Genomic DNA, 66,333 nt, shown 5'->3' with positions numbered 1-66,333 from the left:
GGGAAGAGCCTTTCTGCAAGTCCTGTTAGTTTTCAGTGAGAGCTGCTCCGCGTGTATTACAGATGTGCTCATGGGGGGAGGTGAGCTCAGTGTCCTCCTACTCCGCCATCCTGATCTCCCCGCTGGAAACTCTGGTTTAATCGCTGTTTCTGATATTCTTTGTCTTGGGCCTGCACCTCCTGTCTGGAGGTGATGTTGTTTCTTTCAGCCTTCAACGATCATGAGTTTTCAGCTCAAGGGACAGAATCCTGTTTTGAGAAGAAGAAACAGATCTTTCCAGCTTTGTTCCAAGATCTTTGTGTGTTTTTTTAAAAATATTAATTAATTAATTAATTAATTATTTGTTTGGCTGCGCCGGGTCTTAGCCGCGGCAGGCGGGATCTTTAGTTGTGGCAGGTGGGATTTAGTTCCCTGACCAGGGATTGAACCCTGGCCCCCTGCACTGGGATGTTCCAAGATCTTTGAATCACTCTCTGTAGCTGCAGATCCATTTTGGACACCTCCAGGACATCTGACATCTCTGGGCTTTGGTCTTCTTCTATTCCAGGGTAAAACTTGATGAGGGCTTTACATCTTCCTAGAATTAGTGCTGAACTGCTACTGGCATGCTTCTCAGCTCCCTGTAAAGAACGTCTGCCACTGGTTGAAGGAGTCCATCAGAAACAAGAGAACTGTTACCAGGACACCTACCACAGCACCCTCCAGCATCTCCCACTGAGATCCAGGGAGAGTCAGACTTGGCCTCATATCAGACAGAAGGTTCTCCTGCCATGAAACTGTGCAGCATCTCCTAGGTTTGCCGCTATAACAGCTTCACGGGAGGCTAAGTCCTCCCTAGTTCCCCAGGCTGATGAAGGGCCCCCACCCTCAATGGTCTGCTGGGCCACAACAGGGAGGAGACCAGGGGACAAACCTGTGCCTGGTAACCAGGGCAGACCATCACTACAGGAGGGCAGGGAAGGACAGCAACAATAAAGGCACACACCCTCAACCCTCCTGCCTTCTACTGAAGCCTTGCTTCTGTGGTCTCCGAGGACCCATCTCCCATCCTCTGCCCACACTGTCCCCTCTGTCTGGTGAGCCCTTCCTCTCACTGCTCATGCTGTGAGCACGTTCCCACACGTAACCCCTGGGTTCCCTGGCTCATGTCCCCAGGGCCCGCGGCACAGCGCTCCATGATCCATGCAAGTCTTGGACGGCAAGAGGGAAGGAGGGAGGAAGGGAAGGAGGGAGGGAGGAAATCAGGGAGGGAGGAAACCACCGTTTGCCATTCCTGAGCATTCACACGTTTTTGTTCTCCTCTCTTGTCTGTGGCTTTCCCTAAGGAAAGCTTAAAATTACTGTCCACAGGAGTATCTGAATTACAAATTACATAATTTAAAATATAAATACATGTTATATAAATTGAAATATTCAACAAATTAAAATAAATGCAAATCTACATGCTAATAACATCAGGTGACCACATAACATTAGAATTCACCATTTTGGACTGTTATACAACAAAAACCTCAAAAAGTTTTGAAAAGTGCAAATAACAGAGATTATTTTCTGTAATTGCCTGTCAGTGAAACTAGGAACAAGTGAAAAAATTCAAGCAAAAACAACCATGTGGAAATTTTAGAACTGCCTTGGGGGTAAACTTTGGATCTAGAAGCAGCTGAGCCTACATGCAGCTCAGAAAGTTAGAAATGGAAAATGAAACACAAGGAAAGCAGAGAAATAGAAATGAGGTCAAAACAAATGAAATATCTTAGAACTCATAACCTCAGGATGTTTGATGCCAAAATCAGAGCTAATTACAAGGTGATATTCCTTTTCTTTCCTTTCTTCCCTTCCATCCTTTTCTTTCCTTTCTTTCCTCCCTCCCTCCCTTCCCTTCTCCTTCTTTCTTCCTTTCTTCCCTTCCTTCCTTTCTGTCTTCCTTCCTTCTTTCGTTTTTTTTTTAAAGGGAGAATGTTCAGAGCTGCCTTTCGGAGTTCTGTGCGGGGAGATGGATGGACCACAGTGCCTCTTGGGGGGTTGGAGCAGCCCTGGAGGAGGGGAGCGGGAGGGGGCAGGGTCAGCCTGGCCAAGTGCTCCGCCTGGGACTGTCTTAGGGGATCCCTCAGCCCAGAGTTGAGACTAGAACAAGCCGTCCAACCTCCTGTTGGGAGGAGGGAGGTGGGCACAGCGGTTGGGGTCAGGGGCCCTGGAGGTGAGGGGCGGGTCCAGGGCCGAGGGGAAGGGGGTCTCCTACTCCTCCCCTAGGGGCTGCCCCTCCTGCTGGAGAACACGCACAGCTCCGAGGGTCCTCACACCCCTCCAGAGCAGCAGGACGAGGCCCGGTGCTGGGTGAGGACAGGATCCAGCTGCTTCTCCCGATGAAGGGAAGGGGAATCATGCTGCCACACCCGTGGTTCCCATCCTGCCCGGGGACAGGGTCTGCCCTTTACTGAGTGGGGATCCTCAGAAGTGGCCTCACCCGCCTGAGCCTCAGTTTCCTCCTCTGTAACCTGGGGATCTGAATGGTCCTCTTAGGCTGCCATGATTGCCTCAGCAGTTGCAGCCTTGGCTTGTGCAGGACGAGGGCTCCTCCCAGCCCCTGTGTCCCAGGACCATCTTTTGGGGGCTCCACAAAACACCCTAGAGGTAGCCCCCTCCGCCTTGGCAGCAAGGGGGGAGCCCTGCTCTTAGGAGGCCAAGAACAGACGTGGGCTTCCTGAGAGTCTCCCTCCCCCCGACCACCGTGATCCGGTCAGCCCACACCGACCTTGCCCTCCTGCCCTCCTCAGGACAGGGTGTGGCCACCTGACCCATAGGTCTGGGAGCAAAGCACTCCCTCCCTATCTTGATGGCACCTCTGACCCAAGGGTCAAACCTGACAAACATGGCATTTAAATTTCCAGAAAAAACAGTAACCACCATTCTACACTCTTCTGTGAGTTCGGCTTTTGTAGATCCCACACGTAAGTGACGTCATACAGTGTGTGTCTTTCTCCGACTTACCTCACTCAGCATAATGCCCTCCAGGTTCATCCATGTTGTTGCAAATGGCAGGATTTCCTTCTTGCTCATGAGTGATATTCCACTGTATATATACAACACATCTTCTTGATTTATTCTTCCATTGGTGGACACTTAGGTTGTTTCCATATCTTGACTATTGTGTCACTGCTTCTTACACTGTGCCCGGGTCACATCTGCTCTGGGGAATTTGTCCCAGGCCAAAATGTCTCCTGAAGTTTCCATTTCCAAGCCTTTCACCCCAGCCACCCACTGCTGGGCTGCTGTTTCTCCCAATCGCCTCTCATTCCCCCACCCCTCCATCCACCACCACCTCTCAGACCAAACTCCCAACTCCCCTTCCTCGATACCCGCCTCCGAGTGCCTCCCCATCTGATGTCACCTTCCCCTGGACCCTCTGTGGGAAATGGGATTTGTCATATCGTGTCATTCATTCCATGTTCACTTCCAGTGTTGAAACATTAAATTGCCAAGTGATTGCTGTATGACTCCTCAGTTACAGTGCTACTTCTTAACAAGTGCTAAAACACACACACACACATACAAAAAAAAACCCCAAAAACCAAAAAACAAACAAAAAAACCCCACACAACTCTGATGAAGGATGGTAATCTACATCTACATCTCTGGGCACCTGAGCCTGGCACAGAACCCACCGGAGGGCAAGCAGGATTCTCAGCACCTGCAGAAGCTCTTTGATAAGGGGAGCTCAGGGAGCAGGAGAGATGGGCACATCTAGGATTCATTCTGATATGACTACATCGAGCACCTACTCTGTGCCAGGCCCTGCACTGGGGCCAGGTATGAAATGGCAAACAAAGCAGCCAAGGCAAGACCTCAAGCATTCTGAGTCCGGGGCTTCCCTGGTGGCGCAGTGGCTAAGAATCCGCCTACCAATGCAGGGGACACGGGTTTGAGCTCTGGTCCCGGAAGATCCCACGTGCCGCGGAGCAACTAAACCTGTGTGCCACAACTACTGAGCCTGCGCTCCAGAGCCCGCGAGCCACAACTCCTGAAGCCCATGTGTGTAGAGCCCGTGCTCTGCAACAAGAGAAGCCACCGCCACACACTGCAACAAAGAGTAGCCCCCGCTCACCGCAACTAGAGAAAGCCTGCACACAGCAACAAAGACCCAACGCAGCCAAAAATAAATAAATAAATAAAAAATAAAAAATAAAAAGAATTCTGAGTCCTATGGATGCGACAGGCATGAACAAGCAAGCACTGCCACCCACAAGGAATTACAGCTTTTGATGGCCCAGGACCAGAGTAAGATGGCCATCACTTATGGAGGATGTTTGGGAGAGTCTTTCTGGAGGGTGATTAGTAAACTGAGACTGGAAGGGTTCAGAGGAACCACCTGTGAAGAGACGAGAGGGTGGGTGGGTATAGAAGGAGACACGAGGGGTTTGGGCCCCAAGGTTAAACAAAGATATAACATATTTACAAATTATACACACTGAACAAGAAACAAAAAATGGGAGTAGAAAGGGGAGGTTACCAAGGAAGGGGTTTTTCAGAAACACAGAAATTTCATCTGAAACCTACAGGATGAGACAGAGCATCCATCCAAAGACAGAAGAAGAAAGAATGGCATTTGCAAAGGTCCTGGGGTAGGAGTGAGTGGGGCCTGTTTGGTGAAGCCAAAGAAGCCAGGGAGTCTGGAGTGGGGTGGGTGGGAGAGCCCAGAATGAGGGCAGACAGATGGGTAGTGGGCAGGCACGTGGGGCACTGACAGCTAACACTTGGTGCATTAGAGGTACTCAAGGATTACAACTGGGGTGGGAAGCACGGCCACATTTACATTTTAAGGAGTCTCCTTTCCCCAGGTCACCGACAACCTCCATGTGGCTGAAGTCCCTGGGCACTCCGAAGCCTCATGTCACGTAAGCCGCCGGTGTCATTCCACGTGGGCGACCCGCGCTCATCTTCACTTAGCTCCCAAGGACGCTCCCCACTCCCACCCCAACTCTCCTGGCTTCCCCTCGCCCCTGCCCCCGGCCGCTCCCTTCCCGTCTCCTTTGCTGTTTCATTTCCCTGACACTTTGACACTTGGGAACTTCATGGCCCAGAAGGGGCTTCCCCTCCTTGCTTTCACTAATTATTCGGCCTTGGATGCCCACAGAGCCATTCTTCTACCACCTTCCCTCCCGGGCACATAACCTAACACGGCTCACATGCATCTTTTTATTTATATGTGTTATGTGTATTATTTTCTAGGAAATGTAGTCATTGCACAGCCCAGGCAGTAGCCTCTAGAGCACAGGTCTCCTCTCTCTGCCACACTCCCAGGTCTGTCCTTCCTGGCGCCCTGGTCAGCCTGTCTTGTGTCGGGGTGTTACCAGAAACCTCTTTCCGCAGTCTCCCCCTCCTCGGGCTGATCAGGACGTTTCCCCAGAGCTGATCCCCTCCCCAACGCGTGCTCTGACCACGCCCCAGGACGACCTCTCTGGGGGCTCCTGAGAGGACAATCTCTCATCCAAACGATGGTCTGTTAACTCTCCTCACGAGACGTGTGAAGGGAAACGTGCAGCCACTGAAGGCCTGGCTCGTCTCTCTGCCAACCAACCCCCTTCATTCACTCACCTCACTTCAGTCACTGAACCAGCTGCCCGGCTGCCGGAGCGCCGGCCTCGTGCCAGGCTTACTGTAGACAACACGCAGGGAGGGGCAACAGAAGGAACCAGGCGAGGACAAGGGGCACAAACGCAACATGATGGAGGGGGCACACTCTGAAGCCACCTGCCAGCCAGCTGCCCTCGGCCACACTCCCATCCCACTTTGGGCCTCAGGGTCTCCACGTGTGACGTGGGTTTGCTATGAATGCCTACCTCTGGGCAGCGTGCTGCAGAATGAATACGGTGATACAGTGATGACGCAGGAGGTGGCATGAGACGCCTTAACCAGTGCTGGCTGGGCCCCGCATGCACGGGATCGGAGGGACCCTGGCTGGGAAACCACGGGGGCAGGACACCTGCTTCGCTGCGGGGTGGGGATCAGGTAATGTTACTTGGAGGGGGAGTTTCTAGGGGGTTGCAGACAAAAACTAAGCATAGAGTAGTTGCTCCTTGAGTTTTTATTCACTGGTTTAGCAGGAACTATATTAACAAATAAAGACTCTAGTTTCATATAAACAGTGTTTACCAAAAAAACCTTGTTTCTCCAGCGGGTGGCGAAAGTATAAAATTCTGAATTTTCACTTTGAATATGGCCCAAGTTAGAGGAACTCAGCCACTTGCAAAGCTGAGCCTCCCTCTCCCGAAAGAAACTCAAGGCTTCCTGGGTGACCTGGAGCCCTGAGAGAGACTTGAGCTTCCGTATCACACACCAGCTCTAGGTTTTTATGGAGATCTGGACTTCTTTTTCTGCCCTGAACAGCTGCCTTTTCCCCGAGGGGAAGAGAAAGCCAAGGGTCTTTGTGCTTCAGGCCTAGAGCCCAGCTGCCGGCCATCTGCCACCCAGATGAGGCTTCCTGGGCTGCGTCTCCCAGCCAGATCCAGCACCGGGTGCCCCAGAAAGAAGCCCAGTCCCCAGCGTTCTCCGGAAGCCCATGGAGGCCCCTACCTGAGCCTGTGGTCTGGGGAGCTGGGGAGAAGGTAGAAGTGCAGCTGTCACAGGCCCAGGTTGAGGAAGGGGGTTGGGGGGAGTGGGTGCCAGCCACAGATGGAAAGGCTGGGGAATGTGCAGCTTCCAAGACCCTGGTGCGCAAAGGACCACCCAGGACCTCAGGGGTAGAGCTGCCCCCAGAGGCTGCCTGGTAAAGGCAGAAATCTCATGACATCCTGACTGACTTATCTCCCGTTAGGGGTCAAGCCCTGCCACTTGAGTCACCATTTAACATTTGATATTCGGGCCTTAGGGCTGTCCTCTCTGGAAGGGGGGTCTGAAGGGCTCACCCACTTATTCCAACAGCACTCAGACTGCAGGGGTTACAAAGAGGCCAGAGAGAGAGAAAGCCGTGGAGGACACAGGGTTCCATCCCTTGTTTACGGGACAAGCTCCTGCTCCTGCTCTAGGAAGCCCAATGGGACAGGACTGGCCTTGGACCCTTACCCCCGGGGGCCACAGGTCCAGCCCTGCATGTCCCTGAGTGGTCAGGGGCTGGGATTATACCATTGCCTCTTAATTCCCAACTCCAGCCCAGCCCCGTGGGCCAGGATAGCCAGCGCACCCCGAACTGTCTTCTGAAATGAAAGAGGCAAAGGAAACACCCCTCTGGTTCTGTCCTGACTCTGCAGATCATGGCCCAGGGCTCCCCAAGGGGTTAATCCCCTAATTCCCAGCAACCTCAGGTCTTCAGGACAGAGGTCACAGCCTCATCTCAATCCGCTTGGTCATTGCGCAGCCCTGTCTCTGGCATGAGATGGTGGGGGGGCTGGCGGTGGGAGACACGGTGTATGGGCTCCCGCTCTCACATCTAGGCCCTGACCCACGCAGCTGTGGGGCCCTGTGAAAGCTACTTCGGCTTCCCCATCTACACATGCAGGTAACACAGGGTGTCACCTCACTGTGTTGCAGTGAAGAAGAAATGAGATCAGTGAGTAGCTCGGTCCCTTACACACTAGACGCTCTCACCCCTGCCACAAGCCCAGCCTGGGAGGGCCTCTGGAAGGCCTGGGCTCAGGACGCTGACCGCACGGCCGCAGACGTGAGGGGCAGCCCCGGCACACCCAGGCCCACACGGAGCCCTGAGATCTGTGCCGTGTGCTGCCCTCGGCACACGCCAGGGAGGCAGGGGCTGGTCAGCGTCCAGGCCGTGGGGGAAGGTGAGCGAGGGGATTGACTGCCGACACGGGTGGGATTTCCACTAAATTCGCATTGCCTTGGTCTGAGGGAGAGGCAGGGGAACCTCGTGACTATCCTCACGAGGAGATCTGAGCCTGGCACCAGGAGGCCCCCTCCTCCTGCTAAATCAGAGGGGCCTGGCTTTGCCAGGGGGGCGGCAGTGGGTGGGCAAGGCCCAGCCCGGGGTCCGGGAGATCTGAGAGTTGGGGTCCTAGAGAAGAGGAACACGGCTCTGTTGCACCCAGATGCCTCCACGGTGCGGCCAGGCCCGGTCCCACTGGCACTAAAACACAAGCTTTTTCGGAACTTCCCAGGGGAACTCGCTTCTTCCGAAATGGCCATAGCATGCCGTCTTCTGGTAGATGGGCTTCTTCAAATCCAAGTCCCTGCATGTTCAGCAGAAAAAAAGGTCATTTCTAATGGAAAAGGAGCAGAGTTTCCTTCTCTGAATTTGGGCACAGGAGCGATTAAGAGACTACGACGGTCTGTGTGGGTGGTGTTACCCACCCGAGAACAACTGCCCGTTAAGTGTTCTGTCTCTGCCATGCCACGTCTTACGAGGTGACTGCCAATGGTGCTTAGGAAACAGGCTCAGGGTTCAGGGACAGCCCGACTGATCACACAAATGCACCAGGAACCAAGGATTTGAACTCTGGCCTACTCTCCACTCCACTCACCTGGCCCAGACCGACATCAACACTGCCAAGCTCCAGGCAGCAGGGGTGGCAGCAGAAACGAGAGCAGGTGGGGCTGGACTTGCCGACTAAATTCCCAGCCAACGGGCCTCGTAATTATTTTCCTAAGATCCCCCACCTGCTCAAAGATGGCCCCCCTGCGGTCAGTGTCTGCTGGGCCAGCAGGGACCCAACCCAGCCGCCTTCAACCTGAAAACCAGACATCCTGTATTTGGGGTTTGCACTGTGCTGGACCAAGAGCCTGAAGCCCCTCCTGCTTCTTGGAGACTGAACATCCTTCCTTCTGCTTCCCTTTCCAATGAGCTGAGCGCCGGGTGAGGGAAGAGGGTCCTGCCCAACAGAGGGGGCGGTCCTTTTACCTGACGATGACGCCAGGCCGAAGGTCAAAGTTCTTGTTGACCACATCCAGCAGCTCTTTCTCTGTCTTCTGGGAGGTTCCGTAGGTGAAGATGGAAATGGACAGTGGCTCGGCCACACCAATGGCATAGGACACCTTCCAGAAGAGTCCAGGGTCAAGGACGGGCCCCTTGCAGAGACCCTGACATCCTCAGGGAGGGGACGCTGAAACCACACACGCCCTGCCCAACACGTTCCCACAGCCCCCCATCTGCCTAGAAATCCCTGCCATCTTCACGGTGGGAGGTTTCTGTACGTGCCTCGCTGCCTGAAGACTTGTTTTCCCGCTCCCAGGTTTGCAGGGCACCGGCCACAGAGCCCAACACGACACACACAGAGTCGCATCCTCTGACAAAGTGTGGGCCTTCCCCTAGGCCAGGGTGCCCTTACTCAGGGTAGACCTGGGGGTCCGAGCGGCGTGGGGTCCAACCCACCTGCACAAGCACTCTCCGGCAGAGCCCCGCCTTCACCAGGGACTTGGCCACCCAGCGGGCAGCGTACGCGGCCGAGCGGTCCACCTTGGTGTAGTCCTTCCCGGAGAAGGCGCCCCCGCCGTGCGCCCCCCAGCCGCCGTAGGTGTCCACAATGATCTTACGGCCAGTGACGCCCGCATCCCCCTGCAGAGGGAAAGGAAGACACAGAGGGAGGATGTGGGAGGAGGGGGCGGCCAAAGCACTGCAGTGGCCGCTGGACCACAACTTGCAGGCGGTCCCTGAAGCTTCTGGGGACACACATTCCAAAGACCCCTTGGCTGCGAGTCAGCCAGAAACCCCGGGCTCTAATCCCAGTTTAATCACTGACTAGTCACAGAAGTCAGGTCACCTGTCAGAGCCTCGTCAGAAAGGGCAAAAGATGGGCCAGCTGGGGTCACAGCCCGCTCGTAAAGCCTTTGTTTGTAGGAGTCAATCATAGCGGAGAAATCCAAGTGCAGGAGGAAACCGCGCTGTGACAAATACACCCCGGGCTGTGCCCCGGCTGGTGCCACCCGGCAAACGTTAAGTTGCCCATTTCCTCAAGTGTCTGCTCTGTGCACCTCTGTCAACAAAGACGTTTGGGGGCGGGGGGGGGGGCCTCTATGTTTCTATGTTAAATGATGCGGGGAAAGTCTGCATACTATACCATCCCCCACTACCCCGGCTTAGAGATCCACAGTTCACAGCAGCATGCCGAGGCCCTGAGAAGTCCAGCAGGAAAACACAGTGAGCTGTGCCTTCCTTTCACCCTGGGTTGCTGCGCTACTTTGGCTATAGGACCCAACCTGGGGGCTCCACTTTGTGGCAACACGTCCACAGGGAGGTGCCACGGCACTGGTCAGCGGCCTCTCGGAGGGGCTAGGGAACTCTCCAACTGCTCACGCCGGCTGCACAGAAGAAAGGGGCAGCCCCGTGTCCCCATCTAAAACACAGCCCCACCTTGGTGCCCACGAGAGCTGCAGGTCACGTGTGGCCAAGACCCAGGAAGCGCCACCCAGGCAAGCTCAGTGCCCATGATGGTGAGTTAGCCCCAGGCAGGGTCAGGTGGCAGCTGGACACGTATGAGACGTCTCGAGGGGGAGGGCCAGGCAGCACTGAGGGGGAGCCTCCTGGGGACATGTCCCCAATTCCTCCTGTACTCAAGGGCGCACAGCAGGCTTCACAGAACGAGCTGACTTCACATTTCGTCCAGGGCCAGACCTACCTGGCCGAGCCACACAAAGCCACCACCCTCCTGTGGCCTTTGCACTCAGGGAGGTAAGCAAAGTCAGGGCCTCATTCAGAGCCGAGGACGCACCTGGGGGCCTCCGATGACAAACCGCCCGCTGGGCTGCAGGTGGTAGATGGTGTCCTCGTCCAGGTACTGGGCCGGCACCACGGCCCTGATCACCTGCTCCTTCAGGGCCCTGCGCATGTCCTCCAGCGTTATGTCTTCGTTGTGCTGCACGGAGATGACGATGGTGTGGATGCGCACGGGGATGACCGCGCCGCTGTCCTGCGTGTACTGCACTGTCACCTGGCGGGAGGCAGGGAGGGAGGAAACGTCGTGAGGCCCTGCCCTGAGCTGAGGACACATCGCTGCCAGGCGCAGGTGCCCAGAAGGCAGGCAGGGCTCCCAGGAGCCAGAGGGACCTCCTGTCCTCAAAGGGCCTTCAGGAAAGTTCATCTGACACGTTCTTAAACTGAATAACTGCCTGGCGCTGTGAGATGACTGGGCATGAGGCACAAGCTATTCCCACCTGTGACCACAATCAGTGCCACTTGGAGACTCAGGTGTCACAGAGTTTCCGCTCTGTGACCCACTAGACTCCACTCCTCCTACCTCAGAGGCTTCTGGGTGCCAGCAAATGTCCCTCTGCCAAAGCCCGGTCTTGACCCTCCGTGGCCCAGGACCAAGACACCCCGGCTCCCACCAAGGAACACAGGAGTCCACAGGCCACATGCCCACTGCCCCGGCCCCCTCAGTGGAGGAGCTCTGGCAGCATATGGGGCCAGGGGCCTTGCCTGCTGGAGGGACAGGGTGAGAGGGACTCGAGCCAGGGAGACTGAGCTAGAGGGAGCAGCAAGCTCTGGGTTACCAGCCTCTGTGTGTTTGGACAAAAGCAAGGAAAAGCAGAGAGCGCGTGGAGGGAAGGATCCTGCCTGCAGCTGCCTCGCAGGGCAGGCCACAGGGACAGAGCTGGGGTTCACTCCCTCCAGCGTGGGTCAGTTCTGTGCCCACTCTATGTATTATTGATGAATATTTAAACCATCCCAGCAAGATCAGCATTACTGTCTCCACTTTACAAATGAGAAAGACCAGGCTCTGAGAAGTGAAACAACTTCCCAGAAGTCACACGCCAGTCAGTGAAAAGCCCAAGAGCCAAACACTGCTCTGCCTGCCCCCAAAGCTTGTGTCACGCCCAGAGCAGCACAGAGAAAATGCTTTTGCACTCTGTCCTCTACCAACACATCAGGGAGTGCGAGAGCCCGACATCACAGCCTGATCTGTCCGGTGACGAAGGAGAGCAGCCTGGGCACCCTGGGCTTACAGAGCGAGAGGGAAAGGGATGGTGAGGATGGCAGATGAGGCTGGGAAAAGAAAGGAGAAGCCAGCAATTGACTGAGTGTGCACTGTACGCGACAAGCCATGCCAAAAGCTGTGAGCAGCTGTTAACAGCCCCACTTTAAAGACAAGAAAGCTGAGGTTCCAGAACATAAATACTCTGGTTAAGATCACACAGCCAGCAAAGGTGGGCTGTGACCTTGCGCTGTGCGGCCTGGTGCCCGCGGCTCTGCCCAGCACAAGGTCGTCACCCAAGACCCTCAAGGCTGGAGCCACAGGTCCCGTCGCTACCCGAGGCAGCATGGACCCACAAGGGCAGTGCCCAGAGGGGCTGTGCGCCTGCAGGAGTGCAGCTATGCTGGACGGTTTGGCAGGGACACTGGCCGGCAGGCACATGACTGCTCCCCACCCCAAGGGCCTTGACGGGACCACAGGGCAGCAAACAGTGGCTCCTGGGGCTATGCCTGAGGCGAGGTCCCGGCCTGCCCAAAGGCCTCTCAGATATCCATCAAACACGGGACGTGTATCAAACTCTATGTCCTGCCTGGTCCAAAGAGCCATAGGGTGGGATCCAGAAGAAGGAAGAGAAAGAGCCCTGACCCCACCATGCCTGATCCTGGTGAGATGGGCAGAGGCACACCCCTGTGCTCTGAGAGCAGCCCTTTAATGCCGGGCTGCATGCACACAGGGCCCTGTGACAGGGAGCTGGAGTTGGGGGCTTGGCGGGCTCCAGAGGGGAGGCCCTGTGGCGGCTCTGGGACCAGACCTGCTGCATCTGGCCTCAGGAGAAGGCTCCTATCCCGCGCAGCTGCTGAGGCCCATCTCCACTGCTACCGGACTCCCCTGCTCTGCCACAAACCCCAAGCAGAGCTGTGGCAGAGCAAAGGGCCCCAAGCATCGCTCTTATCTCATCACGTCAGCAAGATGTGGGGAAAAGTACACCGTGGAAAACACAACTCTGGCCAGGTACAAAAATAGCCATCCGTACTGCCACTCAGTTCTCAGTATCAGCAGCAAGAATTTGTTCAGGTGGAAAGGTTCATCCTGTTCACAGTCAACACTCTGGGTAGATGATGAAAATCCTTTACCAGTAAGGTATAGAGGAGAAGGCCCAGACATTGTTCCTGGCAGGGTGCCCGTCCCGGCACAGCAGCCTCGCGGAGGCCGGCCGAGGGCCTCAGGGAGCGGCTCCGTCAGCAGACCCCCGCACCCTCTCTGATGCCCGCTGGCTCAGGGCCTGCCTGCGGCAGGGGAGTGAGGCCGACTTTGGTATCCAAGGTAGCACTTGTAAGAGAATTCAGTGTCTCCTTGCAAGAAGGGAAAGCCTGGAAGAGCCCATCCTCCCCTCCCTCCCTCACTGCCTTCTGGACTCAGAAACCTTCTATTACTAAGCAAATACAGGAGGCCTTTCCTACTTCAGCGGGTCCAGTAGGTGGACCCTCCAGTCCTTACCCTCAGGCAGCCAGAAGGAAACCCAAGTCACTCCACTTACTTCCTCCCATCCCTGCTCTAGGACTTCCTTTTCTGTGAATCGCCAACCTGCTTCCCATCACAGCACAGCTCTGGCACAGGACGGGGAGGCCTCTTTTCTTTTGGTACCATCACAATCTACACATTTTAGCTCTCCTGCCCACAGCCTCAAAGAACACCTGAGGGACGCTCAGGATTCCACTTCTCACCGTGGGGGTCATGTGGGTAACACCAGAAGTCCCAAGGGGGGTTTCTTTTAGGCCACAGAGGTACTCCCTTGCCCCAGGTACAGCCGATCTGCAACTTCTGCCTTGTGTGGCCTTACACTTGGGGTGAGAAGGATGCACCTCTGTGAAGCTGGAGTAACGGGACAGAGTCGCGTGCACCGCGCTGAGCTATAAAACCACATGAGCCAAATTCCAAGTGCGGGGTCAAGAGGAGGTCCCACCTGAGGGCGGTCAGGGAAGATCATGAGGAGGTGGGAACCACGCTGGCCACTGACGGACAGGCAGGGACCAGAGAAAGCTTCCAAGGAAGGCGAAGTGTGGGAGCACAGGTGCAAAGCACCAAGAAAAAAAGGGGAACATGAGTGAAAGGATATGGTTTAAGCAAGGACTGGGGGTGGGGACAGAAGAAGGTAAAGCTGGAAGACCATACAAGGCGTTAAATACCAGAACAAGTAGGAAGGAAGCAGAAAGTTGCAGACAATTCTGAGCAGATACAAGGAAATTAAAAGTGAAGCCCAAAAGGAATTAACTGAAGTTTCCAGGGAGGGAGAACCTTTGGGAGGACACAGCACTGTTCCTGGGCCTGGCCTGGGAAATGGGGCTGGAGCGGAAGGGATGCGCTAGAGGGAAAACGGGAGCCCAGGTAGAGTGGAGACAGACAGGGCCGGGGAAAGGTGGGCTGCATCGCACTCCTTCAGCTGAGGAGAGCTCCCGGGGCCCGTGTGCTTGCAGGGTGAATGAGAAATGGGGCTGGTGATTCAGTTAGACCTGCAGGTGGAAGATTTGGAAGCGGAGTGTGCAGAGGTGAAAGCTGGATTCACAAGCGTGGGCAGGAGGAAAGAGCGTGGAAGAGGAAGTGCCAAGACCCCGCTGGAGTGTGGAAGAAGAGCTGGGGAAGGAAGCCTTGAGGAAAGGGGCCATCAGGGCCATCAGGATGCGGGGAGAGAAGGCAGACAGGCCGCCTCTGCGTGTGGCAACACTTGCATCACCACCGGCCTTCAAATGCAGACTTCGGTGCGGATTTCATCACCGCAGGGAGCACAAGGGCCAGGGCGGCTTGCCACAGAGTCAGAATCGGCAAAGCCTTTTCATGAGAAACAAAGCGAAAGGGCCATAGCGAGCTGCAGACGGTACTTGTTCACGGTGTGTTGAAGGTTTGCTCAAGATGTGGAGACCTGATAGGCAGCGACGGAAAGTCTGAAAACTGTTACAGAGGAGGTTTGTGGCAGGAATTGGGGAATCATATTACTAGAGTCAACTTATACTAAGAAAGCCCCCCCACTGAAAACCTAGAACTGCTCTTTTCATTTTTCTGTGTTTTTTGAAATTTTTCATAATAAAATGTTGGGGGCAGGGGAGAAAAGATCTGGAGCTGAAGATTTTTGAAATAAATAGTTCTTTTCAGAATCAACAATTCTTTGAATGCCCAGACGGAACATTTGGATCTTAACAACGATCAGAATCAAGAGGAAGGGGGGTGGTGTTTGAGGCATGTGTCTGGAGCCCCACGGCGGGGTGGAGGGCAGGGGCTCACCTGCGTCTTGGAGTCGGGCCGCAGCCAGGGGAGCTGCCCCGAGCGCCGCAGTTCCGCCATGCGGGCGTTGAGTCTGTGCGCCAGGATGATGGTGAGGGGCATGCACTCCTCCGTCTCGTCTGTGGCGTAGCCGAACATCAGGCCCTGCAGCAGACACCTGCTTCAGACCACAGGCTACAACGCTCCTCAAACCTAAAGCCCCACTGGCCCTCCATTCTCGCGGGTATGCAACTTTTGCACTGGGCACTCGTGGAGGGGAAGACGTGGTCCCCGAACTCAACACTCTAGAAGGGGAGACAAGCCCACACCGGGTGTCCCCCAGCTCTCCCTGCCCTCAAGTCGCTACCCTGAAGAAGGGGTGACTCACTCCAGGCATGGGGGCGGGGGGGTCTACCCCACAGTGCACTCAGTCCATTACACATGAACTTCCCCGGCTAGCCCCTCACACAGAGCACACTGCACTGCCGTCCTGACGCAGGGCCAACGCTCAGCGTTTAGTGACCTGATCTCCGGCACCGACATCCTCTTCGTTTCTGTCCAGATGGACACACTGGGCAATATCCGGGGACTGCTGCTCCAAAGCCACCAGCACGTTGCAGGTCTTGAAGTCAAAGCCTAGGCACAAGGAGAGCAGGCCTGAGCAGAGGGAGGCTGGAGCTCCTGGGGGACTGCTCGGCGCACGACAGGGCATTTAGCGGCGTGGGTGGTCTCTCTACCATCCGTCTGGGCCCAGAGCTGAGGCCCAGGACGGGGAACGTCAGTATCCTTCCCATCCTATCACGTGCAACTCTTTAGTCAAAAAAAATCCTCCACAGTGTATTAAATTACACCTTGATTAAAAATATATATCCTACACAGAGCAGCAGTATGAAGACCAAATAACAGCTACAGTTGCCCTGGCTGAAGGGCAGGTGGGTGACTCACGGCCCTGCCCCCTTTGCCTCTCCCAGAGGCACCTCCCAGGACCCAGGTGGAAAATCACTGCACTGAATGAACATCAAGGGCCCTTTCAACACTGCCGCTCAGAAGCCCAGGCATACGCCAAACCCAAGCATCAAATATACTGAACAATACGGTGCATGTGAACTATCCAGAGACACTCCCAGAGCCAGAGTCCCCTGAGCCCGAGATGTGCCTGAGGCCTGGAGCAAAATGGAAAAACCACACCTCTGGAGGCCGAGGCCCCTTCAGGCCATCCCCAAAGCTCAAGCACAGAGATGGAGGCCGGTCCCCCCCAGGGTGGGGACAGCGGGCTGGGGCCTGGGACATGGAGTCTTGGGTAGCAGCAGCCCAGGCCAAGGAGCCCTGAGAGGGAGCCGCCGGGCAGAGAGCACAATCTCCCCGACACTCGTCCTCACTGGGCTCAGCTTCAGGACGGACACAAATGAGGAGCTAAAGCGCACAGAGGCCGCATCACAGGGACACGTATCAGTGACAAGATGACTGTCACCCTTTCCAGTCTGTCCTCCTACCCATGTGGCCAGAATGGGCTTATTAAAACAAACAAAACCACAAAAAAGCCTAGGTTCAATCTATTGTTTATGTTCATGCTTCAAGTGGGGACCTACCGCCAAAGGAAGTAAACCGGAAACTGCTCAGCTCCAGCCAGGCCTTCCCAGCTGAGAGCTCTCAGCCAACAGGAACTCAGGCTTAGCCTTAAACATGACCTCCTTTTCCACCTCCACTAGGGGTCTCTGCCTAGGATTCTCCTCCTCTGCCTCCCATCCCCCTCCACAAGTCCATTTAGCTCTCCGAAAACGTCCTTGGACGGTCCCCCCCACCCCCGCAGCTCTTCACTGCACACTCTGCCTCCGACTGGCCGCCGGGCACCTCGTACTGTATCACTAATGCCAGGCAGTGCCCCCACTCAGGAGCCATCAGGCCACCTCTGTCCTCTGCAGCCCCTGTTTGCAGTGCAGGTTTCTGAAGGCACAAACCAAGGAACAACCTTTAGGGAACAATCTTTAGCTGCCAAGGACTCAACTCATCACTCCGGGTCTAAATAATAAATCTTCTTAGCGCTGAAAATTAAAGGCTCCAAGTGATTCAGGAGAACAGAGTTCAGGGGACTAAGGGGAGAGCAGGAGGGCTTGGAAAGGGCAGTGAGCCCAGCAACTGTGCAGCAAAGAGCAGGGGGAGCCACTAGCCTGGGGCCTTGTGACTGCAGCCCAGCCCGCAGCCTGCTGGCCCGCTTGGTGCAGGCGCACTGACAGGCAGAGGGGGGCTCGCTCCCGCTCCTCCCTTTCCAGGGGACGTTATACCTCCGGCGAAACGTTCCTGCTGCCTAACGCAGAGCAGGGTTCGCTCTTGAATAAGGTCTAAATGTACATAAACAAGTCGGCTCTTCCTGGTAGAACAGGGCGAAGGCTCTGCGTGGTAACGTGTCCGGAGGCTGCTGCTCTGGGACGACGCGTCTCCTCCGCGGACACCCCGCATGCTGGCTGGGAGAACCAACCTGTACTCACTGGTTTCCTCCCAGCGATTCTTGATACACCCCCAAAGCTTTCGTGTGCTCAAGTGAGCCCTTTGGGCGAGCCAGGAGGTGGCTGCACTGAGCTTCTGCGTGTCCGCGCCCGCATGCAGAGAGAGCCTCTCTCACTTACGGAGATGCGTGCACGTCACCCCAGCCTGCCCTGACCCACAAAGATGCCACACGTCAGCCCAAACAACCAATAAGTAGAACGTAGTGCACACTGGCCCTAGGATCTGGCCCTCGCACCCTGTCCTTTCACACCCTCCAGGCTGGGCCCCTTCCCAGCCTGCCCAGTCCCAGGTGTGGGAGTCTGCTTCAGGGCCCTCAGTTCTCTCCAGCTCTCACCCCCACCCCATCACAGGGCTCCTCCTCAACTCCCGCCAGGGCCTGGGTCCCTTCGCTGGGTTGTAGGCTCCCACACTGCCTGGCACTGGAGCTACCCTGGGCCAGCCTGTCTCCTCTGCCTGCTTTTGGCACCCGTTCTGGACTGAGTCACCTTCTTCTTTGTCTGTGTGGGGAAGCAGCATAACTTAGTAGAAAGTGCAGGAGTCCCAACCGGGGGGGTGGGGCAGCCACTTACTGACCGTGTCACCTTACACAAGTTACTGACATATGGAAGCTTCAACTTCCTCATCTGCATAAGGAGCAGAGCAGAGTTCCTCGAACAGTTAGGTAGGAAGATGCACACAGAGACCAGCCCCAGAGCCCGGCAGAGGACACGTCCCCAACAGAGGGCAGCTCCTTGTACTGGGAGCTTCTTCCTCTTCCGAGATGGCAGGACCATAAACAAGACCAGAGTCAGCCATGGCTGGACAGGGGCTGATCCGCCTGGGCTGCCACACTGTTGTGCCAGAGGCTGTGAGCCCTGGACCCTGGCAGGCGGGCCTAGGAGCGTTCTTCCCCCAGGAGGTATCTGCTCTTCCAGGAGACGGAGAGCCTCAGGAGGGACTCAGCCCTGGGGGCCCTGGCCTCACCCTTGGCCGAGTCGTCGTAGCCGATGTGCTTGATGGTGTCCCGCACCACCCGCTGGTAGTCCACCATGGCCATGGAGGTGATCTCCCCGCACAGCAGCACCATGCCCGTCTTACACACCGTCTCTGAAGGGAAGGAGACAGGTTAGTGGCCACGTGCTGGCGACGGGGGCTCCACACCTGGACCTCTCACAGTGCTGAGAAAGAGACACGCAAGGAACCGCACAAGGAATGGACTCCAGAAGGAAAAATCATAACGCTAATAAGGAGAGTAAATCCCAGCACAAGTGCTGACCATCTTCACAGGCCACCCGGAGAACTGCGGTTCGGAAAGAATTGGGCACACCTGAGTTTTCATACCTCGCACTTACTATTGCATACTTGCCTGACCTTGAACTACTTATTCAGCCTCAGCTGTTGGATGAAGATAATCATAAGACTGCTGTGTGGATTAGAATGAGACACTGGCCATATGCGGTCATAAAGAATGCAGAATGCAGCCAACATACGTGAGGCCTCTCCTGCCCCGTTACTGCTAAAACTCCACTGCAGGCTTTAGGCGTGGGGTCCTGAGCAGAGAATCAAGGCAGGTTATTTGTAAAGATGTCAGGGTGAAGTCCACCCTCAGAGGGGCACGGGTCCCCACAGTGCTCATTCTGGGGGCTCGGGTGGCCCTGGAGAGGGAAGGGTGGGTCTGTGCAGCAGAAAGGACAGGGTGCTGACCGTGAGGAGATCGGGGCTCTGATCTCCACGCCGGGACCCCTACCCCATGACCTTGGCCAAGACCCTGATTAAGCTGCACCCAAGATCTCCCTCAGTAAAGTGAGGGGGCTAGACCTATCACCCCTGGAGCCCTCCAGGCTCTGAAGTCCCCGGCTCTCTGCTATGCTGAAAGCGTCAACACAGGCAAAGGTTTCAAGCTCAGCCCACTCAGGTCTCCAGCAGGAGGGATCAGCGTTTCTTACCACAGGCCACCTTGGCACTGGGGTCCTGCTTGAGATGCGCATCCAGCACTGCATCGCTGATCTGGTCACAGATCTTATCTGGACAAGAATGAACGTGTGTAAGAATCACAGGAATATTAAGCCTAGCAAACTGAAATGTTAAAATAATTAGATATTTCGTCAGTTTACATATCAAATCTACCTAAGAGGACACTTTTTAAATATAAGAAATTATAATTTTTTTGAAATTTTTATTTCTTCCCACTTCTGCCTTAATATTGGACGATGTATATTATATAAAGTCATAGAATTCCCCCCAAAAAAGAAATATATTCTAAAACCAGTTACAAGAGCCTAAAGCAATTCACACACACACACACACGCATGCACGCATATTCTTCTAACTAAAAAGTATCTCATTCCTCAGCATATTCCCTTTAATTCTAACATCTAGAAAAGTCCTAGAAACAGAAGTTAAAACACTAACTGATGACATCAGTAAGATTAGGTGCCAAGAGGCAGACTAGGATGGGACAGACACATTGTACCGCTGGTTCCACAAGATGCAGTGCGCTGTGTAGAAAATACCACACCCGGTTCTGGGACTACACCTGTAAGAATCCTGTAAGAGAACCTCTGCACATTACTGCCACTGCTGTTTTGCAGAATACTTCCACAAGCAGCTCTCAGATCCTTCCCACCGTCACTCAGCCTCCTGAAAACCAGATATCCTAACAGCTGGGTTTGACCTCCTCAATCAAGGTGGGACTGACAAAGAGTTCAACATGAGCTGGCATTTCATCTTATTCTACGATTTGCCTTAAAGACTCTCTATGGTCTAGGGCTTCCCTGGTGGCGCAGTGGTTAAGAATCCGCCTGCCAATGCAGGGGACACAGGTTTGATCCCTGGCCCGGGAAGATCCCACATGCTGCGGAGCAACTAAGTCCGTGCGTCACAACTACTGAGCCTGCACTCTACAGCCCGCGAGCCACAACTACTGAAGCCCACGCGCCTAGAGCCCGTGCTCTGCAACAAGAGAAGCCACAACGAGAAGCCCGTGCAATGCAACGAAGAGTAGCCCCCACTCGCCGCAACTAGAGAAAGCCCGCGCGCAGCAATGAAGACCCAACGCAGCCCAAAATAAAAACAAATCAATAAATTAAAAAAAAAAGACTCCCCGTGGTCGAGTATGTAGACACTGTGGAAAAATCCACTCTTGCTTTGGCGTTATGTTCACAAGTTCAGGAAAAAAAGTGACATCTATTTACACATATTACATCTCATTTAGTGTTCAAAAATACCCATAGAGTCTGCTCTTAGTAAATTAATAAGGTTTTTTCCAGCTTTATTGGGGTATAATTGGTATATAAAAATCTGCATATAATTAACGTATGTAATTTGGTAAGTTTGGTCATATGTACATACTTGTGTTACCATCACCACAGTCAAGGTTTAATAAACATCCATCACCTCCAAAATTTCCTTGTGTCCCTCCTGTCATTTTTTAAGTTTTTAAATTAAGAATGCAGGTCCAGAATCAAGCATTTCTGCTTTTGAAAGTGCCCATTAAGTTCTGTAGTTAAAATGTTAGTTAATCTGAAGGTGAATTCTCTAATCTTTCCTTCAGAAACTGCTACTAAACATATATTTGAGTTTTTCGATCTTCCTGCAGATCCCGGTTATAAATCTAGGTTTGCCTGAGTCCGTGCCTCTGCAGCCCCCTACCAATCACGGCCTCCTGCTGCTCAAATATCCACTTTAGACCCAGCCATCAGGCCTCCTAGGAGCCACTCACACAATGACCATGGATGGCTCTGCTCGTTTAGACGACACAGGTCACATGTTTCCAATGCACACAGGGAAATAGGATAAGGGATATTAGGGATAAAGCTGGAGTTGAGCAAGGGTATTAAGACAGCTTCACAGACTAAGATAATGCCTTAGGAGGTCCTTTCTGAACTGTTTCTTGAGGCTTTCAAAATTTCTATCAATATCACTTAGTAGTCTTAAGATAGCCAATAGTTGGTTTTCTTGGAAGTTGAAAAAGAAGCATTAATTTTATCTTTCTGATGGAGAGGAACTCAGCACTGGAATGACAAGCAGAAAGCCACCAAGGAAACTGTCTTAACGTGAACGGCTAATTTACAGTGGCAAGCGCAAGGAGAATCAGACAAACTGAAGGGCTGCCATTAAGTAGACAGAACAGCCAACCGATTGGCTGGAATTTTCACTCTCTGTCCATTGAGCTCATTGTTGTGTGTACAATGGGACCACTGGCCACTGTGTGACAAAGCACCCACCTCCTCCACATGGAGCAAATCCTATCTATGGCCATCTCCTAACCTGTATATGGCTTTCATACGCCATGGAGCTGTCCAGAATATGTTAGACATAGCAATGGATCTGAGATTATGAGTATAGTAAACCTAGAAACTTCATAAAGTCGTGCAGAAGTAAAGATGCTATTTACATTGAACTAAGTTACATACAAAACTCAGTTTAAGCCAAGATTTCTCAACAGCAATACTGACCTTTGGGGCTGGAAAATGTCTTCTTTGTGGGGGATGGTCTTGTGCATTCAGGGTGTTTAGAAGCACACCTGGCCTCTATCCACTAAATGCCAGTTTCACCCCACGCCCGCCCCGCCCCCCGACAGCTGTGACAGCCAAAATGTTCCAGACACTACAAAATGCCCTTGCAGGAAAAGGGCACACCCTCCCCAGCTGAGAACCAGTGGCTGAAGCATATGGAAGGAGCAGTGCACTGAGATACCTAAAGCTGGGTTACGAGGTATGAAAGTTAAAGCTCTTTGAGAAAGAACAAGGATGAGGAAGATGAAAAAAGTTAGACTTGGTGATGATTAGTTACCAAGAACTTCAAATACTCCAGGGAATTTTGAAGAGGTGCTTAAGTACATAAATCCGTGTGTCCGGCCCCCAAGGTCCTCCTAGACCAGTGGTCCTGAAAGTGTGGCTCCCTCAGCAGCAGCATCAGCACCGCCTGGGAACTTCTGAAGACTGCGAATTCTTGAGCCTCACCCAAGATCTACTAAATCAGAAACTCTGGGGGTGGAGCCCAGCACGTTGTGTTCTAACAAGCCCGTGGGGTGACGCTGATGCACCCTGAAGCCTGGGAACCACTGTCCCAGAAAGTTGAGGCTCCCATTGTGGTCTTCACGGAAGCCTCTCTCGTTTCCCCACATCACAGTCCTCCTACCTTTCAGAGACCCAATAAAATGCTGGAATTTTCTTCCAGAGATCTGTCTCAGCCCCTATTTAGAACGCACTGCCGTTCATTTCTAAACTGCACATGCTTTACATGCAAAACTTAGTGACCCGTGGTCTTGCTTGAGGGAACATTCTCTGTTGACTTAAGCTGCTCATTGATAATAAAGCTTTACTCAAAAAAAAAAATCTCTCTATAGAGTTAATACCTGATGATACATTTTACACATATATGTTTATCCAACCAACCGTGTGTCCTCTGTCACAGTCCCACTGTGAGCAGATGCTGGTGGGGGGCTGCAGCACAGAGTCTCGGCTTCCTTAACTTACAATCTATTATTTGCATAACAAGTGACTGTTTTACAAAACTGCAAATTAACAGAATAAAAAAATACTGCAGATTGTTCTTGCCAAGATCCCTTATAGTTACTGACACACATTGTCTTCCAGGCCTTCAGTAACAGCGACCCCCCCGGTACAGGTCAACCATCCCACCAGGACCACCTACTTACCCGGGTGCCCCTCTCCTACAGATTCCGAAGTGAACATGAAGGCCCCTTCCTCGCTTAGAGAATGGTCACACAAGCCATCCACCGGTCCATTCATCTCTTCACACTGCTCCACTCAGCTTCTTCAAGGTAACAATTTTAATGCTGGGACTTGGCCTGAGGGTTCTGTCTGTTTGTTTGTTTCCTTCTTTAAACCCAACAGGCTCGTCTCCGCAGAGCCACAGGGCTCACTTCTGCCTAAGTGCCTGCGAGCGCACGTGAGAGTAAAGGTGCGGAGGGATGAGAAGGGAGGGACTGGAGAGGGATGTGTCACTCCCTCCAACTGGCCAGAGCTTGCTCCTGAGTGACTCCTATATATGGAAAAGTGAAAGTGCCTGCATAATCATGTGAGAAAATTGGAGGAGTCCACTTCCTGGGGGGGGGGAGGGTCTTCTTACCTTGAGGAATTTCAGCCCTTAGCTCTCATCTCCCAAGCCCTAAGCGTGTGGTCAATGTATGGCAAAGAAGGTTGTATAGGTTCTGCATAACTGAAGCTCCTCTGGGACTCTGCTTTAGCTCTGCAGCTCATCTCCTCAGTGCACCAAGGTTAACATCCCACGTTGGAGGTGGGGGTCTGTGGTTACTCAGGGATACAAATAGGAAGCAAAAAACTCCTTCCCAGAGATATGGTTTAGGCTGAGATTACAGCACAGGGTGCCTTTGCTCTTGGGCGCCCTGCCTCCTCGCCCACACCTCGTCTGAATTGGGCTCTTCCCCTTCTTCTACCTTCTCAGGGCAAGAGTATGCACCTATATTCTGAGTCAGCTTGGATGTTACACAACAGATTCATTTAGAGGAAAAGCTTTTGAGCCCACATTTTTCTGCTAATAGAAATCACAGAAACTGTCAACTTCTCTAAAACGCTGGCAATCACATTCACAAGCAAGATGTTAAAAAAGTATCCGGACGGGCTACAGAGAACAATGATTTTTGGAAAAGGATTCTTGACAGGCAGATTCATTATGGGAAAATCATCGGAGTCCAGTTTCCCAAAGTTTTTTATGATAAATTAAACATCTACATATTGGTCCTATACACTTGATAAACATCCTGCTTACGTGACTCCTGCATTATTTTTGCTTTGACCAGGAAAAGAAGTGGACAGGATTATATCCTGAACCAATTCCTACACTAAATGACAGCATCTTTCACTTCATTCCCTCCCATTCTCAGGTCTAGCTGCATCCTCAGGCCCAAGGAACAATAGGGAATTGAGATCACGGAGAGTGAGAATGGGTGGAGAAACTGGTTCCCACTAGAACGCAATAAAAAGTAATCAACCAAAACCTTGTGCATTAAGCACTGGACTGTGGGAAGCAAAAGGGAGGACACAATTGCCCCAACGAACAGTTCTGGCAACCAAATCCCCTCTGTACTTATGAGCATTTAAAACTTTTTTTTCCAAATCTTGAGTTTTCCAACTGGTCAACAGTGGCAGTACTATCCCTCCAGGGAATTAATACCATATTAAAGCGATGCCCTCTGGGATAAAGTAAGAGATTTTACATATACACATTTAATCAGAGGCATTTAACAAGGAGGGAGCTAGAATGCTCAGTCACAAGACTGCAGAAGGTCCAAAGAGGAAAAGGCCACTGGGAAGGGATGGAAAATGAGGAATCAAACAGGGACTTTAGACAACATAGCCTTGTCCCTGTCAACACACAGGAATCCTCCTGTTTGCACTTAAAATATTTCAACATCACTGTCCTTTTGTAAATTTCTTCTGGGTACACTGGTTTCAAACTTGGAGGCAACATGAGCTAATGTTTAATGTGAACTGTAGGCCTAGGTTACCGTAGCATTTACAACTACAGCCATTATGTTCTAAATGTGCTTTAAGAGCAAGATGAAGTTTCAAGTAGTCATGCAGATTCCTAGCGCTAGCAAGAAGCCAGAAAACAAAGCAGCCTAACTGCCCTCTGAATTCCAAAATGAATAACAGCATCATGGGGCGAAGAGGTGTGGGGCAGGGGTGGGGGTGGGGGAGTGGGTGGGGTGGAGGGGACAATGTCCTGTCCGGAGAAGCCACACTTTCAGAAACGTATGCAGGAGGCTTCTGCAGCCTGGACATAAATGCAGAGTGAGGGAAGGATCTGGAAGGCACCTAGTTGAGTATCCATCTTATATGAGTCTCATATGACATCCCTACTAACTACTAGGCCACCGTACGCTCTTTCAGCAAATAAATGTTAACAAGAAGTGCACAATACACAGTAGTTGGGAGTGCAGGCTTCAGGGCTGGAGTCCTGTTTTGCCTCTAACCCACTATGTACCCTGGGGTAGGCTTCCTACACTCTCTAGGCTGCTGTTTCCTCATCTTTAAAGCAGGTTAAATAATTACCTACCTCAGAGCATTGCTGTCAGAACTACAAGAGATCACATGGGTATGCTGAGTATTGAGCATAGTGCCAGCACACAACAAGGGTTTAATAAAATATTACCTAAGCACCTTCTACGTACATGTACATGATTTTCTTCTGAAAAAATAAAAATAGCTCACCGTATACATGTTATTTGCATCTTGCTTTTCACAATATACTATGGTCCACTTTTTACATCTCAACATATAGGCAGACCTCATTTTTAGCACTTGACTAGTATCTCACAATGAGGATATACCGTAAATTATTTAACCACTCATTCCCCAATGGCTGGATATTTTCAACTTCTCTAATTATTTAGTGTTACCATAATGCTGCAGAGAAGATACTAATCACTGGCATCCTTTTATAAAAAAACAAAATGCAAGGGCCTGGCAATGCTGAACTAGACCAAAGATTTCCCTTTTGTAATAAATTTTACCCAGTTAGAGAAAAGAAATAGCACTTCAACGAAGAGTTAAAACAGCAGCATCAATCTGCCCCCTTCAGATATAATTGGCAGACCTTGGCAATGACATAATTACTTAGAGAGCTGAACCTACAAGAACTACATAGCCCTAATCTGCTATCATAAACTCAAAGCCTCCCTTACGCAAAGACTGTCCCGTTCTCCCTTACGCATGAATTGTCCTAATGGCCCCCGACCCAGCCCCACTGATTACCTAAGTCCAATACGTGTCAAAGGCCCAGAGTTGATCTCACTTCCATGTAGCAACCTTCAACTCTAAAACTCTGCTGACTAATCTCTGAAGAAACTTGCCTTTGAAAATATCACTTTCCGTTAGATTTACCCCTGAGGAATCTCTAAATGTAAAATATCAAGTGGAAAACCATGTTTCCAATGAACAGTATATGTAAGCCACACTGACCAGTTTCAGGAATAAGCTTAAGGGCACCTTATCCCACGTAACACCATGAGGCAGCAGAACTAGTGGAAAGCAGCTGGCCAATGGTGCCCTTTGCCTGCCCCTGCACTGCCATGTCTGATGGCTATGCCACAGGCAGAAGAAAGGGCAGTTTGATGACCTAAAACTCTGATTCAGAAGTGGAGTGTGCATCCACCTCTTAAATGCTGTTTAAGTGCAAACATTTCTAAACTTTGGTGAGAAACTCCCCTAAACTTAAATGGCATAATTACCACATGGAATATTTGTTTCTTTTGCCCTCATTAAACACAAACTTTTATCACATATGTCATCCTGGAACACAAATAACTTACTCATGAAAAAAGGTAAAACTGACTCAACACCACTTATTGAAGAGGCTGTCTTTTCCACATTGTATATTTTTGCCTCCTTTGTCATAGATTAATTGATCATATGTGTGTGGGTTTATTTCTGAGCTCTCTATTCTGTTCCACTGATCTATGTGTCTATTTTTGTGCCATAACCATACTGTTTTGATTACTATAGCTTTGTAGTATAGTCTGAAGTCAGGGAGCATGACACCTCTAGCTTTGTTCTTTCTTCTCAAGATTGCCTTTGTTATTTGGGGTCTTTTGTGGTTCCATACAAATTTTAGGATTATTTGTTCTAGTTCTGTGAAAAACATCGTAGGTATTTTGATAGGGATTGCATAACACAGCTACATGTAAAAGAATGAAATTAGAACATTTTCTCACATCATATACAAAAATAAACTCAAAATGAACTAAAGACCTAAATGTAAGACTGAAAACCATAAAAATCCTAGAAGAAAACATAGGCATTACACTCTCTGACATAAGTCTTAACAATATTTTTTTGGATCTGTCTCCTCAGGCAAGGGAAACAAAAGCAAAAATAAACAAATGGAACCTAATTAAATTCAAAAGTTTTTGCACATCAAAGGAAGCTATCAACAAAACGAAAGGACAAACTACTGAATGGGAGAAGATATTTGCAAATGATATGTTTGATAAGGGGTTAATATCCAAAATATATAAAGAGCTCTTATAATTCAATAACCAAAAAACAAACAACCTTATTTAAAAATGGGCAGAAGACCTGAATAGACATTTTTCCAAAGAAGACATACAGATGTCCAACAGGCACTTGAAAAGATGCCTAACATTGCTGATTATTAGAAAAGTGCAAATCAAAACTACAATGAGGCACCACCTCACACCAGTCAGAAAGGTCATCATTAAAAAGTCTACAAATAACAAATGCTGGAGAGGGTGTGGAGAAAAGGGAGCCCTCCTACACTGTTGGTGGGAATGTAAATTGGTACAGCCACTAGGGAAAACAGTATGGAGGTTCCTCAAAAAAAAGAAAGAAAGGAAGAAAAAAAGAAAGAAAACAGAGCTACCATATGATCCAGCAATTCTACTCCTGGGTATGTATCCAAAGAAAACAAAAACACTAATGCAAAAAGATATATGCACCTTAACGTTTATAGCAGCATTATTTACAATAGCCAAGATGTGGAAGCAACCTACGTGTCCATCAACAGATGAATAGAAAAGATGTGGGGACTTCCCTGGTGGTGCAGTGGTTAAGAATCTGCCTGCCAATGCAGGGGACACGGGTTCGAGTGCTGGTCTGGGAAGATCCCGGAGCAACTAAGGCCGTGCGCCACAACTACTGAGCCTGTGCTCTAGAGCCCACAAGCCACAACTGCTGAGCCCAAGAGCCACAACTACCGAAGCCCACATGCCTAGAGCCCGTGCTCCACAACAAGAGAAGCCACCACAAGGAGAAGCCTGCACGCCACAATGAAGAGTAGCCCCCACTCGCCACAACTAGAGAAAGCCTGTGCACAGCAACAAAGACCCAAAGCAGCCAAAAATAAGTTAATTAATTAATTAATTAATTAATTAAAAAAAAGAAAAAATGATGTGGGGTGTGTGTGTGTATATATATTATACACACACACACACAAACACACACACACATATATATACATACACATGCACAATGGAATATTATTCAGCCATAAAGAAGAATGAAACTGCCATTTTCAACAACATGGATGGATCTGGAGGGTATCATCCTTAGTGAAGTAAGTCAGACAGAGAAAGACAAACACTGTATGTTTTCACACATATGTGGAATCTAAAACATAAAACAAATGAATATAACAAAACAGAAACAGACTCATAGATATAGAGAACAAACTAGTCACTACCAGTGGGGAGAAGGGGGGAGGGGCAAGATAGAAGAAGGAGATTAAGAGGTACAAACTACTAGGTATAAAATAAATAAGATACAAGGATGTAATGTATAACACAGGGAATATAGCCAATATTTTATAGTAATTTTAAATGGAGCATAATCTATAAAAATATTGAATCACTATGTTGTACAGCTAAAACTAATAACATTGTAAATAATCTATACTTCAATTAAAAAAAAACTGACTCAGACTGTACATTTAAAAATTTTTCGGTAATTTCAGCACGATGTGAGCTTCATCCAGTAAAAAGTCCAAATAAGCACCCCATATATAACAGCTATTCTGAAAAGGAAGAAAGAAATGTGGAAAGACTTCGTGGAAAAAGCAGAACCTGAGCTAGACCCCAAAGGAATTACAGGATTTTAAAAGGCAGCAGAGAGAAAGGGAGACTCTGGGGGGGCAGGTGGGGAGACTTCACAGCCAAGAAGCCACAGCATTAATTAGAGTTTGTATACTGCTCTGACTCCACCTGAGGGGTGGGGATAACTGGGCAGGGAGGTAGAGGGCTGGGAAGCCAGGGAGGTCAGGAGCTGGGATTCAGAGCAGTAAGTAGCCCTGCAGAAAAGCAAGAAAATGGGAGGTTCCATCTGACAGGAAAAGGCAGCTTCCCAGATGGCATTTGCAGAAGGCATTTCAAGGCAAAAGTGTTGGCCACAGCAGACTGAGGCAAAGGATGACACTTGGGACAAGCAAGAATAGACCAAAAGCCTGGAAAGGAAGAGGTTGGGGAAAGAGATATATGGGGAATAAGAGATTTTTAAAGCTACCATGTATACCAGGGAATCAAGAAGGCCAAGAACATGACCAGAGCCAGACAGATCCTCAGAATAGGCCTGAGAAGACCCTAAGTTCTCACCTGTGGCTGAACTTCAGGGTCCCAAAAACAGGAAGTCAAGGGTAAGGCAGAGTTGTAGATGGCCTAACTAAGCATTGAAGAATTCCCTAACATGGAGGCACTCTGCAAAGACTGGGAGAGTATTTTCTTCTTTTCTAGGATCCAGGTATATAAGGAAATGTTGTCAAAACACTAGCTAACCACTAAGTTAATGGAACACAGACTTCATTGGCCACACACAACAAAAGAATACAAAATAGTTCAGAAAAGTATTAAACAAACAACAGTGACCCACAACAAATGGCAACAGCAAATGCCAGGGAGAAGAGAATCTTATTCCAGAGTTGCCACATTATAATATTCAAAATGTCCATTTTTCAACAAAAAATTACCAGGCATGCAAAGAAACAAAAAAGTATAGCCCATATGCAAGGAGGAAAAAAAAGAAACTAATAGAAACTGTCCCTGAGGAAGCCCATGCATTGCACTTACTAGACTAAGATTTAAAATCAACTGTCATATATTCTCAAAGGTATAAAGGAACCACAGACAAAAAAATTAAAGGAAGCCAGCATGGTGTCTCACCAAACAGAGAATATCAATAAAGTGATAAAAATGAACCAACTAGGAATTTTGAAGCTGAAAAGTATAATAATAGAAATCAAGAATTCATTAAAGAGGTTCAACAGCAGATTCAGGCAGACAAAAGAGTCATTGAATATAAAGACAGGCCAACTGAGACTGTTCAGTTTGAGAAGCAGAAATAGGAAAGAATAAAGAAAAATGAACAGAGTCAGAGAAGCATGTAGGATACCATCAAGTTTAACAACATATGCATATGGGAATCTCACAGGGATAGGAGAGAGAGAAAAGGGCAGAAAGAATACTTGAAGAAATAATGCCTAAAAACTTCCCAAATTTGGTGAAAGACACAAATTTACAGATTCAAGATTCTCAACAAAATCTAAGCAGGATAAAATCAAAGAGATCCACACTGACACACATTATAGTCAAACTTCTGAAGGACAGAGAGAGAGAGATTCTTGAAAGCAGCAAGAGAGGCATCTCATGACATACAAGGAATCTTCTATAGTATTAACAGCCAATTTCTCTTCAGAAACTGTGGAAGCCAGAAGGCAATGAGATAACATATTTAAAGTATTGAAAGGAAAAAAAGAAAACCTGTCAACCAAGAATTCTACATCCAACAAAATTATCCTTCAAAAATGAAGGGGAAATTAAGACATTCAGATAAATAAAAACTGAGGGAGTTTGTCACAGTAGACATGCCCTATATGGAATGCTAAAGGGAGGCTTTTGGGCTGAAATTAAAGGACAGTAGACAGTAACTCAAAGCCACACGAAGAAAGAAAGAACAATGGTACATACACAGGTACACAGGTAAACATAAAAGGTAGTATTATTGGATTTTTCTTTCATAACTCTTTTTGTATTTAAAAGACAAATGTATAAAACAATTATAAATCTTTGTTAATGGACACAGTATGTATAAAGTTGCAATCAGGGACAATAAACATGACAGGGGAGACCGGCTGAGCAGTGTCTCTGTATACTATTGAAACTGTGTTGGTATTAATTCAAACTTGATTGCTATGAATTTAAGATGTTAACTGTAATCCACTAAGGAAAAAATCCAGTAAGGTAAGCACTAAGGAAAAAAAAAAACCCTAAAGTATATACAGAAAAAGAAACAGCAAAATGGCTGAAGTCCTTTCTCATCCACAATTATTTTAAATATAAATGAATTAAACTCTACAATTAAAAGGCAGAATGTATTAAAAACAAAACATGATCCAACTATATACTGTTATAAGAGACTCACTTTAGATCCAAATACACAAACAGATTGAAAGTGAAAGGATGGAAAAAGATATTCTACACAAATAGCCAGAAGAGAGCTAGGATGGCTAACCTAATATCAGACAAAATAGAATTTAAGTCAAAAATTGTTACAAAATAATGACTTTATATATTGATAAAAGGATAAATCCATTGAGAAGATATAACCAATATAAACATATACACACCTAACAACAGAGCACCAAAATACATAGAGCAAAAACTGACAGAATTGAAGGTAGAAATAGTTGGAGATTTCAATATTCCATTTTCAATAATGGACAGAATAATTATACAGAAGATCAATAAGGAAACAGAGGACTTGAACAACACTATAGACCAACTAGACCTAACTGATGCATATAGAAAAGTCCCCCTGAAAACAGAATATAGATTCTTCTCAACCGCACATGGAACATTCTCCAGAATAGACCATATATTAGGTGACAAAACTCTCAATAAATTTGAAAAGACTGAATTCATACAAAGTATCTTCTTTGACCACAATGGAATGAAGATAAACATCAGTAACAGGAGGAAAACTAGAAAATTCACAAAAACATGAAAATTAACCTGCACAATCTTGATTCAAAAATGAATCAAAAAGAAATTATAAATGAAATTAGAAAATACATTGATATGAAGGAAAATAAACATTATAAAATTTATGTTATGCAGCAAAAGCAGTGCTCAGAGTGAAATTTATAGCTGTAAATGCTTATATATTTTTTAAAAGATCCCAAACCAATAACTTAATTTTACACCTTAAAAGCCTAGGAAAAAAAGAACATGTTAAACCCAAAGCTAGCAGAGGGATAACATAATAGAAATTAGAACAGAGATAAATGAAATAGAGACTAGGAAAAAATAGAATCAACAAAATGAAAAGTTACTTCTTTGAAAAATCAACAAAATTGATAAACATTGAGCTCAATGGACCAAAAGACAACAAAGAGAAGACTGAAATTATTAAAAGCAGAAATAAAGTTGGTGACATTAGTACAGACCTTAAGAAAATAAAAGGGACTATAAGAGTATACATGAACAATTGTAAGTCAATTAGATAACCTAGAAGAAATGCACAAATTTCTAGAAACATATGAACTACAAAAACTGACTCAAAAAGAAATAGAAAATCTGAAAAGAACTATAACAAGTCAAGAGATTGGATCACCAATCAAAAACCTTCCAATAATGAAAAGCCCAGATCCAGATGATTTCACTGGTAAAGTCCCCAAATCCTTAATTAAAGAATAATTAATACCAATCCTCTCAAACTCTTCCAAAAAATAAAAGAGGAGGCAACATTTCCTTACTCATTCTATTTGGCCAGCATTACACTGAAACCAAAGCCAGACAAAGACATCAGAAAAGAACTATAGACCAATACTGTATTTCCTTATGAATATAGATGAAAGAGTCCTCAACAAAATAATAGCAAACAAGTTCCAGCAACATATTAAGAGAATTACACATCATGACCAAAGATGATTTATCCCAGGAATGCAAAGGTGACTAAAATATGAAAATCAGTGTAATACACTATAGTGATAGAATGAAGGGGGAAAAAACACATGATCATCTCATTTGATATAAGAAAAGCATCTGGAAAATCCAACTGTCTTACATGATAAAAACACTAAACAAACTTGGACTAGAAGGAACTTCCTCAACGTGATAAACGGCATTTATGGAAAACCTACAGCTCGTTATACTCAAAGGTGAATAACTGAAAGCTTCCCCCCCACCCCCCAAGATCAGGAACAAGAGAAGGATGCCCATTTCACCACTTCTATTCAACACTGTACTGGAAGTTCTAGCCAGAGCAAATGGGCAAGAAAAAGAAATAAAAGGCACTGAAATTGGAGAGAAAGAACTAAAACTATCTCTATTTGCAGATAACATAATCTTGCATATAGAAAATCCTAAGGAATCCACACAAAAGTAAACTATTAGAGCTTATAAACTAATTCAGCAAAGCTTTGGGGTACATGATCAACACACAAAAATCAGTTGTATTTCTATACATGATCAATGAACAATGTGAAAAGGAAATTAAGAAAACAATTCCAGGGCTTCCCTGGTGGTGCAGTGGTTGAGGATCTGCCTGCCAATGTAGGGGACATGGGTTCGAGCCATGGTCTGGGAAGATCCCACATGCCGTGGAGCAACTAAGCCTGTGCACCACAACTACTGAGCCTGTGCTCTAGAGCCCACAAGCCACAACTACTGAAGCCCGTGTGCCACAGCTACGAAGCCCACAAGCCTAGAGCCTGTGCTCCGCAACAAGAGAAGCCACCTCACAGAGGGGTAGGATAGGGAGGGTGGGAAGGAGACGCAAGAGGGACAGGATATGGGGATATATGTATACGTATAGCTGACTCACTTTTTTATACAGCAGAAACTAACTCACCATTGTAAAGCAATTATACTTCAATAAAGATGTTTAAAAAAAAAAGAGAAGCCACCCCAATGAGAAGCCCACACACCACAACAAAGACCCAACGCAGCCAAAAACAAATAAATTAATTTAAAAAAAAAACAATTCCATTTATAATAGCATCAGAAAGAATAAAATAATTAGAAAAATTTAAGGAGGTTCAAGATTTTTACACTGGAAAACTACTAAAAATTGCTGAAATAAATTTTAAAAATCCTAAGTAAATGGAAAGACATCTCATATTCATGGGTTGGAAAACAAACTGTTACGATGGCAATGCTACCCAAAGCAATCTACAGATTCAATGCAATCTCCATCAAAATCCCAGAGGCCTCTTTTGCAGAAATGTAAAAGCTTATCTTAAAATTAATATGGAATTGAAAAGGATCTCAAATAGCCAAAACAATCTTGAAAAAGAAAAATGAGGTTGGAGGACTCACATTTCCCAAATTTCAAAACTTACTACAAAGCTACAGCAATCAAAACAGTATCTGATACTGGCATAAGCAAAATGTTTCCAAAACTAGAAAGCAATACAACATCCCCAAACCTCTGGGCTTTCCTAGGCTGGTTTCTCATACTGAAATAAAAGCAAAATGTTTCATATTAAATGGTGCTGTGAGGTTCTAATTACAAGGTTCAATTGTATTAGGCTTCTTAAAAAAAAAAAGTTGAGTTTTATTATGGTGTAATTTATGGTAACTGTGGGAAATTTTTAGAAAATACAGAAAAGAAAAATAATATAGTACATCCTTCCACTCATAGGTTGATGAGCATAGTTCATACGCTGGTATATTTTCTCTTGAAGGAAATATATCCATATATCTATATAGGTATAGTCCCCTGTATGTGTTACTTAGATAAAAATCTGAGAGTTAATTAAACCTGTCGAGTTCTAGTTCCAGACAAGATGGAATAAGCACGATAAGCACACTCCCCCTGTCTCTCCCACTGAATGCAGCTATAACATCTGGACAGAATGCATGGAGTAGCTGTTTGAGGATTCTGAAAAGTAAACAGTAGTAGGCAAATAGGGGAAGAGACCAAAAAGGCAGTGAGGTTCCCTTTTTTTCCCCCTCCTGTATCCTAGACCCAAGGCAGTGCGAAACTCAGAAGTGGGTGCCAGGGCCCACACAGAGAAAGCTCTGGGAGAGGCCCTTTTATTGACTTGATCAAGAGCAGGAAAGGGGATTCCTAAGTTTGCAAGAGTGGAGGGAAATCCTTTGGGTTTCTTTTTCTTTTTTCCACTCTCTTGAGCCGCAGCCCCCAGACAATTCCATGGTGACAAAATTGGCAGTGGAGGCCCGCGGACAACTAAAATTCTGAGGGAGGGGAAACTTTCTCTCTGAATGGAGAAGCTGTGATCCCAAGAAAGTGGAACCAATCCCTGTTGTTTTTTCTCTGTGTATCTTCTGCCACTTGGCTTCAGATACAGGCTTAGCCATCAAAGTGTACAGCAGAGTGGGGTAACTGAAACCCAGCGTTCTGGACAAAAGACCAAAAAGGGGAGGCCCAGAGTGGGGAAAAAACTGGAAAGATCACCGAGGGAAGAGCTCAGAAAGAGATCCAATAACACTGTAAGATGCTAATAATAGGGGAAACAGGGTTCAGAATACACAGAAACTCTGTACTAACTTTGCAATAATTCCGTAAATCCAGAAGTGTTCTAGGGACTTCCCTGGTGGCGCAGTGGTTAAGAATCCGCCTGCCAATGCAGGGGACACAGGTTCAATCCCTGGCCCGGGGAAGATCCCACATGCCGCGGAGCAACTAAGCCCGTGTGCCACAACTACTGAGCCTGCACTCTAGAGCCCATGAGCCACAACTACTGAGCCCTTGTGCCACAACTACTGAACCCCATGCGCCTAGACCCCATGCTCCACAACAAGAGAAGCCACTGCAATGAGAAGCCTGTGCATGGCAACAGACAGAGAGTAGCCCCCGCTCGCCACAACTACAGAAAGCCCACGTGCAGCAACGAAGACCCAACACAGCTAAAAATAAAATAAATAAATTTATTTTTTTAAAAAGTGTTCTAAAAATTTTTTTAAACTAAATATTTACCTTGGCTCCTTCACTCTTATGTTCATTCACGTTACTCACTGAATTATTTACTGAGCACCTACTATGTCATGTCCCAGGCACTAGTCTATTCTCTGGAGATACAAACAGCAAAACAAAACCCAGCACGATTCCTGCCATCAAGGAGTTTGCAGCAGAAAATGAAAAATAATAATAATAATAAGTGGTTGCCAAGCCACAGAAAAAAAGTCACCACTTTCAAAATTAAAAATTATCTTCTTGAGTCTTCACTGTAGAAGAAAAATCTATGAGAAGTTAAAAGCCCAGGCTGAAGACCATACAATCTGTCAACTGACAATCAAAGAGCAGGATTTCCAAAGAGGAGTAATAGGCAGTTCTGCAGCCAAATAAGGCAAATCCCTAGCAGGCGGCCTAGCCCCTGGCCTCAGCAGGAACAATTACTTTGAGGCTAGGCTTACACCAGAAGGCCAGGCTAGCTGTTGGCTCTCTGCAAGCCAGACTGTGCTGGGGACAAGACATGGAGAGGAAGCAACGTGCCCTACTGGGGTGCAGTCTCAGCAGTGGCAGGAAGGCAGCTGGGCAGCGTGACCAGGACAGGCTCCACCTCAGCTACACAGGGATCCACGCATCCACCCTCCTCCCATGCTCACACGCCACACATTCTTTCTTTGCACATGAACTAAACACCTACTGTATACCAGGAATAGGGTAGGCCCTCCACAGTAAGGACAAACATAGATATTCCAGGAGACACTGGGAGATGTTCCAGGTAACGGGAAGAACATTTACCGAGACCCACAAGCTAGAGAGAGCGTGAAGCCTTCATGATTTTTCAAGCGGTTCAGTGAGACTGGGGCGTGGGCTGGGCACTGTCAGAGAGAAGACTAGAGGTGGTGGCACAGGCCAGATCATGAAGGGCTCTGTGGGTCCTACAAGGAGTTTAGACTTTTTCTTGATGACAAACGGAAGCCGGTGAAGGGTTTCAAGCAAAAGATGTGCATGGATGGGGCATATGATCAGACGCAGACTTTTACAGAAACCATTTTGCCAGCTGCTGCTATTGTTCTATGGTGACCAGACTAGAGAGGGCTGCCCCGGAGGCAGAGAGATTACATGGCATAGGCGGAAAGCAGAAGTGGGGTTTGACACCTCACTGGATGTAGGAAGCAAAAGGGTGGGAGGATTCAGGGATGACTTCCAAGTGTCTGACCTGGATGAATTCATGGGATGCCAGAGTACAGTAATAATGACAATAAACACAAACACTGTGTGCTCCCAGGATGAGTCAGACCCTGCCAGGAGGTGAGTGAGTGCTGGTGCTCTGGAGAGGACTGGGTGCTCTCAGGGACCTGTGTCAGTCTCCTACCCTGCAAACGCTAGTGTATTTGCCTTTACGTCATTCCCCAGGTCTTACTCAACAGGTCAGGATGTATTAATTAAATGAGCCTCCAGAAAGTTTAAGCAGTCTTTACAGATATAAAATATGAAAATAACCCCACACCCTGAAAAGGCCATTTCTGTAAGGATTTCTATAAATATGTGATTCTATATTAAAAAAAAAAAGCAATATTCTGAAGGTTCTTGTTATCACGAAGTAAACACTACTCTATTTTATGTAAGCAAACACACTCGCCAAGGTAAATATCCAACTGAAGTAAAAATGGAGGCAACATGGGTGTGTTTAAATTAGCCAGTAATTTCGGAGGCAAAAGCAGGAAGTTGGGTGGGATGGAAGAGCAGCATATGATTGGCCAGCTGATCTCCCAACTCAGCGTAAACTTGGTGGAGGGAAGGAAGGGGCGGACTACACAAGCCCAACTGTTGTTAGGGAATCACGAATTCAGAGTGCTTCTACAGAGTTCTCTGCTGGGCTAAAAATAGCTTCGCTGTAGAATGACTTAGTATTTTTAAAGTAGAAAAACATTGAGTCAAATCTATGAATCAATTCACAGCAATCAATATGAATGTTAAATATACTATACATGGTTTCAAGGAATTAGCCATCACCTCTCAACTCTAAACTTAGAAGATAGCTAGGATGTATCTAGACATGTCAGCTTACCCCTAAAGACTATACGTATGCACATAACTTCCATCTTGAAATAGAATCATCATGGCCGTAGCCAGTCATTATAAATCAGTTTTATTTTAAAAACTGAAGGTTATATATATACACTATTGATACTATGTAGAAAATAGATACCTAATGAGAACCTACTGTATAGCACAAGGAAAGGTTAAATATATACACTATTGATACTATGTAGAAAATAGATAACTAATGAGAACCTACTGTATAGCACAAGGAATTCTACTCAGTGCTCTGTGGTGACCTAAATGGGAAGGAAATCCAAAAATGAGGGGATATATGTATACGTATAGCTGATTCACTTTGCTGTACAGTAGAAGCTAACACAACATTGTAAAGCAACTATACTCTGATAAAAATTTTAAAAAATAAATTAAAACTGAAGGTTATCCCAATTGACCTTATTACATTTATAGAAATTTAAAATATCATGTCCTTCCCTCTAAGTCAACTCACCATAAACTCATCAACACTGGTGGGAAATCTGGGAAGTGTATGGATTGACAGTGAACTATATGACCTCAGTCCACAATTTACTTAATGGAGTTAAATCGTTGACCTACGGTTTCACAAGACAGCCAAAGGGTATGGCAGAGACAGAAGTCGTCACCTTTTTCCCAGAATACAGTTTCTTCACTAAACAAATCCCCATCTCAAACACCCAAACAGGGAGGGTGAACATTTTAGAGGCAAAAATTGTAGAGAAAGAAAATTACAGTCATGAAGTCATCTGGCTTTAGTCTTCTCTTGATATTTTGCCCTTCTCTTGTTTACTGTAGAAAATATTTTTATATAAATGAATAGTGTTGTTGAGGTCTAAATATTTTAAATGGCATAAGAAACTAAAATAATTATTTAGGTAATTTAGGCCAAACTGACCCTCCAATACAAAAATAAATAAAATTTGGTCAGAAGTATTTCATGTTTTGAAATGTCTATAAAATTATCTCATTTGGGGGGCTGAAAACAGATTTTAAAAACCTTTGTGAATGCAAACTATTACATTTAGAATGGATAAACAACAAGGTCCTGCTGTATAGCACAGGGAACTACATCCAATCTCCCGGGATAAACCATAATGGAAAAGAATATAAAAAAGAATGTAAAGATGTGTATAACTAAGTCACTCTGCTATACAGCAGACACTGGCACAACACTGTAAATCAACTATACTTCAATTAAAAAAAAAAAAAAAAAAACCTGTGTGAAAAAACCCCACAAGCCTATGTGGAAGCAGCCTCCCATTCCTACTCTGTCTCTGATGTCTCTGATGCCAATTTTCCATATTAATAAATACATATAGAAAGTCTTGCGGTTTACAAAGCAGCCCTGCAAGTGTCAGCTCAGTCAGCTCTCACAATGACTCAGCAGGGTACTGTCCCCATTTAACAGAGGAGGAAGCCCAGGCCCAGAGAGATTCGGTGATTTATTTTGGGTTACACAACTGGTAAGTCACACCATACTCAAACTCAGTCCTTCCAACTCCAAATATTCTCTCCTTTTCCCACACTGTGCGGCCAGTTAAAAATGCTTCATTTTTTTCCTAATTCAAGATAATAAAAAAGTAATTACCCACAAAGTGTGGTTACTTATTTAGCTGCTGCCAGCTACTGTAATACTTTCTGCTACCAGAGCTCAGGAAAAAAGCCTTTCTCAGCCTCAAATGCAGAAAGCTTGCTATTGAATACTCCAGAATTACACCAAAGGGTCCTTGGACAATGAAGCAAACACATCTCTACTTCCACCGCTCAGCGTGATCTGCTTTTGCTGGCTTCTGAGCCATAAGGATCACTTGTACTGCAGCACCATGTCCAGTGAATCACCAGACACCATAATGGAGCAAGTGACACTGTGCTCAGCCTGGGCTCTGAACCCACAGCATGAACTAAAGGCACTGCAGGCACAGTGCCCACCACCCACCTCCCCCATCATCCCCCACCCAGGCGGCAGCCTCCATCACCTTCCTTAAAACTGCTGCACTGCTGCTCGGCCCTCAAACTCCTCCAGCGACCCATGTGCCTACCAAACACATTTTCTTTCTTCTCCAGTCCGTTCTCCTCCACACACACCTTCTGAGTATAACTTTGGCCTTTGTTATTCAGTGTGGTTCCCTAACGAGCAGCCTCAGCATCACCTGCCCACTTGTTAGAAATGCAGAATGTGGGGCTCCACCCTAGACTCGGAAATTAGAATCAGCACTTTAACAGAATCCCCTCTCCCCCATTAATTTATAAGAAATTAAAATTTGAGAAGCACTACCCTAGGAAAAAGGACAAAGCAAGTGAACCTCCTCCTGTCTGGCCTTGGGTACCAGTATTTCAGGCTCTAAGAAGGTGTTATGGCCAAGTTCAAAGCCTCCAGCGACAGCCCACCTGCTCATCTATTCCCACAGTATATCCAATTCAGCTAGGTTTCACGGTTCCGCAGAATAACCTGCTTAATATTTAGCAAAGTAGTCACACTAAAGTATGAATAGCTAATAATGCCAACAAACAGTGGGCTCAGATAGAATGTTACTGAGAGAACACAGTGGTAGCAAGAAAGTTCTAAAGTCAGAGAAATCTGGGTTTGCATCTCTGCTCTCTCAATGATTAGCTGTGCGAGTCTCAGAAGATTTAAAAACTCTCTGAACTTCCATTTCTGCCTCTGTAAAATAAGGATAATCCCTGCCTTACAAAGGGAGTAGACATACTGCAAAGCATCTTGCATACCATGCCTGGCGCATAGTAAGTGCTCTCTTCCTTTTGAGTGAATGAGCCAGTAACATCAGAGAAAACTGAATTTCAAAATCATGTTGATGCAAATAAATATCTAGTTGGTGCTGCTCCGGCCAGTGTAGCCACACAGGGGACATTCTGGAGTAGGCGAGCGTTTCTTGTGACATGGAAAATCGCATCAGCCAACTGCCACCAGCCTGGAAGTCACACACCACACCCCTCCTACCTGGTAACTTCTCCTACACTAACTTATACTTTGGAGTCCTCTGATTCCAAAGCTCTTCTCCCTTTCTCCTTGGAAAAACTGTTTAATCATCAAATAAAATGGCCAAAAGTATTAGCAGTGGTGGAAGTAATAAGTTTAAACGGCAATAAGCTCATTTTTAGCACTTAAAATATCATTTCAGCAATATCATCAATGGACAAGTTACAAACTAGAATTGTTTTTATTATTCAGTATAACTAATAAAATCATGCTTTAACCTGATTTTTTTTTTGCCACACCGTGCAGCATGTGGGGTCCCAGTTCCCCAACCAGGGATCAAATCCACGTCCCTGCATTGGAAGCACAGAGTCTTAACCACTGGACCTCCAGGGAAGTCCCTAGCCTGATTTTTAAATTGTCGGTTTGATTACTGATTATACTTGAAGGAAATTAATTTGAAAAAATCTAAGTTAAAATACATGGAAATAATTTTTAAAGATAATCCTTAAATCAGACTGGGCATCTTATAAGTTTTTCAGAATTAATAATGCTTCATTAATTTGTTAAACAAAAGACCAAAAAAAGCACAAAACATGAATGGAAAAAAAGGTACAGTTAACTAAAATAAAACAACATTTCTGCCGAACAATAAACACCAAAAACCAAGTTAAAAGGCAACCCATCAACTGAGAGATTTCCCAACACATACAACCAACAAAGAAAATCAATAAGAAAAAGACAAATAAATCAATAACAAACATAAGCAAACAATATGAACAAGCAACTCCCAGAAGAGCAAACCCATTGTGCAATAAACATGAAAAGATCTGTAACCTCATTAATCATCAGGGAAAATGCAAATTCTCCAGCCCCAGCCCAGACTTACTGCCCTACTGGGGGTGCATTCTAAAAAGCCCTCCAGAAGGTTCTGATGCATGCTCGAGTTTCAGAACCACTGCCCCAGAGAAGCTCTCACACATTTCGTCCTTACCTGTTTCAACAGGACATTGTGTCAGAATACCAGGGACGTGGTCCGTGATACATTCTCTGGGAAGGTGGTCTGACAGACAGACCTTGGTTTACCAGGACAGCATGTCACTGAGAGTCAAAGGACAGTGTGCAGACAATCAGATTTCCTCAAAGGCACACATTTGCACAAAGAGGTACACACAAAGACATATGTATACAAATAAAGCATTTAAAATAGTCTAAACAGCTGCCTGTAGAAGAACAGGTACAACAGTACACTATACAGCAGTTAAAATAGACAAAGTAGATATTCAGGAATCAGCAAGGATAAATCTTGAAAATATAACATGAATGAAAAAAAGCAAGCTGCAGAATGACACCTATAGTATGATACCATTTAACACTGTTAAAATCTCACCCCAAAATACTGATGCTATTTTTGAATAAATAAATTAGCATTTGTGTGAAAACATCAGGGGTGTACCTGGGAAGTACAGCTACTGATCTCAAGGTAATGGTTATCCATGGGCAAGAAATGAGAGGAATGGGATGGAGGAGGACAAAAAGAACATCAACTGTAAGATTTTAGTCTTTTTTTAACTGTCAAATATATGATAAAAAGTTAATATTTGTTAGATCTGGGTTGGGGTAAAAGATACTGCTTGTATTATTCTGTGTATTCTTGTGCATATTTGGGGTATCTCATAATAATTAAAAAATTTTAAAGTAGCATTTCATTATACTTGTTAATACTAGAAAACCGTATTTCTGTACAAAAAGAAATGTTTCAAAGCCACAGCCTCAAGAGGTGTAGGGCCTTTAAAAACGGAATCTTTGTGACACCTAGTGGTAGTAGTAATAGTTACAATTTAATACACAATTAGAAACAAGCTTGATTCAATGTATTAATACCTGATTTCTTGGTTTAATTAAATTTCACAAAAAATTTAAAACGTGTTCTTTTTGTTTCTATTTTTGTTTTCAGTGGTCTGTACTTGAATATTTTTAATGGGTATGACACTTTAAAATAAGGTTATCATCTCATATTCATTAATTATATGGCTCTGAAAAATGTATCAATTACGTCAGTTCTAGTGTCCCCCAAACAAGGGCGTCCCTGCCATCCCATTCTCTGGGTCAGTGAGAGCAGCAGCAGAAGCTCTGAGCTTCTCTCTTACACCCTGCCACATACCCGGCTGCCAGGCATCCCTTCCTGCCCCTGACCTACACCTCCTGCATGATCCCTCCAAGCCCTCAATGGCCCCCCCATTACTCCAGGCCCCAGGCTCTTCCTACGTCCTTCATATCCACACAATCAGCTTCCAAGTTGGCTTACAGAATGTGCCATGTCTACACTTGTTTGCTTTACATCCCCCACTAAACTGTGAGTGACTTGAGAGTAGGAACCACGTCTAGCACAGATGTTCCCCACGAGAACCTAGAACAGTTCTTAGCACATAGTAGGTACACAATACATGTTACTGATGGATTTCCACTACCACAACCCAGGTCCCGACCTTCATTACCTGAAGCCTAAACTAAGACAACAGTATCCTAAGCCAAAACCATCCTAAACACCACCAATTCAGCATCTTAAAACATCTCTTTGCAAAATAACACCACTTTCTCATGCCCTGTTCCTAATAAAGTTTTTCAACGTACACTTCTCATTTCCGTTCTCACTCTCAGCCTAGACTTCTTAGCTTGGACTTTAATATGCTTCATAATCTGATCCAGATCAACTTTTCTGAACTTCCCTCCTACTTCATCCCTGCACGGATCTGCTATTCCTCAGGCAGCCTGCAGGCATTCCTGCCTTCATTTCTCTGCTCACATTTCTCCCCCTACCCACCCATAATCAATTCTGAACCTTTCTTCTTTGTTTTTTATGTGTTTTGTATGTTTTGATCTCTCACTTCCATGAAGCTCTAAGTGATTTCTGTCCACGTAAAAAGTTCATAGCGCTAACTACCAACTGGTCCTTTGCTGCTTCCATCATGATTTACCTTCTTGCCCGTGCCCTTGCTCACCGTGCGGGGGAGAGCTTTGCAGTGGCACTGAGCACCTCTCACACCAGTCTGTGCACTCAGAGACCAGCTAAGTCCTCAGAGGGGAGCCACCTAGAGAGACTTGTTGAAATGAGGTAAGTCAGGTAAAGTGGGGGGAGGCCATTGATTGCAATTAGGATAAGCCCTTATCATCTTTAATCTGGAGGTACCCGGCACATGATTCTGAACAATGTGTTAAACAAGCTGGTCTTTTATAATCTGATGAGGGACTGACGACAGTGACACTAAGGTGATGAGCTAAAAAACCTATCACCGGTGGCTTCGGAACATGAGAGAAAAGAGGAGTATCAGGCTCCTTGTATTGGACAAGAAGCATGATAACCACAAGACTCCCACCTGATAAACTGGGCACCTGGACAGTAATGAAGCCGCCTGTGATACTGCAGAGGTGAAGAGGGGAGAGAGTGTCTAGGAAAATAAAGTCAACTATGTTTCAGACACAGCTGTTTTTGTAACATTCTTAGCACACACAAATACATTCAGCAGTTTAAATATGTCACACAGAACTGGGCAATGAGGCCAGCTCCAGCACATTAGCTGGACAACTCGGAACAGTGACTTTCTGAAACTTCCTTTCTCTAATACATTCAAATACAGGCTCCTATCAACAATCCCATGAACCCTCAGTAGAGCCTTCAGCATTAAGAAGGGCTCAGTGTTAGCCCCTTTCTCTCTCCTTCACCACCTTCACACCTGACCCCTTTCCACCCACTCACAAGCCCACTTCTATCTTGCCCCAATCCTGATAGTGTGTGTTTAGGCTGGACAATGGGCATTGGTCCTGCTCCTGATTTATAGTCAAGCTCCTTGGTAAACACTGACTCCTTGGCTGGGCCAAATCTTTGCAAAGTCCTCTACCATGAGCTGTGCTGTTTGCTCTCTCCTCTCCTACCTTGGCCCCCTGCCCCCATCTCCCTCCCACTATTGCTCTGTTCCTGGCCGGGAATTTGCTTTGAACAAGGCCACTCACCTCTTGCCCTAGAGCCGCAGTGCGGTCATCCAGCTGACAGTGGGCCTGGGAGCCGCACACTCCACTGCTGCTCTCGCTGGACTCCAGACCCCACGGTCTTGTGACAGTCTACCAACCCTCAGCTCTAAGGCATCGCCATTAGCCACTGACTGCTCTACCTCTGAGTTTGTTACGGGCTATTGGAGAACATGATTTAAGAGCTCTGATGAGGTCTCTACTTACCTAGCCCAGTACCCAGCATGTAATAACATGGTAGTAGTAACAACTTCACTACTTGAGTGCCTACTAAATGCCAGGCACTGCTACAAAAGCTTTACATGAATTAAGTCATTTAATTCATTTAAGCTTAGGGCCCACAGAGCTGTCCAACAATTATTTTATTCATCCATTCCTCCAGCAGATGTTTTAAAATTCATTCTCATTCAAGTACCTGACCAACCTCTGCCCTTCCCTCCTTCTTTACCAAGAGGATCAGAGGTATATGTTGCAAATTCTGCAATGCACCACTATCCCAAATTTCATCCCCTTCCCTCAAAATATCTCTATATATTTCCCACCCCTGGATGACAGAAAAGAGTAATTCCCAAAGTGCTTTCCTCCCTCTGTGACTTTGTTCCACACCCAGTTCTTCTGGAATCCTGCTCTAACCCTCCTGAACCACAGTTTTAGCCTCTCTCTCTCAACTCCCCAACATTCCTATTGCCAAAAACACAAACAAAACCTCATCTCTCCTCACAAAAAGAATTCCTTCTCAACCTTGTAAAATTCTCAAGCTACTTCCTCTTCATCACCAAATTTCTCCAAAGAATAGCTTTACAATCTTTCCCTTCTTTACCAAAATTCACGCCTTAACCACATGATCTGAATTTCACCTCCACATCCTAATGAAAACTGTAAAAAGTCCTCAAAAGCCATCACGGGTCTTCCTACACATCACTCCCGTGTCGCAAGTCCAGACCTTTGAGGCTGGCGTCCAGGCCTCCATGATCTGTCTCCTAACAGTCCCTCTAGCCCTCTCTTTGGCTAGTTTCCTTCACATCCCCATGGGTTTCACGTGTTCAAAACTTACCTCTCCTTTAAGGTTTTTTTTCAAGGTTCTCCCTTTCATAAAGGTTGCTCAAATCATACTCTCCTCTAAATTCTTAGCTCCTATTTGTGACAATTAATAGTTCTTCATACATACTGCCTCAAATTATATGTGCACACAAGTTATGCTTTTCAACCACACAAAAGCTCTGTAAGGGCAAAAGTCATGCCTTATTCTTATTTCCCACAGTAATTAGCAGGGGCAGGACTAGGACAAGGCAAACGGAGTGCCTACGGGGCAAAATTTAAGAGGCAGTCACTCAGGTTCCTGTAATTACAGAGTCAGCACTTAAACTTTTACCGCATTTGCCTCATCCTGGCCCAGCCCTGTAACTAGTGACGTCTCTTTGACGCAGATTGAGAATAAATGAATCTAAACCAATGAATCAATAAGATGATAGTGTAAGTACTTTGGGTGATGACTACTCATCTTTGTCGGGAATGAGATTGGAGATGATAGGCATATAGTGCAATCACAATCAGTGAGACAGGAAAAGTCTGCTGAGGAGTCTCTAGGAATATAAATACTACCACCCAGGAAGACTCTCCCCACTTCTTACACAAGATGCCGTTGTGTCTGAATATAACACCTGGATTTATTCACTGCAGCCATGCAAGGAGCAACCCGAGGATGAAACCAATAGAAGAGAAAAACGGAGCCAAGAGGGGGGAGCTAGAGCCCTGATCTGTCATGTTTATGACCTGCCCATTCTCTGCACTTCTCGTAGGAGACATTAAGTCATTTGATCTATAAAGCCAGTTGAGTCTGGGTTTTTTAGTTATTTCAGCCAAAATAAGACTAATACAGTATAATTTCCCAGAAGAGAATGGTGTGGCAGATGAGGAGGCCAGGCTATTTCTGCACCCTCCTCTCTTGATTCTCCCAAGAGAAGGATGAGTTGGTCTGGGGTAAAGGTCCCGGGCTCAACCGGGTCTTTGAGCTCTTGCCCCTGAATGTCTCAGCAAGCAGAACTGACCACGGACCCTCCATGCTTCCATCTCCCCTCTGAGAAGCAGAGCAGACCGGGCTCTCCACCTGACACAGAGAGAACTGCAGCTCCCCGAATGCTTTTCCTGAGACTAGCCAGTAGGAATAAAATACTCAGTTTGGGCCCAGTGTCCAAAGTGCACTCTCTGTGGAAGTTTTAACATTTGTAAAGTTGATTCTTTGACTCGCATTTGGCCCTTTATGCCTGGTTCCAAACAGGATAAGAGATATAAGTCATTAGGTACCTCCAGGACCCCCGAAGTTCTTCTCAGAAAATAATCACATTAAACTTCATGAAATTAGGAAAGTTGAGTATAGCAAAGGAATAGTTTTCCATGAGAAAAAGTCTATAGGGTTTGATCTTTGGCTTTAAGCCAGGATGGTCTAAAAGGGATAGGACTTACACATGAAACAATTAAAACCAGGACAAAATACATGAAACAATACTTGTCAAGACAGTGAACATAAGGCAACAAGGGACAATAACCCCTGGGAAATGAGAAACAATTAAAGTGTTCCCTACAATTGTCCCAGTGTACTTCCTTGAGAGTGCTGCCCAGCTACAGTGCAGGGAGGCGGAATGTATACGAAGCCTGCTGGTCTCCCCGACTTAAGGAGAAGGAGCTGAGAGCACAGAGGTACCTACAGAGGGTCCTCCTCGAGTCTTCAGCTGAGTGATAAATGCATGTATATGAGGAAATGACACAAAGGTAAGGAAAGAACCCCCTGAAGTGATTAGAGGGCATTACCATGGCTCAAAGAGAGCCAGGAAAAATTTCTCTTCCTGTTAATCACACATCAATAAAGTGGTTTTACTATATGAGAAAAGAATCTGAAAAAGAATGAATATATGTATATGTAAAACTGAATCATTTTGCTGTATACCTGAAACTAACAACATTATAACTCTACTTCTATAAAATTAAATAAATAAAATAAATAATTTTTAAAAAATAATAGATTTTCATTGGAAAAATAAAGTGGTTTTAAAAATACAATAAGGGCTTCCCTGGTGGCGCAGTGGTTGAGAATCTGCGTGCCAATGCAGGGGACACGGGTTCAAGCCCTGGTCTGGGAAGATCCCACATGCCGCGGAGCAACTAGGCCCGTGAACCACAATTACTGAGCCTGCGCATCTGGAGCCTGTGCTCCGCAACAAGAGAGCCCGCGATAATGAGAGGCCCCCACTTGCCGCAACTAGAGAAAGCCCTCGCACAGAAACGAAGACCCACCACAGCCATAAATAAATAAATAAGTAAATAAAAATTTTTAAAAAATACAATAAAATAGGGCTTCCCTTGTGGCGCAGTGGTTAAGAATCCGCCTGCCAATGCAGGGGACATGGGTTCAAGCCCTGGTCCGGGAAGATCCCGCATGCCACAGAGCAACTAACCCCATGGGCCACAACTACTGAGCCTGCACTCTAGAGCCCGCGAGCCACAACTACTGAAGCTCATGTGCCACAACTACTGAAGCCCACGTGCCTAGAACCCGTGCTCTGCAATAAGAGGAGCTACCACACGAGAAGCCCGCGCACCGCAAGGAAGAGTGGCCCCTGCTCACCGCAACTAGAGAAAGCCTGCGTGCAGCAACAAAGACCCAACTCAGCCAAAAATAAATAAATAAATTTATTAAAAAAATAAAAATACAATAAAATAATTTATCTTCCCACAGCCAAAGTGGAAATTCTCATAATTCACTCAGCATTGGGTAGCATACACCCAGAGACGGCTGCCTTAATTGTAGGGCAAAATTAGCCCTAGACCGAATGCTCCCTTAGTCCCACCTAACAAAGCTTCTTAAAACTAAGATCAGAAAAGAAATCAAACTATTTCCAAGTAACTTAATTGGACCTAGGAACAAAACTCGAAAATATTTATTTTAGGAATAAAAATACCCAACATCTAAGAAGATAAAATTCGTATCTAATTAAAAATTACCAGGCATAGAAAGAAGTAGGGAAAAACAAATGACCTATAATGAGAAAAAAACTCTGCCTCAGAAATAATACAATGACAGAATTAGTAACCAAAGACATTAAAGCAGTCATTCTAATTGTCTTCTATGTTTTAGAAGCTAGAGGAAAGAATGAACATATTAAGTAGAGGATGGATGACATTTTTTAAAAATAATAAATATAAATGCTAAATATACCAGACAAGATTAACAGCAGATTTGACATTGCAGGAAAAAAAAAAAAGATAAGTTTACTTGAAGATACAGCAACAGAAACTTTCAAAAATGAAACACAGAGAGAAAAAAAATTAAAAGGAATTAAAGCATCAGTGAGAGCTCAGTTCACCCAATGGAGAGAAGATAGTGAAAAAATACTTGAAGAAATAATGATTAAATTTTTTTCAAATTTGATAAAAACCTATAAGCCAAGGAACTCAACAAACCTAAGGCATATAAAACATGAAGGAAACTACACCAAGGCACACTATAATCAAATTGTTCAAAACCAGTGATAAAGATATTAAAATCAGAGAAAACAGACATATTACATAGGAACAGTTAAGGATGATATTTCTTATCAAAAACAATGCAAATGAGAAGACAGCAAGGAATCATCTTTAAAATACTAGAAGAGAAAAAACTGTCAACCTACAATTCTATAAGCAGTGGAAAACTCCTTCAAAAACAAAGGTAAAAATCCAGAAAATATATTTATATACAAAATTCAAAAACTACACAAAATTCAAAGACTTGTGTCTTATATCATTACATGATAGATGATTGCAGATTTCATTTAATGTTAGCAAGAAATGTACCATTTGGCCTTATCTCACTAGGATGCAGAAGAATAAAAATAAATAATTTAAAAATGAAGGTAAAATAATGTCAGCAGAAATGGTAGAATAAGGATCTCCAAAAATCCTCTCCTCCATAAAAGCAATGATAGTAATGGTGCAAACTGTCAATATCGACTTTTTCAGAACTCTTAAAATTAACCAAAGGCTTGCAACAATACAGGGAATATTTATTCAAGAAAAACAGCTGAATCTCAAGAACAGCACGAGCTTTGTGGCTATTTACTTTTCTCTAGTCCCATTCCCCTACTCCCATGTCTACGGTAGCCTTGAAAACCAACAGGGCTTTCATGTTGAAACCATGATGAAAATCAGTGACCTGCTAGCCAATAAAAAAGTCAGAATCAGGATGGAACTCTTCTAAAGCCCAATTCCCAGAAAACAGTCATTATTTGACTTGTCTGGAAGTTCCATGGAAAATCCCACTTGAAAAACTATATTTGACATAACTCAGAGTTCACCCATTGCAACCAGCCTTTTTCCCAGAGGTGTTGTCAACAAAAATCAGCATCAACTTTTTAACATCATGTCTGCCTGATACAGTGATAACAGCTGGGACAAAGAACAAGATGACCAAAAACTTAAGTGGAAAAGCTTGAGAATGAGATTCCATAAGGGGACCTCAAAATCTCTGGCATATTGCTAGGAATTGAGAAGGCCACACATATTTGCAGGGTTGTACACATGCCTAAGGCTATGTGCACAGTTGAGAAAGACCCAAGAAGACCCTAGGCTCTCATCTCTGGCTGAACTGGAGGCCTCAACACAATCAGAAACTGAAGGTTAAAGCAGAGTTGTAAACTGCTGGGTTGGCCAAAAAGTTCATTTGGGTTTTTCTGTAACATCTTATGGAAAACCCAAATGAACTTTTTGGTCAACCCAATACATGCCTAAGCATTGAATGTATGCCACCAACAAAGTCTGGAAGATCTATTGGTTCCAGACATCTAAGGAAATCTCTGTCAAATCACTGGCTGACCACTAAGCAATCCAAGCAGACTTCAATGACCACATATGATAAAACATGTAGCCATTACAAAGTTCAGAAAAGTTACTAAACAAACAAATAGCAACAAGAAGAACAAATAGCAATAATAAGAAATCCTGGGAAGGGGGATAGAATCTGTTTTCCAGGATTGCCAATATATATATTTTAAAATATCCAGTTTTCGAAAACTTACAAGGCATGCAAAGATACAAGAAAGTATGGCCCATATTCAGGAAAAGAAAGGACTATTAGAAATTGTCCCTGAGGTAATGTAAATTGATACAACCACTATGGAAAACAGTATGGAGGTTCCTTAAAAAACTGAAATAGAACTACCATATGACCCAGCAATCCCACTACTGGGCATATACCCAGAGAAAACAATAATTCAAAGAAAACACATGCATCCCAATGTTCATAGCAATGCTATTTACAATACCAGGACATGGAAGCAACCTAAATGTCCATCGACAGAGGAGTGGATAAAGAAGATGTGGTATATATATAGAATGGAATATTACTCAGCCATAAAAAGGAATGAAATTGGGTCATTTGTAGAGACATGGATGGACCTAGAGAGTGCCATACAGAGTGAAGTAAGTCAGAAAGAGAAAAGCAAATATCGTATAATAATGCATATATGTGGAATCTAGAAAAATGGTATAGGTGATCTTAGCTGCAAAGCAGAAATAGAGACACCAATGCAGAGAACAAATGTATGGATACCAAGAGGGAAAGGGGTGGGGTAGGAGGAATTGGGAGACTGGGATTGACACATATACATTATTGATACTATGTATAAAATGGACAACGGATGGGAACATGCTGTATAGCACAAGGAACTCATCTAGTGCACTGTGGTAACCTAAATGGGAGGGAAGTCCAAAAGGGAGGGGATATCTGTATGTGTATGGCTGATTCATTATGTTGTGCAGTGGAGGCTAACACAACATTGTGAAGCAACCATACTCCAATAAAAATTAATTTAAAAAAAAAAAAAAGGAAGAAATTGTTCCTGAGGAAGGCCAAGCATGGGGCTTATTAGACAAAAACCTTAAATCAACTATTTTAAATATGTTCAAAGAGTTAAAATAAACCATTCATAAAACTAAAGAAAACAAATAGAAATTCTGGAGTTGAAAAATACGACTAGAATGAAAAATTCATGAGAGGAACTCAACAGCAGATTTGAGTTGGCAGAAGAATAAATCGATGATTATGAAGATAGGTCAATTGACATTATTCACTCTGAGACACAGAAAGAAAAAATATAGATAAAATAACAAAGCCTAAGAGGCAAATAGGACACCATCAAGTATACCAACATGTGCATAATGGAATTGCAGAAGGAAAGAGAGACAGAAGCTAAAAAAGTATTTGTGGAAATAATGGCGCGAAACTTCCCAAATTTTATGGAAAACATTAATCTACATATCCAAGAAGTTCAGTGAACTCCAGGTAAGATAAATTCAAAGAGATGCACACTGAGAGAAATCATAGTCAGTCTATCCAAAGACCAAGAGTGAATCCTGGGAGCAGCAATAGAGAAGCACTCTTCACATACAAGGGATCCTCAATGAGATTAACAGCTAATTCCTCATCAGAAACCTTGGAGGCTAGAAGGCAGTGGGGATGACATATTCAAAGTGCTGAAAGAAAATGCTGATAATCAATAATTCTATGTCCAGCAAAACCATCCTTCAGAAATGAATGAGAGGGAAGGGTAAGCTGGGACGAAGTGAGAGAGTGGCATGGACATATATACACTACCAAATGTAAAACAGATAGCTAGTGGGAAGCAGCCGCATAGCACAGGGAGATCAGCTCGGGGCTTTGTGATCACCTAGAGGGGTGGGATAGGGAGGGTGGGAGGGAGATGCAGGAGGGAGGAGATATGGGGATATATGTATATGTATAGCTGATTCACTTTGTTATAAAGCAGAAACTAACACACCATTGTAAAGCAATTATACTCCAATAAAGATGTAAATAAATAAATAAATGTTAGGCAGACCACCCCCCCCAAAAAAAAAAAAGAAATGAATGAGAAATTAAGACATTCCCAGGTAAACAAAGCTGACAGAATTCACTGCTAGCAGACTTGCTCTGTAAGAAATGCTAAAGAGAATTCTTCAGGCAGAAATGAAAGGATACTAGACAGTAATCTGAATTCCGTGAAGAAATAAAGAGCACTGATAAACATAATTATGTAGGTAAATATAAAAGACAATATAAATGTATTTTTGTTTGTAACATTTTTTCTCCTATATTATTTAAAAGCAACAATTATAAATCTGTGTTAATGGGTATACAAATTGTAAGATGTTATTTCTATGACAATAATAGAACAAAAGAGGAGTGAGGGAATGGAGCTATGTAGCAGCAAAGTTTTTGTAAATAAATAAAATTAAGTAGGTATTATCTTAAAATAGAGTGTTATATATTAACATATTTCTTGGAAAGAACAGTCTCTTCAATAAATGGTCCTGGGAAAACTCGATAGCCACATGCAAAAGAATGAAACTGGACCACTATCTTACACCACTCACAAAAATTAACTCAAAATTGATTAAAGAACATAAGACCTGAAACCATAAAACTCCTAGACCAAAGTGGTAAGCTCCTTGACATCAGTCTTGGCAATTATTTTTTTAATTTGACACCAAAGCAAAGGCAACAAGAGCAAAAATAAACAAGTGGGACTACATCAAACTAAAAAGCTTCTGCACAGCGAAAGAAACCATCAACAAAATGAAAAGGCAACCTACCAAACGGGAGAAAATATTTGAAAATCATATATCTGATAAGAACTCATACAACTCAATGGCAAAAAACAGTAATTAAAAAATGGGCAGAGGCTCCAAAGAGACATTTTTTCAAAGAAGACAGACAGATGGCCAACATGAAAAGGTGCTCAACATGACTGATCATCAGGGAATGCAAATAAAAACCACAGTGAGATATCACTTCACACCCATTAGAATGGCTTTTATCAAAAACACAAGAAATAACAAGCATTGGTGAGGATGTGGAGAAAAATGGTCCTCAGTGCGCTATTTTTTTTTTTTTTTTTTTACTTATTTATTTTCTTGGCTGCATCAGGTCTGAGTTGTGGCACGTGGGATCTTTGTTGTAGTGCTCGGGTTTCTCTCTAGTTGTGGCACATGAACTCAGTAGTTGTGGCGCGAGGGCTTAGGTGCCCTGCAGCATGTGGGATCTTAGTTCCCCGACCAGGGATCGAACCTGCGTTCCCTGAATTGGAAGGCAGATTCTTTACCACTGGACCACCAGGGAAGTCCCAGTGCGCTATTTTTGAGAATGTAAATTGGTGCAGCCGCTATGGAAAACAGTATGAGGTTCCTCAAAAAATAAAATAAAACTATATGATCCACTTTTGGGTATTTTTCAAAGAAAATGAAAACATAACTCAAAAAGATATACACACCCCATAAAGGATTATAAGGGAATACTATAAATAATTGTATATTAACTGTATGCCAAATTAGATAACCTGGATGAAATGGACAGACTCCTAGAAAGACACAAACTATAAAAACTGTCTCAAGAAGAAACAGAAATCCTGGAAGTAAAGAGAATGAATTAGTAATAAATAGCTCCCAACAAAGAAAAGTACAGGCCTAGATGGCTTCATGGGTGAATTATACCAATTTTTAAAAATTGTACCCATTAAAGAATAATAAATATCAATCCTTCATAAACTCTTTCAAAAACAAAAGAGACAGGAATACTTCCCAACCTATTCTATGAAACTAGTATTAACCTGATACCAAAGCCAGACAAAGACATCACAAAAAAACTACAGACCAGAATCTGTTTTGAATATGGATGCAAATATCCTCAACAAATTACTAGTGAATTGACTCTAGAACCACATAAAAAAGATCATACCATGATAAGAACACTTAACAAATCATGAATACAGAGGAACTTTCTCAACTGGATAAAAAAAATGTATGAAATACCCCAGTAACATCATACTTAATGGTGAAAGATGGAAAGCTTTTTCCCTAAGATCAGGAACAAGACAAGGATTCCTGCTTTCAACACTTCTATTCAACATTATACTGAAAGTTCTGGCCAGGGCAATTAGAGGGGATAAAAAAGAGTAAAAAGGTTCCTAAATTGGAAGGAAGAAGTAAAATTATCTCTCTTTGCAAATCACACAATCTTGTGTATAGAAAATTCTAAGGAATCACAAAATGAAAAAACTACTAAAGCTAATAAATGAATTCAACAATAGACCAACAAACAAACAAAATCAGTTGTATTTCAATACACAAGCAATGAACAATGTAAAAGGGAAATTAAGAAAATAATTCCATTTATAATAGCATTAAAAATAATTAGGAATAAATTTAACTAAGGAGGAGCAAGACTTGTATACTGAAAACTACAAAACATTGTTGACAGAAATGAAGAAAACTTAAATAAATAGAAAAACATTTCACATTCATGAATTAGAAGACTTAACATTGTTAAGATGGCAATACACCCCAAACCTATCTAAGGAGTCAGTGAAATTCCCATCAAAATCCCAATGTCCTCTCTTGCAGAAATGAAAAAGCCAATCCTAAAATTCATATGTAATTTCAAGGGGGCCTAACAGCCAAAACAATGTTGAAAAAGAATAAAGTTGGAGGAAGCACACTTCCCAATTTCAAAATTTACAAAAATTACAAAGCTACAGTAGTCAAAACAGGGTAGTACTGGCATATAAATAGTAATATAGATCAACTGAATAGAACGGACAGTCCAGAGGTAAACCCATACATTATGGTCAACTGATTGCAACAGAGTGCCAAGACCATTCAATGGAGAAAGAACAGTCTCTTCAACAAAAGATGCTGGGATAACTGAATAGGCAAATGCAAAAGAAGAAACTCAGACCCTTACTTCATATCATATATAAAAATTAACTCAAAACAGATCAAAGACCCAAATAAAAGCTAAAATTAAAAGAAACTATAGATGTAAATCTTTATGGCCTTGGATTTGGCAATGACTTCTTACATATGACACCAAAAGCACAAGTAACAAAAGAAAAACATAGATGAACTGGACTTCGTGAAAATGAAAATCATTTGGGCATCAAAGGACACTATCAAGAGAGTGAAATGACAAATCACAGAATGGGAGAAAATATTTGCAAATCATATAAATGGTAAGGGTCTAGAATCCAGAATATATATTTAAAAAAACCAAAACCTTAAAACTCAACAACAAAAAGACAAACAACCAAATTTAAAAATAGGCAAAGGACCTGAATGAACATTTCTCCAAAGATGTACATATGGTCAACAAGCACATGTAAACATGCTTAAAGTCGTTAGTCATTAGGGAAATGCAAACCAAACCACACTGACCTACTACTTCACACCCATTAGGATGGCCACAAAAAAAGAAAAAGAAAAAGAAAAAGAAATGGAAAGGACTTCCCTGGTGGTGCAATGGTTAAGAATCCGCCTTCCAGTGCAGGGGACATGGGTTCAATCCCTGGTCCGGGAAGATCCCACATGCCATGGAGCAACTAAGCCCGTGTGCCACAACTACTGAGCCTGCGCTCTAGAGCCCACGCACCACAACTATTGAAGCCCATGCACCCTAGAGGCCATGCACCGCAACTACTGAGCCCACACACCTCAACTACTGAAGCCCGCACACCACAACTACTGAGCCCGCATGCTGCAACTACTGAAGCCTGCGTGCCTAGAGCTCATGCTCCATGACGAGAAGCCACTGCAATGAGAAGCCCACGCACCGCAATCAAGAGTAGCCGCAACGAGAGAAAGCCCGCGTGCAGCAGTGAAGACCCAACACAGCCAAAAAAAAGAAAAAAAAAAGAAAATGGAAAACACCAAGTGTAGGTGGGGGTGATAAATTGTTGGTAGGAATGTAAAGTGGTGAGCTACTGTGGAAAATAGTTTGGCGGTTCCTCAAAAACTTCAACATAGAATTTACTGTATGACTCACTCCTAGGTATATACTCAAAAGAACTGAAAACATATGTGCACATAAAAGTTTGTGTACACATGTTCACAGCAGTATTCACAACAGCCAAAAGGTAGAAACCACCCAAGTGTCCATGAATTGATGAATGGATAAGTGTGGTATATCAATACAATAAATGATTATTCAGCAACAAAAAAAGTACTGATACATGCTACAACTTAGATGAACTTTGCAATCATTATGGAAGTGACAGAACCCAAGCCATATACTATGATTCTATTTATTTGAAATTTCCAGAACAGGTAAATTCATAGACAGAAATCTGATTAGTGGTTGCCAGGGGCTGGGAGGAGGGGGAAATGGGGAGTAACTGCTTAATGTGTGTGGGGTCTCCATCTGGGATGATAAAGAAGTCCTGGAACTAGATAGTGGTGATGGTTACACAACAAGTACAGTGATAGTTGACTGTACTTCATACCACTAAATTGTACACTTTAAAACGGTTAAAATGGTAAATTTTATGTTATGTGTGTTTTACCACAGTAGGAAATAAAACATATACTTAAAAAGTCTAATTCTCTATGAACATTGATCTATACAAATATAATTGCTTCAGATCTTTTTTTAAATTATTGCTTTCAATTTTCTTGTCCCTACCCAGAAGCCGTATAGTGAAGTGACAGAAAGTACTGTCACTGTGACTTTGGGGCCCAAAAAAGGCTAAGCCCAGGTCCGCCCTGTCACTTACCAACTGTATAAAATGAGACAAAACTCCTCTCTTTGTGCCTCAGTTTCTTCATCTATAGAATAGGGAATAATATCAATTATTCAGGGTCCTGAGTAATGACAATACTGTAAATAAGGAATAAAGGAGCTCCCACTTACCAAGGTTATGACAATAAAAAATAATTGTAATGGAATGAAAAACACTAAATGAATGAAATACCATGAGTCCATAATGACAATCAATTAAAAGAAAGCCAGAAAAGAAAAACTGTCACTATTCATAACTACTTCAAAAACTCCTTACTTTTAACATTAGTAATTAAGGGAAAAGAAACATTTGCTTTTCAGGAGGAATTACATTTTAGAGTAACCCAGTAATTCCCAATGATTAAGAAAAGCTTTTCAGAAGAATGCTAAACATAAAAATAAAATGAATATAGAATTAACAAAATGCATTTCACAAACTCCAATGCAAATTTTGATGTGGGTAAAAATTAGCAACTGGTATTAAAATGATTACAATTGGACGGTCATATTGTAACACCACACAAATTACTTTGGAGTTGCAAGGGGAGCCACAAAAGCTTGGAAAGCACAGACTGTCATCACCCTAACCCAGTGGTTAATCTTAGCTTTACCGATAGTGGGTCAGATACTGTGTCTTCTGATGTACAATAATACAGAAAAACTAGATTAGTGGTTGCCTAGAGTTTAGAGGGAAGGACGGGGGGTGGTGACCACTAAAGAGTATGGAGTTTCTTCTTGGGGTGACAAAAATGTTCTAAAACTGATGTGGTGATGGTTGCACAAATCTGTGAATGTACTAAAAACCAATGAATAGTAAACTTTAAATGGGTGATTGTGTGTGTGTGAACTTTCTCTCAATAAAGCTGTTACCACCCCCAAAAAATCATATACAGCTATATCCAGGATAAAGTATCTTCAATCCAAACAAAATTAAAAATATAGCATCTACAGAGAAGAAAATGGGATTGGAGAAAAATGAGGTACCCAAAAGTATCAAACACAAAGAATAGAGAGTCTAAAGAAAAAAACATACTAGAGAAAAAAAGTACTGAAAAGTATCTCTTCCATTTTAGCAGAGAATAAACATTTACATAGTATCACAAATGTGTGGCACAGTGACCACAAAAGTTCCACAGCAGTTAAAAATGTTGAGAAATTACTGCTCCAGCACCATAATATTAAACTACCAAAATTTTAATGAAAGTGTAGTTTTTCAAATTGTTGTATCTCATAAGTTAACATATAACTTCAGCCTTGACTTTGGCTGAACAGTGAGATTAATACTCGGTCATTCAAGACTCAGCCAAAACATCTACTTAACTGTATGTTATCACTTACATGTGGAATCTAAAAAAATACAACAAACTAGTGAATAAAACAAAAAAGAAGCAGACTCACAGATACAGAGAACAAACTAGTTCTACCAGTGGGGAGAGGCAATACAGGGGTAGGGGATTTTTTTAAAAAGGGTTATTATGGGATTATACAAAATAATTTGTGTGAAACTTTTGAAAATTGTGAAGTACTACAGAATTTAAAGAATCTTTCATTCAATAACAAAAAATACATTAAAAAATGTCTATTCGGTGCACCTGTATTTTGATGGTTTGTTCTGTCTCACCTTTTGCAGTAAGAGATGTAGTTTAACTACCTATGTTTAGATCCTTTAGGTCTCTCCATTCTTTCATCCATTTCCTCCTCCCCTTCTGTTATCCTTCCCTTCCACAAGAACCAGATCCACAGGGAAATCCAGAATACCTCAACCAAGACCAGGATGTCACCCAGCTACAGAAAAGCCCACCAGAACAGGAGGCATCTAAAATAAGTCTTGCTGCCACTGGCAAAAAACGCTAAGGCCTAGATCCAGACTCAGCATAGGTGTCTGCCCAAAGACAACAGGCTTGCTCCAGTCCCAGCAGGCAGTCGGCATCTGCTCTGTGAGTCATCTCCTTGTGGGCATGGGAGCCTCTTCCCAGGCACCCTGATCACCAGCTAAATCCTCATGAGCGCTCTCTCTCCAGACAGAAGTTGAACATGTTTCATCTCCTTTCTTACCCCATTCTACCTCCTCACTTATGCCTAGTTCTGGCTGGGAGCTCTTCACACAAGACTACCCTCTGCCCAGAACCACAATGCTTCAAGAGTGACTAACACTCTGAATGCTGGCTAACACTCCGAGACTCTTGCTGTCAAATCCCAGAGCCAGACTGCACCCTTTGCAGACCAGCATGGGCTGTGCTGAGCCCAAGATGCCCTCTGAGCCTTCCCTTCCACACCTAGCCCTCCACAATGGTACCACATAGGCTGAGGCTGAGGCCTTGAAGGATACTCTCTTGCTGCCTTTGACACTCCTACCTGGGTGAAGTGAATGCAGGGCATCCATGTGGGGGGCACAGTGCCTGGTAGACTGACTGACACAGAAGTCATCTCTCCAGGGCACCTGAGACTTTTTTCTCAAAAAGGTACAGAACTGGAGAGGAGTCAAGATGGCAGTATAGGAAGACAAGGAGTTAGCGTCTCCCCACAACTAGGGTGCCTGCCGGCTGCTGGTGGGGAACTCTGAATCCCAAGGAGACAGGAGGAAGCCCAGAGTGAACCGGTAGGACGTAGGGGGACCCAGGGGGGAGGAGAAGTGGACGCCAGACAAGATCAGCACCCCTGAGGCTGGGGAGATCAGGAGAGGCAGGTGGGAGGGACTCTCCGGGAAGAGCAGGAAAGGAGCAGAGGGCGACTGCCTGGCCCACTCAGACCGGGGAGTCTGCTGAGCTCCCAAGCTGCTTCCCCCGCCTCCAAAGCCCTCTCCAGGCCACACGGGTCCTGGGGGCATAAGAGGGAGGCCAGGAAGATCAGGAGAGGCAGGCGGGAGGGGCCCTCAGGAGGAGTGGGAGAGGAGCAGAGGGCCACTGCCCTGCCCACTTGGGCCCAGGGACTGGGCCCAAGCCCAGTCTACAGCTGCTGAGCTCCCAGGCCAATCCCCCGCCCTCCAAACACCCCTCCAGGCCACATGGGTCCTTGGAGGTATAGGACGGAGGCGGGGAGACCAGGAGAGGCAGGTGGGAGGGGTCCTCTGGGAGGAGCAGGAGAGGAGCGATTGCCCCACCCACTCAGGCACAAGGAGCCTGCAGAGATCCCAGGCCAGTCCCCTGCCCTCCAAGGCCCCCCTCCCCACCTCCCCGGCCGCATTGGTCCTGGGAGCATAGGAGGGAAGCCTGGGGGGAATCAGGAGAGGAAGGCGGGAGGGGCCCTCCCAGACCCCAGACCAGAGGAGCAGGAGAGGAGAGGAGGGCATTTGCCCTGCCCACTCGAGCCCAGGAAGCCTGCTGGGCTCCCAGGTGAGGTCCCCTGCCCTCGAGACCAGGGGTGGGGGGCATGCCTGGGTCCCTTCTGTCCCTTGAGCCTTGAGCCTAAGCCCCACCCCCCACAGCCCCCAGGGCCTTTTCCAGCCCTGTGGGTCCTGAGCACTGGCCCCACCCACTGCCCAAACCTTGCCCTTGCTTAGGCCCTGCCCCCCACAGCCAAGGCCTTCCCCCACCCCCCTGCCCTTGGTTGTGTTTTTTTTTTTTTCTTTTCCTTCCTCCTCTTTTTTACTGTTGTGGTACTGATGTACCTTCTGGTCATTGATTCATCTATATTTTTATTTTTACATTCTTTCTAACATATCTGTTAGTTTCCTAGTCTAATTTTATTTTTTACTTTGTCATTGTTCTCTCTCTCTTTTTTTTTTTGCTGCCCCACACAGCTTGCGGGATCTTGATTCACGAGCCCAAGGTCAGGCGGAAGCTCCTGAAGCGGGAGCTCCAAGTCTGAACCACTGGACTAACAGAGAACCTCAGACCCCAGGGAATATTCATAGGACTGAGGTCTCACAGAGTTCTTCATCTCAGCACCAAGACCCAGCTCTACCCAACAGCCTACAAACTCCAGTGTTGGAAGCCTCAGGCCAAACAATCAGTAAGACAGGAACACAACCCCACTCATAAAAAAAAAAAAATGAGATGGCAAAACAAAATGTCACAGATGAAGGAGCAAGGTAAAAACCTACAAGACTAAATAAATGAAGAGGAAATAGACAATCTACCTGAAAAAGAATTCAGAGTAATGACAGTAAAGATGATCCAGAATCTCGGAAATAGAATAGAAGCACGGATTGAGAAAATACAAGAAATCTAGACAATCAATACAAGAAATCTTAACAAAGATCTAGAAGAACTAAATAACAAACAGAGATGAACAATACAATAACTGAAATGAAAAATACACTAGAAGGACTCAATAACAGAATAACGGAGGCAGAAGAACGAATAAATGAGCTGGAAGACAAAATGGTGGAAATAACTGCCAAGGAGCAGAATAAAGAAAAAAGAATGAAAAGAATTGAAGACAATCTCAGAGACCTCTGGGACAACACTAAACGCACCAACATTTGAATTAAGGGGTCCCAGAAGAAGAAGAGAAAAAGAAAGGGTCTGAGAAAATATTTGAAGAGATTATAGTCAAAAACTTCCCTAATATGGGAAAGGAAATAGTCACCCAAGTCCAGGAAGCACAGAGAGTCCCATACAGGATAAACCCTAGGAAAAACACACCAAGACACATATTAATCAAACTAACAAAAATTAAATTCAAAGAAAAAATATTAAAAGCAGCAAGGGAGAAACAAATAACATACAAAGGAATCCCCATAAGGTTATCAGCTGATTTTTCAGTGGAAACTCTGCAGGCCAGAAGGGAGTGGCAGGATATACTTAAAGTGATGAAAGAGAAGAACCTACAGCCAAGATTACTCTACCAAGCAAGGATCTCATTCAGATTCGATGGAGAAGTCAAAAGCTTTTCAGACAAACAGAAGCTAAGAGAATTCAGCACCACCAAACCAGCTTTACAACAAATACTAAAGAAAGTTCTCTAAGCAGGAAACACAAGAGAAGAAAAAGACCCACAATAAAAACCCCAAAACAATTAAGAAAATGGTAAAAGAAACATACATATTGATAATAACCTTGAATGTAAATGGATTAAATGCCCCAACCAAAAGACACAGACTGGTTGAATGGATACAAAAACAAGACCCATATATATGCTGTCTACAAGAGACCCACTTCAGACCTAGGGACATATACAGACTGAAAGTGAAGGAATGGAAAAAGACATTCCATGCAAATGGAAATCAAAAGAAAGCTGGAGTAGCAATACTCATATCAGATAAAATAGACTTTAAAATAAAGACAGTTACAAGAGATAAGGAGGGACACTACATAATGATCAAAGGATCAATCCAAGAAGAAGATATAATAATTATAAATGTTTATGCACCCAACATAGGAGCACCTCAATACATAGGGCAAATGCTAACAACCATGAAAGGAGATATTGACAGTAACACAATAATAGTGGGGGACTTTAACATCCCACTTACACCAATGGACAGATCATCCAAACAGAAAATAAATAAGGAAACACAAGCTTTAAATGACACAGTAGACCAGATAGATTTAATTGATATTTATAGAATATTCCACCCAAAAGTGGCAGAATACACTGTCTTCTCAAGTGCACATGGAACATTCTCCAGGAGAGATCACATCTTGGGTCACAAATCAAGCCTCGGAAAATTTAAGAAAATTGAAATCGTATCAAGCATCCTTTCTGACCACAACGCTATGAGATTGGAAATCAATTACAGGAAAAAAAACTGTAAAAAACACAAATACGTGGAGGCTAAATAGTGTGCTACTAAATAACCAAGACATCACTGAAGAAATCAAAGAAGAAATAAAAAACTACATAGAAACAAATGACAATGAAAACACGACGACCCAAAACCTATGGGACGCAACAAAAGCAGTTCTAAGAGAGAAGTTTAGAGCAATTCAATCTCACCTCAAGAAACAAGAAAAATTTCAAATAAACAATCTAACCCTACACTTAAAACAACTAGAGAAAGAAGAACAAAAAAAACCCAAAGCCAGTAGAAGGAAAGAAATCATAAAGATCAGAGCAGAAATAAATGAAACAGAAACAAAGAAAACAATAGCCAAGATCAATAAAACTAAAAGCTGGTTCTTTGAGAAGATAAACAAAACTGATAAACCCTTAGCCAGACTCATCAAGAAAAAATGGGAGAGGACGCAAATGAAAAAGGAGAAATCACAACTGACACTGCAGAAATACAAAGGATTATAAGAGACTACTACAAACAACTATACGCCAATAAAATGGACAACCATGAAGAAATGGACAAATTCTTGGAAAGGTACAACTTTCCAAGACTGAACCAGGAAGAATTAGAAAATATAAACAGACCTATCACAAGTAATGAAATTGAAACCGTAATTAAAAGTCTCCTAACAAACAAAAGTCCAGGACCAGATGGCTTCAGGCGAATTCTATCAAACATTTAGAGAATAGCTAACACCCATCCTTCTCAAACTCTTCCAAAAAATTGCAGAGGGAGAAACACTCCCAAATTCATTCTATGAAGTCACTATCACCCTGATACCAAAACCAGAAAAAGATATAACAAAAAAAAGAAAATTATAGACCGATTTCACTGATGAACATAGAGGCAAAAATCCTGAACAAAACACTAGGAAACAGAATCCAACAGCACACTGAAAGGATCGTACACCATGATCAAGTGGGATTTATCCCAGGGATGCAAGGATTCTTCAATATATGCAAATCAATCAATGTGATACACCATATTAACAAATTAAGGAATAAAAACCATATGATCATCTCGATAGATGCAGAAAAAAGCTTTTGACAAAATTCAACACCCATTTATGATAAAAACTCTCCAGAAATTGGGCATAGAGGGAAACTGCCTCAACATAATAAAGGCCATATATGACAAACCCACAGCAAGCATCATACTCAATGGTGAAAAACTGAAAGCATTTCCACTAGGATCAGGAACAAGACAAGGATGTCCACTCTTGCCACTCTTATTCAACATAGTTTTGGAAGTCCTAGCCACGGCAATCAGAGAAGAAAAAGAAATAAAAGGAATACAAACTGGAAAGAAGTAAAACCGCCACTATTTCCTGATGACATGATACTATACATAGAAAATCTTAAAGATGCCACCAGAAAACTACTAGAACTAATCAATAATTTGGTAAGGTTGCAGGATACAAAATTAATGCACAGAAATCTCTTGCATCCCTATACACCAACGAAAAATCAGAAAGAGAAATTAAGGAAACACTCCCATATACCACTGTAACAAAAAGAATAAAATACCTAGGAATAAACCAGCCTAAGGAGGCAAAAGACTGGTACTCAGAAAAGTATAAAACACTGATGAAAGAAATCAAAGATGACATAAACAGATGGAGAAATATACCATGTTCTTGGATTGGAAGAATCAATATTGTGAAAATGGCTACACTGCCCAAAGCAATCTACAGATTCAATGCAATCCCTATCAAACTACCAATGGCATTTTTCACAGAACTAAAACAAAAAAACTTACAATTCGTATGGAAACACAAAAGACACCGAACAGTCAAAGCAATCTTGAGAAAGAAAAACGGAGTTGGAGGAATCAGGCTCCCCGACTTCAAACTATACCACAAAGCTACAGTAATCAAGACAGTATGGTACTGGCACAAAAACAGAAATATAGATCAACAGTACAGGATAGAATGCCCAGAGATAAACCCACGCACATATGGGCACCTAATTTATGACAAAGGAACAAGAACATACAGCAGAGAAAAGACAACCTCTTCAATAAGTTGTGTTGGGAAAACTGGACAGCTACATGTAAAAGAAAGAAATTAGAACACTACCTAACACCATACACAAAAATAAACTCAAAATGGATTAAAGACCTAAATGTAAGACCAGACACTATAAAACTCTTGGAGGAACACAAAGGAAAAATCACTCTTTGACATAAACCACAGTAAGACCTTTTTTGACCCACCTCCTAGAGTAATGGAAATAAAAACAAAAATAAACAAATGGGACTTAATTAAACTTAAAAGCTTTTGCACAGCAAAGGAAACCATAAACAAGACAAAAAGACAACCCTCAGAATGGGAGAAAATATTTGCAAATGAAACAACAAAGGATTAATCTCTAAAATATACAAACAGCTCATGGAGCTCAATATCAAAAAAACAAACAATCCAGTTAAAAAGATGGGCAGAAGACCTAAATAGACATTTCACCAAGAAGACATACAGATGGCCAAGAGGCACATGAAAAGATGCTCAACATCACTAACTATTAGAGAAATGCAAATCAAAACTACAATGAGGTATCACCTCACACTGGTCAGAATGGTCATTATCAAAAAAGCTAGAAACAATAAATGCTGGAAAGGGTGTGGTGAAAAGGGAAACCTCCTACACTATTGGTGGGGATGTAAACTGATACAACCACTATGGAAAACTGTATGGAGGTTCCTTAAAAAACTAAAAATAGGACTACCATACGGCCCAGCAATCCCACTACTGGGCATATACCCTGAGAAAACCATAATTCAAGAAGAGTCATGTACTACAATGTTCATTGCAGCACTATTTACAATAGCCAGGACATGGAACCAACCTAAATGTCCATCGACAGATGAGTGGATAAAGAAGATGTGGCACATATATACAATGGAATATTACTCAGCCATAAAAAGAAACGAAATTATTTGTAGTGAGGTGGATGGACCTAGAGTCTGTCATACAGAGTGAAGTAAGTCAGAAA

At 44.7% G+C, this 66,333-nt stretch overlaps 1 protein-coding gene across 1 annotated transcript; it reads right to left on the bottom strand.

Moving 5' to 3' along the window:
• Window positions 1–6,064: 6,064 nt before the first annotated feature.
• Window positions 6,065–23,592, bottom strand: MAT1A (methionine adenosyltransferase 1A). The gene is made up of 9 exons (XM_036828617.1): window positions 23,257–23,592; window positions 19,541–19,618; window positions 18,579–18,701; window positions 15,634–15,746; window positions 15,132–15,275; window positions 10,653–10,871; window positions 9,317–9,499; window positions 8,846–8,979; window positions 6,065–8,177 (listed from the first exon to the last, which is right to left on the bottom strand). Exons 1-9 carry the CDS (start codon window positions 23,348–23,350, stop codon window positions 8,075–8,077), a joined length of 1,191 nt encoding a protein of 396 aa, XP_036684512.1. The 5' UTR covers window positions 23,351–23,592; the 3' UTR covers window positions 6,065–8,074.
• Between the last annotated feature and the right edge of the window lie 42,741 nt (window positions 23,593–66,333).

This window comes from Balaenoptera musculus, chromosome 16, assembly GCF_009873245.2.
Source record: "Balaenoptera musculus isolate JJ_BM4_2016_0621 chromosome 16, mBalMus1.pri.v3, whole genome shotgun sequence".
In the NCBI taxonomy this organism is placed as follows: domain Eukaryota; kingdom Metazoa; phylum Chordata; class Mammalia; order Artiodactyla; family Balaenopteridae; genus Balaenoptera; species Balaenoptera musculus.
Note: the sequence above shows the minus strand (reverse complement) of the source record. Positions and strands in the feature narration are given on the sequence as shown.

Coding starts and splice junctions, on each gene's coding strand:
- MAT1A (XM_036828617.1), bottom strand. CDS start 23,350: ATGAATGGACCGGTGGATGGCTTGTGTGACCATTCTCTAAGCGAGGAA. Junction 15,747..18,578: donor CTACGACGACTCGGCCAAGG/GTGAGGCCAGGG, acceptor CCTTGTGCCTAG/GCTTTGACTTCAAGACCTGC. Junction 9,500..10,652: donor TTGTCATCGGAGGCCCCCAG/GTGCGTCCTCGG, acceptor TTCCCTCTGCAG/GGGGATGCGGGCGTCACTGG.